This window comes from Martes martes, assembly GCF_963455335.1.
Source record: "Martes martes genome assembly, chromosome: 1".
Lineage (NCBI taxonomy): Eukaryota > Metazoa > Chordata > Mammalia > Carnivora > Mustelidae > Martes > Martes martes.
Window position 1 is genome coordinate 212902725 of NC_137888.1, and position 56669 is coordinate 212959393.

A 56669-nucleotide genomic window follows, 5' to 3' on the forward strand; every position below is an offset into this window, starting at 1 on the left:
GGCTGGGGGCTGGCCATGGATTTCTTGTCCACCCTCCGCAAATGCTTGATCCCCAAGAACTGGTGGGGCCTGGGGTCCTTTCCTACCTTTTTGCCGCCCACCCCCCGGGACTAAAGTGGATCTGATGTAGAAGTCTTTGTGAAGGACCACATTGTTTCTTTTTTTTTTGGTTATGTGAAATATAATAAAATTGGCTTGTTAGGGAGAGGATGTGGAAAAGATACAAACCTTTTTTTTTTAAGTCAACAGACCTGAAATGATGATAGGAATTCCGTAGAAGTGTCCAACCATTTGCTCTTGCCCCGAGTTGGTGGGAGCAGCACTAGTTCAGAGGCCATGTTGACCCCGACCAAGCCTCTTGTGGCCTGAATGGGGAATCTGAGGCCTTGAGAGTTGAGGGGCTTGCTGTGGGGAGAGGGAGCCCTGTGCTCTTGTCACACTCTGCTTAGGCCTGTGGGGTCTTGGTCCGGATGTGGTGGGAAGCATGGGCAGAGGCCAGTAGGCCAAGGGCCCCACAGGTCAGGGGCTTTGGCTTTGAGGGGCCTTTTCTCTTGGAGACCCTCGTCTGTCTACTGCTTCTCACTCGAGACTGAGTTTTATTGTCTGTTCTTGCAGGACTTCAATGACAGAAGAGTACAGGGTCCCAGACGGCATGGTGGGACTGAGTGAGTGTGGGTCGCTGTGGGGTGCCCGTTTTCCCTGCCTCTCAGGGATGTGTCCTGGGAGCCCCTGCTGACCCAGGAGCTTCTGGTGTGAGAAGGCCTACTGTCCTCTGCTCTCACCTGTCCTCTCTGGGTGGGGGGCAGGTGGGGCTCTCAGGAGGGCCAGGAAGCCCTGCCACACAGTGTTTTGAGCGCTGGGGTGCCCTCGTCAACCTCTGCATTTCCCCCTTTCCCCGCCTAGTCATCGGCAGAGGAGGCGAACAGATTAACAAAATCCAGCAGGACTCAGGCTGCAAAGTCCAGATCTCTCCAGGTACGGGAGCTCCATGTGGTCAGAACGGGCACGGGGCTGGGTGCAGGGCTGGGCTGGTCTCCTTGTACGTTTGTAATCATCTGACCGGACAGAAGCGAGAGAGGTTGGTATTCGCTGAGCCCTTTCTCTATGCCAGGCGCAGGGCAGGGTCTCAGCCAGTACAGCACCGCGCCCTGCGGTGTAGCTGCAACCTTCCTTCCTTTCGCTTTGCAGTTGGGGGAAGACTGAGGTGGGAGATGGGAGATTGAATATAGGAAGTATTGTTCTAGATCTTGCCCTAAACCGTTAGTTGAGTCACCATCTGAAGTGGACACCCAGCAGCACACCAGTGGGCACGTGTGAGACAGGGAGATGCACTGGAAGGAACGGCTCTGAGGCCGGCCCGCATCTGGAGCCCAGTCTGGCTGCCCGGCTGGCAGGGGTTCCCGAGGACCGGCTCCACCGTAGCGGGGTTTGTAGACGCGGTGGCAGGAGTGGCCCGGGGTTAGGACCGCCTTCTACCTCATCCTTTTCCCCTGAGCGTTCTAGCGCCTTGACTGGACTTCAGGCTTCCCGGCCGTGGTCTTGCGTGGAGCAGCTCCTGGGTGTCTGACAGGGCAGCGCTTGGTCAGGCTGCTGGGGGCAGAAGCAGCCGTTGTTTGCTGCGCAAGTTTTCCCATCTCCGTGGAAAGCCTTTCTCTAGTGTCAGTGGACCCGGGCGGCACTGACCCTCTCTCTCCTCTGCAGACAGCGGCGGCCTACCCGAGCGCAGCGTGTCCTTGACGGGAGCCCCAGAATCTGTCCAGTAAGTCCCTTGGCGGGGCCTGTCATTATGAGGGGAGCAAACAGAAGCTCTCTCCATCCTCTGGAAAGTTGGGGGTGACTCCGCCCAGTCCCTCAACCCTTGCCCTCGCCAGGGGCCTGTACCCCCCCGACTTCGAAGAGCTGAGAAAACCACCTGAATAGCTCCAGCCCCAGGGGCGGACCCTCTTCCTCGTCATCTGTCAGACACACGTGTGGAGTCCCCTCCTCCCCTTTGAGCTGGACGGGGCTGTCAGACCAGTGCTCTTCCGGTGTCTGAACCCCGCTCTTCCCTTCCCAGGAAAGCAAAGATGATGCTGGATGACATTGTCTCTCGGGGTCGTGGTGGGCCCCCAGGACAGTTCCACGACAATGCCAATGGGGGCCAGAACGGCACCGTGCAAGAGATCATGATCCCCGCGGGGAAGGCCGGCCTGGTCATCGGCAAAGGCGGGGAGACAATTAAGCAGCTGCAGGTGAGGGGTGGGATGGAGGACAGAAGCTCCTCCTGTCCCAGGAAAGTCTCCTTCTGCGTCTGCGTGTGTACACCCCGCCGACTGCTTTGCCAGGGCCTCTTACCCTGTATGGTCAGGCCTGCCCCCTGCGCGCACTAGCCCCAGAAAGTCATTTGAAAACCTGGCACTGACTGTCCACATTGGTTGTAAAGGAGCGAGCTGGAGTGAAGATGATTTTAATTCAAGATGGCTCCCAGAACACGAATGTGGACAAGCCTCTCCGCATCATCGGGGATCCTTACAAAGTGCAGGTGAGAACCCTGGGGCTGACGGGCTGTCTGGAGAAGTGAGCGACAGGTAGGGCTGGAGATTTGAGTGAAGGGGGAGAGATTTTCAAGTGCGTTCTCTTGAAGCCAGCCCAGGACTCTCACTCTCATACTGAGTTCTCCCTCCCAGCGCTGGACATGAGCAGGGGACCTAAACTCTGATCATTCAGTTTCTTATCTGGAGTGGGGGTTGCTGGCCATCCCTCTCTCTCAGGATGGCAGGTCAGGAGCTCAGCAGGGCTCTGCGGTGGGCTCAGCTTAGGTCCCTGAGCCTTTGGATCATGAGAGGCTGGGGGAACAGTGCTGGGGGGCTTGCCCTGTGCACACCCTGCCCTGTGTGTTTGCAGCAAGCCTGTGAGATGGTGATGGACATCCTCCGGGAGCGTGACCAGGGTGGCTTTGGGGACCGGAACGAGTACGGATCCCGGATTGGCGGGGGCATCGATGTGAGTGCAGGCCTCCCGTAGTAGTGGAAGGCCATGGGGTGGGTGTGACTCGGCTCTGGTGGGCAGAGGGCACCAGCACTGCAGGGACAAGACTTTGCTGACCCTTCTGCGTGCCTCTCTCTTCAGGTGCCAGTGCCCAGGCATTCTGTCGGGGTGGTCATTGGCCGGAGTGGAGAAATGATCAAGAAGATCCAGAACGATGCTGGCGTGCGGATACAGTTTAAGCAAGGTCAGGGGCCTGGCTGCAAAGATAAGCTGAGAGGGGGGTGGCCGTGTCTTCTGGTTCTGTCCTCGGGATCTCTCTGAGGCACCGCTGCAGAGGGCCTGGCACCAGGGAGCCTGCCGAGCCTCTGCGGTGCCTCGTCGCTCCCAGCCAGCAGAACGTGCTTTGTGTCCCTCCTTTGTGGGAGAGCTGTGTGAGAGCTCGAGAGGGGCAGGCGAAGTCCAAATGGAATGTCTTCCCTTCATCAAATCTCCCCCTTTCCTCTTCCCCACCGAATGGCCCATCCTGACAGGGCAGCCGGGGTTGGATCAGATCACTTTGTCCCAACTCTGGGCTACTGCCAAGCCTCAGCGAGAGTCTCCCAAGTGGCAGGCCCATGGGGAGGAAGGACTTCTCTGTTGCTTTTCTGAGGTCTATTATCGTTCTCAGTTTCATAAAATGCATCTGTTCTGGGGGTGCCGTGTGCCGGAAGAAGCCTCAGCTGCCGCCCTGTCCTAGTTGGTCGGTTTTCTTCTCTGGAAACCCGGCCCAACCGCATCCCCCCCCGCCCCCCCGGCGCGAGCCTCAGTCCATGGCGTGTGATGAGCGGCACTTGGAGCCTGAGATATTTCTGACACCTGGCTTGGCACGGTGTCTACCTCGCAGAGGCGGTGTTATGGGGGTTTGGTGTTGTGCTTTTCTGTAAAATCCGTCTCCCTGTTCTCTGGATGCTGGCTTCAGACGACGGGACAGGTCCTGAGAAGATCGCTCACATAATGGGGCCCCCAGACCGGTGCGAGCACGCAGCGCGGATCATCAATGATCTCCTCCAGAGCCTCAGGGTAGGTGGCGTCGGCCTGTGCTGCGGACGGCCCGTGAGGTCGGAGGGGACGTGCCCGGCCCTGCAGGGGAAGTCCAGGCTAGTTTTCTGCGCTCACTGTCTGTCTCTTGTCTTGCAGAGTGGTCCCCCCGGCCCACCAGGGGGTCCTGGCATGCCCCCGGGGGGCCGGGGACGAGGAAGGGGCCAAGGCAACTGGGGCCCTCCTGGCGGAGAGATGACCTTCTCCATCCCCACTCACAAGTGTGGGCTGGTCATCGGCAGAGGTGAGTCGGCCGTCGGCATTCTGTCTGTCTGCCCCCTTACTCTGCTCCGCCTTCCCTTCACTGCCTGTGGCTCCCCGCAGGCGGGGAGAACGTGAAAGCCATAAACCAGCAGACGGGCGCCTTCGTGGAGATCTCCCGGCAGCTGCCGCCCAATGGGGACCCCAACTTCAAGTTGTTCATCATCCGGGGCTCACCCCAGCAGATTGACCACGCCAAGCAGCTCATTGAGGAGAAGATTGAGGTGGGCTCAGGGAGGGGCTCTTGGGGCCCGGATCCAACTCCAGTCTCCTTCCCTCCCAACTGACTTCGCTTCTTTCTCCAGGGTCCCCTCTGCCCAGTTGGACCAGGCCCAGGGGGACCAGGCCCTGCAGGCCCCATGGGGCCCTTCAACCCTGGGCCTTTCAATCAGGGGCCACCTGGGGCTCCCCCACAGTGAGTAATTCTACCAGCTTCCTGGGATTTGGGACATGGGGGGGTGCCGTGCTGGCGGGAAGAGCAGCGGACGCCGTTTTCATTTGCCACCAAAAAGTTTTGATGTCATCCGTCCAAGGCGTGATCCAGCCCAGTGTCCTGCATTTATAGACGTCATTTTTGTCATTATTATTTTTTAAGATTTTATATATTATTTGATGGGGAGAGAGGGAACATAAGCACGGGGAGTGGGAGAAGGAGAATTCCAGGAGCCCAGTGCGGGGCTCGATCCCAGGACCCTGGGATCATGACCTGAGCTGAAGGCAGACGCTTAATGACTGAGCCACCCAGGCGCCCGCATAGATGCCATTTTTAAAAGATGTCACAGGTGTCGACCTTCGTCTCCCGCCTAACAGGCAGACCCATGTATGTTGAATTTGGGGGGCTTGGACATCTTCAAGCCAACGGAGTTTGTGTTCTTGGCATTGTTCATCACACGTTTCCCTGGGCGAGGGGCCTGGGACTGAGTATGCACAGTGGGCTCCTCGGCCTGGGTCTCCTTCCTGCCAGCCGCCTTTTCCCCCATGGAGGAGTGGCCCCAGCTCACTTGTCCTGTCTTTCTTGTCCCACAGTGCGGGGGGTCCCCCTCCTCACCAGTACCCACCCCAGGGCTGGGGCAATACCTACCCCCAGTGGCAACCACCTGCTCCTCATGACCCGAGTAAGTGCGGCTGCCCGGGGGAGGGGCAGGACCGGGCAGCAGGGGTGCCGGCGCGGAGGGCGGGGCTGGCTTCCGTCCTGCGCTTCAGCCCGCTGCTCTCCTACAGATAAAGCTGCAGCCGCCGCAGACCCCAACGCCGCCTGGGCCGCCTACTACTCACACTACTACCAGCAGCCCCCAGGCCCTGTGCCCGGCCCTGCACCGGCCCCCGCGGCCCCCCCTGCCCAGGGCGAGCCCCCTCAGCCCCCACCCGCCGGCCAGTCAGACTACACTAAGGCCTGGGAAGAGTATTACAAAAAGATCGGTGAGTGCGTGGGCCAGCGCGGGGGCTCAGGCAAGCCTGAGGCTGGCGAGGGGCAGCCGCGTCCCTGCGCCGTGCTCTGAGTTCTCGAGGCCTTCCTTCCGCAGGCCAGCAGCCGCAGCAGCCCGGAGCGCCCCCGCAGCAGGACTACACGAAGGCCTGGGAGGAGTACTACAAGAAGCAGGGTGAGCTGCTGGGGCTGCGGGGCAGGGGCAGGGCCTGGCCCTCTAGCCCCCGGCCACACTCCTCACCGTGACTCCGCTTGCCTGCAGCTCAAGTGGCCACCGGAGGGGGTCCGGGAGCACCCCCAGGCTCCCAGCCAGACTACAGTGCCGCCTGGGCCGAATATTACAGACAGCAAGCCGCTTACTACGGACAGACTCCAGGTCCTGGCGGCCCCCAGCCTCCACCCACACAGCAGGGACAGCAGCAGGCAAGTGGGAATTGCCACCCTCCTCCTCCTCCTTTTTCCTTCCAACCCCCGGCCACCGTCCATCCTGCCTTAGTGGGTAGCGCCGGAAATCCCTTCCCCTGCGGGGTGTGTCCTTGATGCCTGCAGCGGGGGCCGTGTGGCCAGAGGTCTCCGGGAGTCCCCACGAGCTGGGGAAGTGTGCGCTGGGTCCAGAGGTTAAACGAAGAGGCCTCCCTGCGCCGGCCCGCTTGTTCCTGTGTCACGCTGTTGCGATGCTGGGGGAAGCGCGAGACAAATTCAAGGTCGAACTGTTGAACTGGTGGGTAGTCCTGGGGGTGGGGGGCAGGCCAGCAGCACAGACGTTGGTCGCCATCCTGGCTGCTAACTCGCTCACTCAAAATCTGGCCTTGGGAAGAAAACGGATGTGTTTTCCCCTCTCTGCATTACTTTTTTGGGTTTTGTTCTTTGCATTCTTTTATTTTTAACCCCATGATCTTTTCCCTGTGTCCAAGTGACTGTGTTGCAGGCGGCCCCAGCGTGGGTCAGCCCTGGCTCTGGTGGGACTCGGGGAGCTTGCCAAGGGGACCGGCCCCCCGGGGCCCCTCCCGCCCCGCCTGGGCTCCGCCTCCTCTGCTCTCGCGCCTGCCTCTGTGTCCCGGTTTTGTCTGTGAAGTGGGCATGACGATCGTCGCCACCTTCCAACCTACCTCACAGGGGTGTTGTGGGGACACCGTGATCTCTGAGATTGTCATGTTGTGATGCGCCAGAGCACCTGCCTTCCCGAAGACAGAGGGCACCCCTCCTCCCTCCCAAACCCTGAGCGCGCTTCTCTCCCTCTCTCCCTGCTCTCTGCCTCTGCGGCCCCGCTTCTCTCCTCCTGGTCTTCACGTCACTCTCCTCCTCCTCCTCCTCCATCAAGGAGCCGGTCTGACTTCAGCCGAGTCCCCGGAGCACTTGACTAGACAGTTACAAACACATGGTTCCAGCCTGAGCTCACCACAGGCTCGGGAGCGGGGCGTCCTGGCCCCCTCCTTGCCACCATCCCCCTCGTCTCCCGCCCCCGCCTCCCCTCCCCGGAGTGACCAATTCCTATCTCTTCCCTCTCCGCAGGCTCAATGACTCGAATGAATGTGAACTTCTTCATCTGTGAAAATCTTTTATTTTATTTTTTTCCATTTTGTTCTGTTTGGGGGCTTTTTTTTGTTCTTTTTTTTTTTTTTCCTCGTTTGGCGAGAGAGCGATGGCTGCCGTGAGGGGTTGGGGGGGGAGCCCTTGTGAGTGGCTTGTTGGTCATGGCCTTGGGCGATGCTGGGCTCTCACTCTCTCGCTTACTCTGTGTGTCTCATGCTTTTTTTCTTTCAAAATTGGGATCCTTCATGTTGAGCCAGCCATAGAAGATAGAATTAAATCTCTGCCAAAAAAAAAAAATTTTTTTTTAAATATAAAAAACACAAAAAGCAAACAAAACCTATAAAATTATATATATATATATAAAAGTCTCTATCCCTTCCTGAAACTGCCTCTTTCAGGGGAAAGCAAGTCATTTTCTTCCTTCCACCCTTGGCCCTCTTCATGTTTTTAAAATAAACTTTTAAAAAAGGAAAAAAAGTCACTCTTGCTATTTCTTTTTTTTAGTTAGAGTTGGAACATTCCTTGGACCAGGTGTTGCTGTCGCAGGCCCCCTCCCCTCCCTTCCCCCAGTCGAGCCCCTCGGCCTCTGCTCCTCCTCTCTCCTCCTCCCCCTGCCTCGCTCGGCTCCCCTGCAGCCCCTCCCGCCCCCCATCCCGGGACTGGTCTTGGGTTTCAACTGTTCAAGAGGACATTGAAACTGAAAACAAATTGAGAACAAAACAAAAAATTGTATGGCAGTTTTTACTTTTTATCGCTCGTTTTTAACTTCACAAATAAATGATAACAAAACCTTCCCGTGTCTGCTGGGTGCCGTCTCTCTCTTTCTCTTTCTCTCTCTCTCTCTCTCTCTCTTTTTCTCTTTACTTCCCTCCTCTCTCCCCTGCCCCCTGTAGAGTTTTGAAGCAGATGTTTGTTTGTTCTTTATAGATGTTGTAAAAGCCTGATAATGGTGATTGGAAATTACAAGCTTTGTGTTGTGTTTTTTCTTTCTTTCCTTCCTTTTTTTTTTTTTTTAAGAAAAAGAATTATAAGAAAAAATAGTTTTTCTGCAGGCGCATTGTGCTTTCCTAACTCCCCCAACCCCCCCCCTTTTTTTTTTTTTTTTTTTGGTTAAATAAAGTGCTTTTTGTCTAAAAACTGCGTGCTGGCCGCAGTTGTGTCTGTAGAGGAAACAGGTTGAAGAGGAACGGGTTGGCTGATAAGAGTGGGGTCTGGGCACCCCCCAAAGACTGCTCCTCTGGTGTTGCCTGGCAGAGAGGGGACTAGCAGGTTGAGCCCCAGTGGAACCCTCTCTCATCCCATTTTCCCCTCTGGGAACATGGGGCGCAAGACACCCAGGAGAATCTCTGAGGACAGGTGTTTCCATGGATGCAGCCTGTCACCGCAGCACCCCTGGGGCTGTGCACGCCTCCTGGGAGCCACCCTGGCCTTGATACGCACCCGGCTGGGGCCTCGTCTGTCACGGGGCCCCAAGGTGGAAACCAGGCCTGTTAAAAAATGGCACCAGTTCCAGTGCTTGGCAGGAGGCTGTGGCCTCCGAAGGGTGAGGACAGGAGACGGGAGAGTGAACTGAGGGGCCCTCTGAGCTGTCTGGCCCGGGGCCAGTCATCTTGAGGCCTACTCTATGGTTGCAATGTTCTTTTTGGGCTCGTCGTTGAACACTTAACACAAATCAGTTTTCGCCTTCAGAAGCCTGGGCCCGCAGGCTTGCAGGGCAGCACCAGGCAGGAGTCCGAGACAATTCGTAGCCCACCCCTGTGGGCGCCGCGGCCCAGGAAGGGGCTGTCAGTCAGGGGTCTTGTGGGAGGTGAGCTCACGTGACAGCCCGGCCTGCCGTCGCCAGATACTGTACCTTAGCGGCGCCGCACCCGTTCTGAGCCCTGCGTGGGTTCTGGAATGAGGAAGAAGGCAGAGCCCCCAGCCCCTCCCATCACTGCAGGCTTTCGACGACCGAGCAGCACTTGGCAAAAATGTTCTCTGGAGCTGCTTCTGCCAAGATCTAGAGGAGGGGGAGCAAAAGTTCAGCTCTGGGGAAGCAGGTTAGCGGGTCTCCTTATTAAGTGCCGACAAAAAACCGGGAGCTGCGGTTCCTGGGCCATGCAGGTAAGGGAAGAGGGAAACGGGTCAGAAGGCCACAGCGCGGTGTCACGTGTCACTGACAGCCGGCCAGAGGTACTGGCCCTCGGAGCAGGCCGTGGGGAGGGCGGAGGGCGTGGGAAATCGCTGCCCCGGCCGGGGCCCCCACTGTCCCATCCCAACTTCATCGGTCAAAGCTAGTTCCACAGGACGCCCTCCTTGCACACTCCTGCCTTCAGCTGGAAATGGGGACATCAGCAAAGTTTAATGTCTTGATAGATGGGTCCACTTGAAGAATTAAGAGAGCCCTACTTTCCCCCTGGGGGATGTATACGGTTGGACTTGGCTGTGGTTAACCGGTTGTCCCAAGCTTACATTGTGCGGATACATTCTAAAATGTAGTTAATGTTGCAGTTTTGGAGACAGTCATTCTGTTCAGACCTTAAACGTCCTAGCTGTGCCCATGCGGCCTGTGCCCCGACTGCCCAATGGAAGAAGTGGAATTTCCCAAACTTCCCAGGGTACGCAGTGGGGAAACCGGCCCAGAGAGGTCCGGGCTGTGGCCCATGGCTTGACCCCCTGTCTTGGTCCCCTGCGGAGTCGGCTCGGGGGGAGGTGAGTGGCAAGCAGGGAGGACCTACGTTACAGAGCAGGTTCTTCTGCTGATAGAAGGTCAGGACCGGCTCACACAGCGTGTAGTACGTCTCCAGGCACTGGCGGATGGCCGGCTCACAGTCATCCGCCCGGTGCTCTAGGCGGCCCCGGCGCAGCGCTCTCCGGACCATTGTTTCCATGGAGCAGTCGAACACGATGACGACGTCTGGGGCCCGGCCCACCTAGGCACCCACAAAGGGGACTGGGTGAGGAACAGGCTAGGTGCAGTGGCTCCCTGAACCCCTACCCTGAGATCAGGGTTCCAGAATTGTGCGGGCCCCCTGGGTTCATCTGATTCTTTACCTCCGAGTTGCTGTTTACATGTTTTTTGTTTTTAAAGATTTTCTTTATTTGACAGAGATCACAAGTAGGCAGAGAGGCAGGCAGAGAGGGAGAAGCAGGCTCACCACCCCCCCACCCCCCCCACCCCCGCCTGAGCAGAGAGCCTGATGCAGGGCTCGATCCCAGGACCCTGAGATCGTGACCTGAGCCGAAGGCAGAGGCTTAACCCACTGAGCCACCCAGGTGCCCCATACATGTTTATTTTTTTGAGATAAGAGGACCTTGGCAGAGCTCAGAAATAAACAACACTAACAGGGAAGAGTGAAGACACCCTCACCATCCCCAGCCACCCCGTTTCACCCTCCCTGGAAGCAACTCCTTCCTGGAGTTACCTACTATTTTATTTTATTTTAAGCCTGGCTTTATTTATTTGACAGCACAAGGAGCGGCAGGCAGAGGGAGAGGGAGAAGCCGACTCCACTGAGCAGGGAGCCTAATGCGGGGCTCAAGCCCAGGACCCTGGGATCACGACCTGAGCTGCAGGCAGCCACTTAATCAACTGAGCCACCCCGGCGCCCCTAATTTAGGCATATACTATAAAGGCAAATGGGCTCCGATGTCTTTTTTCTCCTTTGTTATACAAGTGGTGAAGATACTGATTTGTCTTCGACTTCACTCAGTATGACTGGAGATGGTTCCATATCGGCACATAAGGAGGTCCCGGTTGTTACTGTGTTCTGCTGTATGGATGTACCGTCACTTAGTTCTAGGCTGATGGATATGTGGATTGAAATATTCCTTCTAAGATGGATTTAAGCAGTCCAGATACATCCACTGGGTAAGATACAAAAGTCCCCAGCTCACAACTACCCATCCCACTGCTCTGCCCTCCCTGACTATTCTCAGGGAGACCTTTCTAGATCTCCATGTCTGTCCACTGTGAGCTCTACCTCCTACGAGTTCCTCCAGAACTTCCTTCTAAGATAGACTTCAGTGATGCATTTAAAAAAAAAAAAAAAATTACAGCCAAGTGGGATTCATTCCAGGAAAGCAAGGATGGTTCAATACAATTTGTTGTATTAACCTCTGAGGGAAAAGGCATATGATCATCCTCATAAACACAGAAAGGACAATTAACAAAATCGAGCATGCACTCCCAATTTTCAAAGAGGTTAGGAATTGGGGCTCTTGGGTGGCTCAGTGGGTTAAAGCCTCTGCCTTCGGCTCAGGTCATGATCCCAGGGTCCTGGGATCGAGCCCCGCATCGGGCTCTCTGCTCAGCAGGGAGCCTGCTTCCTCCTCTCTCTGCCTGCCTTTCTGCCTACTTGTGATCTCTCTCTGTCAAATAAATAAATAAATAAATCTAAAAATTAGAAAAAAAAAAAGAGGTTAGGAATTGATAAATATCTTCATCAGCATCTTTTTTTTTTCTTTTTCATCAGCATCTTAATGGAAATTTGCTTTCCTGTTGAAGTTGGGAATAAGACAAAATTGCCCATTCCTGCTCCTATGACTTAGTAGGGTATGAGAAGATCAGCTAAAGCAATGAGATAAAAGAAATCACTTTGAGAAACCTGGATTTGAAAGAAGGGAGGTAGAACCCTGTGTGTTTACAGGTGATGTGATTACATTTCTGGAAAACACAAGAAAATCAATAGATAAACCAGTATAGACTTCAGAGAATTTGATAAAATATTTGCTAAAAATAAAAGGATATCACATTAACCGACAGAGGGGAGCAGCCTACATGTATACAGAAACCACCAGTTAGAAAAGAAGACCCCGTTGAGAACAGCAACAAAATGAAAAATAAAAAGCTCAGGCAAAACTTTTCCAAAAATATGCAAAGTCTTAAGGACGATCTTTAAGGAAAACTTGGATAAGGTTACCCCTGAATAACTCAAAGGAGACTTGAACAAAAGAAAGATATAAATGTGCCTGGATAGGAAGACCACATCATAAAGATGAGAGTTCCTAAATCAGCTTGTAATTTCAACATGATAACATATTTTTTAGTTGAATTGGTTGACTCTAACATTTGTATACAAAAACAAGCGGGGATGTCCAGGAGAACCTAGGCAAAGAAAACCAGTGGCTGGTAGGGGTGGCAGAGGAAATACTGAACCCTAACAGATATTAAAACCTAATATATTTGCCATAACTAAAACAGCAGGGCACAGGGGGACAAACAGACCCCGGAACAGAGTAACATCCAGAAATTGACCCAAGTGAATATGGAAAGTTGTTACATGGTGTGGGTGGTAGCCCAACTAAATGGGGAAAGGAAAACCTTTCAACTGGATGATTCTGGAACAACTGGATCCTGATTGGGAAAAGGTTAAATTGAATGCTAGCTCATTCCAAACACTAGGATAAGTCCCAAATGGATCAGAGATATCAATGTAAGAAAGGAGGTCATACAAGTACTAAATAAACCATGAGTAGAGTCCCTTATAAGCCTAGGATTTGGGGGGGGGTGATCTTAAAATCCAGAAGAAATAAAAAAAATGATAAATTTGATTAAAAACTAAAACTTTTGCATGATAAAAAGACACCATAAAGCAAAGTCAAAAGATAACTGACAAAGCAGTGGAGGAAAGATTTGCAAACCATACCACAAAGGGCTAATAGCCCTAATATGTAAAGAGTTCCTAGAAATCAAGAAGAGACCAACAATCTTTCAGGAAAAAAAAATAATAAAGATAAAGATATAAAGAGCACACAGAAGAAATAAAAATGGCCCTTAAGCTTTGGGGAAGATGTTCGACCTCACCCATAGTAAAAGAAACGCCCATTTCAAACAAACCCAAAACACCATTTCACACCCAAGCAGGGTGACAAACATTCAGAAGTGTGGCAGCATCCTCTGCTGGTGTGGGTGTGTTGGTGGCAATGCAAAACAAAGACCGGGGTGGGAGCTAGCAGAATGACCCTCACGTTTCTCTTTCATCGGACACACCCACTCCAAAGGACCTATCGTAAAGATATTAAAAAATAGAAAATGCCACGCACAGGTCACTTCATGTGGCATTGCTTGTAGTGACATAAGACTGCCAACAGCTTATGGTCTACCAATAATATGTTGTTTGACAATTTATGTCTCTGGGGGAACAGCTAGTTAAACGATGGCAGTACCACACCATGGACCAGAAAGGGAACCGGGAAGTCTTCGATGCCAACAAGAGAGCTGTAGGATACACTGTTAATTTTTTTTTAATTTTACTTATTTGTTTGACAGAGAGAGAGAGAGATCACAATTAAGAGAGCAGCAGGCATGTGGGGGGGAAGCAGGCTCCCCGCTGAGCAGAGAGCCCGATGCAGGGCTCGATCCCAGGACCCTGAGATCATGACCTGAGCCGAAGGCAGAGGCTTAACCCACTAGCCACCCAGGCGCCCTTACAGGATATACTGTAAAATTAAAAAGAAAAAAAAAGTGAAGACAAGTATATACAGAATGCTAGTTTTTGTGTGAGGAGGAAGATATTTCTCTCTCTTTCACACACACACACACACACACACACACACTTCCTTTATATTTGCACACTGAAACACCAAAAGGACAAACCCAAAACTAATGAAAATGATTGCCTCTGGGGGGTTGGGGACAGACAGGAATGGCTGGAAACAAGCTCTCTCCCGCACACCTTATGTGGCGCTGACTTTGGAATCATTAAGTAATATGCAAATTTAAAAGTTAAATTTAACAAAGCAATCCCTAAATATCCTAAACCAAACCGAAACAAATGTACCCAACTGGGTGTTATTGTCATCATAACTATGCAGAGAAAATAATTATTTGGGGCAGCTCGGTGTTTTTAGTGTACGTCCACAGGGAGGAATAGTATAAGGAAAATCAGAGCTGCAGGGAAATCTTAAACTTCCTTCGGTCGTTTTATTCTTAGTAGTTAATATGGGTATATTCCTTGGAAACTATCCTACAAATGATGGAATAATGCAAATGACCGCGTTTGTGGTTTTAGGGAAAAAGAAGAAAGCACGGTCATGGTGTGAACTAGAAACATCAGGATGAACTTGTTATTTTTTTTTTTTTCTACTTTCACAAGTTTGTGTTTTCCAACTCTGTCCACTGGAAAGGCCTGGAAACGATGACAACTCAGTGGCAATGGGCACCCCGGCCCCCAGATTGGACGCCACTGAAAGAGGGTTCCTTTGAGGCACGGCCAGTTCTAGGATTCAGCAGGAAGTGTGAAAGGTGGGGTGGGAAGTCGGCCAGAAGTCGAGAGGGCAGGGGTGGGGATGAGAGGGGAAGGTGGCTGTGTCAGAGGACACGTGTGTCGGTGAGAAAGGGTCCCCCCGGCCACCGATGTGACAGCTCGCTCAATGACAGCGACAAAGACCCGTGAGTTCCTAGTGATGAAAGAGAACGAAACAAAGGAAGGCAAAAATGACCAACGTCGTGGTCGCCGTTGGAAGGAACCAGAACACCAACGCCTTAATCTGAAAAGTGGCCTTCGTCCAGGAAGGGATTAAGCTTCTCTCCCGCCTGTCTGGTAGGAACTGTGTTTCCGGAGAATCCAACAGCCCTCGATGAGGACAGAGATTTCTTCTTTAGGGAAGAATGCCCGTTAATCAATGTGGGAACATTGATCTATCGAACATCCTATCGATTTATAGGAAATCAAGCGGAGAGGGGAACGTGGTCCACAATGCTTCGCGCAATCAGCGAAATCCAGGCTGTGCCAGATAAAGAGACCCGAAGACGTGGCTTCTTCAATAAACTCAACGGCAAGGAAAACAGAAGCGGGGGGGGGGGGGGGGGGGGATGGGAGAAGGGGGGATGGGAGGAGCGCGGACGGATGACAAGGGACGCGAGACCCTAGTGACCCGCGGCGGTGTCGGCCTTACCTCAGTCCTCCTTAAAGCCGGACGTCAGAAGACAAAGATTTTGAAGATGTTCACGCAAATTTGAATATTGTTTGAGGACATGACAGATACTAACGGGGGATCAGGGGAAGTGTTTTGATTTTATAAGAATCTTTTGGAAAATGTATACTGAAATACTTACAGGTTAAAACACACACACACACACACACACGCACACATGCACACATGCACACACGCACACACACACGCACAATGTACTGAACCTGAATCTGAGCGGGTCTGCAGTTAATGTTGCGTGTGAAGCGCCGACGAAGGATGGAGAGACGAGTTCAGGGACTCCCCGAGGCAGGAAGCCCCTGGACAAGTCCGAGCACGACCCAGGCCCTCCGGTGAGTCAAAGGCAGGGGGGAAGCGAGCGGGGCTGACCACCTGGCTTGGGTTAGGAGACAACCAGCGAGGCGTGGCCCTCGTTTTCCTTGCAAAATCCAACCGGAGGGAAGCCGAAGAGACGTTCTTCAGGCACTGGGGAAACTGAGAGGTGGCCTGGACGTCGGACGGTCTCGAGGCAAGAGTGTTAACCACGTCGGAGGTGTCCGGGGGGGAAGGAGCCCCCAGAACGGGACCGGGAAGCTGCTTCAAACACGCAGTCAGCAACCGCAGCAAGACTGTGTGTGTGTGTGTGTGTGTGTGTGTGTTTCGGATTTTATTTATTTATTTATTTGAGAGAGAGAGAGAGAGCGAGCAGGAGGGAATGGGAAAGGAAGAGGGAGAAGCAGGCTCCCCGCTGAGCCGGGAGCCCAGGACACTGGGATCATGACCTGAGCCAAAGGCAGACGCTGAACCCCCTGAGCCCCCAGGCGCCGGCGACGGGGCGTTTTGGCGCAGAGGAAGCAAGTGTGGCCAACCCTGGATGATGGCTGGACTGGGGACAGGGCGATCCCTTAGATCGTTCCCGTTGTGTGCGTGTTTGAAACCCGGCACCAGAGAGACACCAAAGACTGGAAGCCCTTGCACACACACGTGCACAAGCCCCTCCCCTTCCTGGCGAGGACGGTGAACAGGACGCGGGCGCCTTCATTTCTCTTGGGTGCTTCTGAGCACGAGGCCTCGTGGGGTCAACATCCGCGGACAAGCCTCTACGTCGTGGTCAGTGCTGTTCCTTTAGACACGGACTTCACCCAATGCCTTTTTTCTACGTTTTGCCGGGGCAGGGACGGGAGCAATGAGAGACACTTAGGTAAATGGCAAGAGAGCATCGCTTGCTCCGGAGACAACTAACATCAATTACACAGCGACCCCGACAGCCTCGTGGCCGTGCCAGACGGCCACGGAGTAGGATGTCACCCCCTGCAGGGAACGGGGTGAAGGGCGCAGGGCAATTTCCCGCGAGGCTCTGATTAACAAAAAGTTTTAACAAACACACAATTACTTAAAAATCCTCTGTGAACAGGGGAGTCTTCCTGCCGGTGGCACTTTGGGGAGAAACACGGACCCAGAGAAACAGACCTCCCGTGTGTGGGCGTTTCAGGGCGACTGGCCACGGACGCTCCAACCACGTCCAACCTTGATGATACTCCTTGGAGCTGCAGGGCGTCATCTGGTCCCCCTCGCCGCAGCTTGAGCACAGTGCTTCCCGGTGGGGAGTCCCCACGTGCTTATTCGACATAGGCCACCCACCCTGGGACCTCGGCCCCCCCGGAGCGGTGCTCTCAGACAGGTGCACAGGGGACCGAAGCAATCTTGGAAACAGACCGGAAACTGTCTCAGGAATCAGCCTTCCCCGTGTGCCCGGTGTGGGGAGACGCCGGTAGCATTTCTGTCCACATTCACCAATGAGGACCCTGACGCTTGGAAGGCTGAGTCAGAGGTGGAGAAAGCGACCGAGTGGGACCTGAGGGCCAGTCTCACTGGCTCCAAACCCACATCAGCATCAGAGACCGCCCTAAAACAGATGCTGCAGCCCAGCGGGGTGGGGCACAAAGGGCCGAGCTGGGTGCCTCCGGGGACTGGCCTGGGTCAAACTTAAGGCAGGGGCCTACAGGGTCCTCAAAGGCTGAAGGGGCAGGGCAGCTCTCAGAGATCTAGAAAATTCCCCATAAAGAAAATGCACTCTCCTAACACAGACCCCGATATATTGCATTTTTTTTTTCCACATCTGGCAGCCACACGGGCACAAGAGGAAAGTACATGTTCTGTTCCTCTTAGCATAAAAGCACAGCACAAGCACAATCCTACGTGGCAGGTGGCGCTCGGCCTCCATGACGGAGAGGCAACCCTCCACTGGAGGAAGGGGGAGCCCAACGCGAGGCGCAGAGGGGTCCCGCGCTGACGTGGTTAAAAATCTAGGCCTCAGAACCAGCTGCTGGGGCCCGAGGAAGGCCTGCGCCCACCACCTGAATTGCACGACCCTGCACAAGTCGCCCGATCCCTCTGTGAAAAAGCAGGAGGCTAATGGTGCAAGAGACGTTTTTCTGGAATGTTCCAAAAGATCAGAGCTCCTCCGCGTAGTGTCAAGAATAGTGGGGGGCCCAGGACAAAGCTCAGGCCGCGTTCACGCTGCTGTTGCCATGGGGACGTGCAGGGGCTATGCCTGCCAAGCAGGGCGATGTTCAAGGGAAGCGGGAGTTCTGAGGCAGCATCTCCCGAGTCTCGAAGGTTGGCCACTACTTCAGAAGAAAAGTCTTGAAAACCTGCAGAGTCCAAACCGAACCCATCAGGGGGCCACGTGAGGCCCGAGGGTCGGAGGTGCGCAGCTTCTGTCCCCAGGCCTTGCGGCATCCGCTGAGCTGGCCTCGAGGGCCAGGGCCGGGGCAGGGGCGCTGGCCCTGGCCCAGGGCTGATGAGGACAGAGAGACTCACGAGCCTGGCCTTTGCCCTCAGAGCGCCCAGACCAGGAGAGGGAGCCCAATATTTGCCCTGCAAGTCATTTCGAATTGCTCCCAAGCAGGTGCGGACAAAGGGCAGGGCCCCACCTGTCCCAGCCCCGGGAGACTTCTTTGAAAGCATTTCGACCCCATCCAGCAAGTTCCGGGAAAGGCCTGGAGGTTGACAACCTGCCACAGTTTCTCTCGTCCCCGCTCAGCCGTTTCCAGACACTCCTGTTGGCATGTGTGGCTGCTGAGGTGTGTGGAGGGGCCTTATCCTGAAGTCAGACCGCGCCTGGAGAGAGGGAGCCCGGCTCGCCAGCACCTGCCGGCTCCTGCTGGCACAGCTCAGCCGTCCCACGCCCTCGCTTCAAGGAGGCCGACCCAAACAGCCCCCTGTGGCCCTCCAGGACGTTATTCTCTCTCTCGCTTTTCACTGTGTTACCACTGCCAGAAACGTCTCTGTTCTGCTCAGCCAGTCCCGTATTGGTCACTGCCCGCCTGTTGGCCTCCTCAGAGCAGGGACTGAGTCTGTCTCGTGAACGCCTAAGGACACGGCCTGTTCTCAAGCTACCTGGAGACAGGTGGTTACATACCCAGATGAATTATTCAACCACGCTTCATCCTCATGGCCCAGACATGAGGCTAAACCCACGTGCCACTCAGCGGGCAAATCATTTATGTGCAGGAAGATATTAACTTTGGGGCGCCTGGGTGGCTCAGAGGGTTAAAGCCTCTGCCTTCGGCTCAGGTCATGATCCCAGGGTCCTGGGATCGAGCCCCGCATCGGGCTCTCTGCTCAGCAGGGAGCCTGCTTCTCCCCCACCCCCGCCTGCCTCTCTGCCTACTTGTGATCTCTGTCAAATAAATAAGTAAAATCTTAAAAAAAAAAAGATATTAATATGACTTTGTCCCAGCCAGCTCACCAGATATCCACCCAGGTTCTAGAAGCTTCCAGCAATCTCCCAGCTGTCCCTCGACCATATAAAACGCCCTTGCCCCCTCACCATCTCCTCCCCACCCCGAGTCTCACCCTGCCTGGACTCCATCCCAGGCGGGGAGGGAGGAGTAGTTTCACACCTCACCACACACTCACACAGCTCGGGGTCACTCACAATGCGCTCGAACTCCTTGGCCTGCCTCAGCTCCCGCGGGAAGCCATTGATGAGGAAGCCCCGGCTCTCCGGGCGAGATAACATGGCATTGCTGATCACATCTAGGATGATGCCCTGGGAAGGAAAGAGGTGGCGGATTCAGTGCCCCAGTTGCCCTCACCTACACGGCCACGTTGTCAAGTTCTCTTCCCCGGTCTGGACTTTAGGTACCTGCCCTGCCCGGGGCCCGGGGTTCCGGGTCCGCCCTGGTGCCCTGGGGCCACTGTGATCCACAGAGCCCGTCTACTGGGCAAATGGCTACCGTGTGCCAACCTTGCGAGGCTTCGTTTACTTATCGCTACCATCTTACAGGTGGGGACAGGGGTGACCTTCATTTTACAGGTGAGGAAACAGGTTCAGAAGGGGCCGGTGACACAGACGCCCAAGGTCACGAGAGGAATAAGTACTAGCAAACTTTACTGAGTGCTTGTGAAGTGCTGGCCACTTTGCTACGAGCTTGATAGGAATGACGTCAGCCAACTCTGGCTACAGACTCCTGCTGTGGGTCCAGCTGGCCTCCCCTTCTTACACCTGAGGATGTGGAGACGCAGGGCACCAAGGCAGTGGCCAGGCCAGGAGCCGTGGCCTTCTGGGCCTGTCTGCTTCTACAGGGCTTCCAGGGAAACTCCTCCTTATGTGCCCCCTTCTTCCCTCTGCCCCCAGAGCCTGTGAGCTCTCACCGTAGGCACCAGGAGCCCCTGCAGCATGATATCATGGATCTTCCGGCCCCGCCGTGTGCTGCGTGGGGCCTCCTGCCGCAGCAGCTGGCCCAGCCCCACATGGCAGAAGCCATATTTGGTTGCCATGTTCTTGCACTGTGTCCCTTTGCCACAACCCGGGCCGCCCATCACGAAGATGATCGTGGGGGACTTGAGGATGTCTGGCGGGGGGGCCCGGGGAAGAGGTGGGGAGAGGGTTTGGCGCCTGCAGGGGCCAGCATGCACCGATGTGACTGGGTCCACCACCTAGTGTGTGTCCCTGGGTGAGTGACACCGGGCTTGGGTCTCCTGACATACCCGCTTTTGCCCTAGGATGGCATCTGGGGGTCCATAGCCATGCCCAATGGTGTATCTAGACATGGCATGCCATTTGGTGCTGCTACGGGTCACTGTGAAGCAGATATGAACCCGAGCAGGCCAGGCCCTCTGCACACAGGATCTCCTTGAAGAATCTCAATGACTCTACCAGCCCACTTTCCAGTTAAAGAAACAGGCTTAGAGCGGGGCGGGGGCTCGCCCATCCTCCAGACCATCCCACACCACCCTCTTCTTCCTCCACTCTGGTCCAGCCCCAAAGTGGCCCCTTCTGTCCCTTGAACTTGTCAGACTCAACCCTCTCCTGCTGCTCCCCCTGCCTGGTAATTCCCCGCTCCACGGCCTTCAGGTCACAGCCCAGCCATCACGCTTTCTCTAAGAGCCTCCCACCCCATCATTCCATCCCAGAGCCCCGCGTCTTCCGCGGCAGCAGCCATGAACAGCAGTGATTTTGCCAGTTCACTTGTTCTTGTCTGTCTTCCCTGCCAGCCTCCGTACCCCAGGAGGGCAAGGAGGATTTCTGTCTTGCTGGCCCTCGTGCCTCTACTACGTGGCACAGTTCCTGACGTGCAGGCGTGGGTGATGAGTAAATGAACGTCCGCAGCTACCAGGCATGACCATGGAGTGCAGCCCTTTATAGTGCAATGTTGGGAGCCTTGCTTCCCTCCCCCTCGGTTTAGTGAATCCCTAGGCAACCCCACAGGGCCCAGCTTAAACCTCCCCTCTTCCTCGAGCCCTCAGAGCCGGTTCCTCTTTCCCTGTGACAGCCCTGTTCCCTCCTGCCCGTAGATGCCGTTTTCTGAGACTGTCTCCTTCACTACACTGTCATCTCCAGGAGGCCGGGAGGCTCGTCGACACATTCACCGCGTTGTGCCCAGAACCCCGCACAGCAGGCGCCCGAGTGGATCGAAGCACGGCTGATCCTTGAGCATGTGCAGTTGTGTTCCTAGGACGGGTTGGGGGGGGGGCGTGTGCACACTGGACTTGGGGTGCGCGGTACCCGCCCCTCCCTCATGCCCTTCACAGCCTCCTTCCTTCCCCCAGGGAGCCAGCCACCCCCACGACGTTACCCTTCTCCTGGGGTCTCAGGGCCCTGCCCCTCTGAGGCAGCTTGGACTTCCACAGACCCATCCCACCAGCGGCTCGTGGGGGGTCGCGCCCCATGCCCACCCAGCCCTGACTCCTGCTAGCTCGGCTCAACGTCACAAGGGCCCGATCACTTGGCGAGGTGATGAAGTCTCCCCGGGGCAGAAGGAGGAAATGAACCCGAGGAGGCTCAGGTTGAGCGGCAGCCGCGAGCTGCAGAAGAGGACTCGGTCGCTATGGTGACGCGCCCTCCTCGGACTCACTTCCGGAGTGGAGTGGCGCATGCGCTAGGCGCCCGGGAGCTCGCGAGGAAGGCCGGGTTCTCCCTCCCCTCCCAGGATGCCCCGCGGTTCCGGGTGTGACGTCAAGGGAGGCGTGGCCACAGGGCTGATTAAATTAACCGCGCTATATAGAAGAGGGAGACCCCCACGCGAGCCGCGGAGAGGGTGTGTTGTAGTTCGGGTTCGGCCTGGGGTCTTCTCTCTGGAAAGAGACCGGGAAACTTGAGGCGGAGGAGGTTGCCATCGCGACGCGGCCCGAGTTTCGCTTCCAGGTTAGGCGCAGGCGCAGACGTGGCCGGAGAGGTCCCCGAGACGGCCGGTCGACCGAGCGCTGCTGCTGGGGAGCTGCTCCCGGGATCGGCGGCTCCTCGGGCTTGGGGTCCTCCGTCGCGGCCAGAGACCCGACACCGCGAGGGCGGCTTGCCCGGGACTGAGGAGCGCGGACGGACCCGAACCACCGATCGCCACCCATGGCGGCCCTCGTGAGTATGCGGCGGAGTGCGGGGGGTCCCGGCGGCGGCCTCTGCAGACCCCTCACTCACCGTCCTTCCTGCTCTCCCCGCAGGGCCCCAGCACCCAGAACGTCACCGAGTATGTCGTTCGAGTTCCCAAGTAAGTCCCTGAGCCCTCCCCGCTGCCCCCGAGAAGGGATCAACACCTTCCTGAGCTTCGAGGCCTGCCTGGCACCTGCTGTGATTCCCCCTCCTAACTGGCAGGGACGTGGGGACAGGGCTGGGCTTGAGCCGAGGCCCCTCTGGGGCCATCCTGTGTTTTGAACAGGAGGAATGAATGAATGAGTACAGTAATAGACAGTAGGAGGAAGCCTCCCGGCCTGGCATTCCCTCGGGCGGGAATGCCTTTTCCCCAGTTGTGACTCTTCTTGGTCTTCTAAAACCCAGTGCCAGGATTTTCCTCCGGGAAGCATTCCCTGCCCGCCCTCCCCCATCCCCAGGGCAGAGTTCCCCATTATTCCCACATCTTGGGCACCCCCAGATCTCTGTGCCGCCTCCTTCTCTTCTTCACCACCTGGTGGGGAGAGTTTGGATCTGTTCCGACAGACGGGGAGCCCCTGAGGGTTTTTGTGGGTCCACAGGTTTGCTGAGCCAGGGAGGGTTTGTTAAATGCATGATGGACTGAGCAGTGTCTCTTCTTGTCCGTTCCAGAAACACAACGAAAAAATACAACATCATGGCCTTCAACGCAGCTGATAAAGTCAACTTCGCTACTTGGAACCAGGTAAGTCCCTGTCGTGAGCGAGTTCGAGAGCCTGATCCTGCCCTTGGTGGTCGCAGTAGACAATTAGTTCCAGTAGTAACTAAGGCTTGGTTTCCTCCATGTTCCCGAGTGGAGCTAAAATGAGGTACTAAGGCCCAGGCTGAGCTGCTGGGTATCCCTGGGAGGAAGATTTGGGAGGCCCCACCAGAGGCCTTGTGAAAGAACATTGAGAAGCTATGTCCACTGACAGGCATGTTTGGCCCTGAGTCATCTGGGCAGCGGAAGGGGCTGCAGAAGGGGCTGTGTCCTGCAGATGGTTTCTGGAAGCTGCCACTCTCCGTTGGTGCTACTGTAGCAGAATACCACAGACCGGACGGCTTATAAACACATGTTTATTTCTCACAGTTTTGAAGGCTAGGAAGTCAAGATGAAGGCGCCAGCGGATATTCGGCCTGGTGAGGGCCTGCCCCCTGGTTCGTGGATGGCTGTCTTTTCACTGTGTGCTCACGTGGCAGAAGGGGTGTGGGAGCTTTCTGGGGCCTCTCATGAGGGCACTCATCTCATTCACGAGGGCTTTACCCTCGTGACTTAGCCCTCTTCCCAAGGCCCCACATCCTAGTGCCATCACACTGGGGCTTAGGTTTCAACATACGCATTTTGGGGTGGAATGCAAACATTCAGTCTCTAGCAGAAGCCATTAAAGGGTTTTATTTATTTATTTATTTGTTCATTTTCATTAAAGGGTTTTAAAATTTTTTTAAAGATATTTTTTATTTATTTGACAGAGAGAGGTCACAAGTAGGCAGAGAGGGAGGGGGAAGCAGGCTCTCTGCTGAGCAGAGAGCCCGATGCGGGACTCGATCCCGGGACCCTGGAATCATGACCTGAGCCGAAGGCAGAGGCTTTAACCCACTGAGCCACCCAGGTACCCCCACTAAAGGGTTTTAAATAGAGCAGTTATAGGGTGATCCAGGCACTGTCGGGAGATAGACTGTGTGCAGGGCGGAGGCATCGGCTGGGGTTCCAGGGAGTGACCATTGGGCCTGGAGCAAACAGGAGTATGAGAGGGGGGTGGATTCTAGGGTGTTTCGAAGTGGCACCCACAGGATTTGGTAATGACTGGATGTTGAGGGATGATAGGGCCATATGATGGAGTATTTGGGAACTGTGGGCCCGACATCGTGTATTAGATATCCAGAGGAGACGGGAGGGAAATAAGCAGTTGAGCATATGAGCTGGGAGGCTGGAAGGGAGCATCTGGGCATTTGGGGCGGCATTTAAAGCCATGGAGCCTGGACTGGCCCAGCAGAGGAGTTGGCCCCAAGTCTAAGGGGGCAGCTTCTGGCCTTCTCTCAGTTGGGCGGCTCCTACCACCCAATCTTGTTTTCCAACACGGGTCTCTCTTTTGACTGTTTTTAAAGGTAACTTCATGTAGTTGAGCAGATGAGACCATCAGACCTTGGGCAGGTGGATGCTTGCTCAGGGCACCCCCTCCCCTTGTAGGGTGCCTGCCTCCCGGCATCTCCACCTTCACACCATTCATATACGGACTAACACGCTCCCCCGACCTCTGGTCCCACCTGAATTATCCAGAGAGAGTGTAGTATTTCCAAATCCCTGATCACTCAGTGGGGGGACCTCCTTTACCACTGATCATCCGCGAGAGAAATAATTCACCCATCGGGCGTACCCAGCCCCCAAACAACACTCACTGCTAAGAGGAATAACTTGGTAAATACTTTGGGAACACACCACCTTCCATCCTTCATTAAGTAGGAGGGCCCCTCTCCCCAGGCCCCTGAGAACCTAGAGGGGCCTACCCCTCAGTCACGTGTCCCTTTGGAGGGGCTGTGCCCCTCGTTACCCATCACCTTGAGGTGCAGCACCTGAGTACTGGTGACCTCTTGAGACACGTGACCTCCCGGCCCCTAGGACCTTGCACGTACCCTGTTCCCTGATCGTCATGGGAACCCTCAGAATCCTAGGAGGGGGATTACATTCCCTGGAGAAAAACGAATCCCCTGGGTTGTCACTAATCACCCAAGGGAGGAGGCAGGTACAGGTGTCTAAGCGCTCACAACCACAACCACGAGGAACGTCCCCTCCCCCAATAGCCACTCCCCATCCAGGGCAACTCCTGGGCAGAAACCTACCCCCACCAAATGCATTCTTTATGGCAGCTGTCCCGGGAGACCACCCCCTGGACTAGAGGTGAACCAGCCAGGCAGGGGCCCTGCCCTCGGGGGTGACCACCTTCAGGGAATCAGGCCTGTTGACCCCCCTTTAGCAATGAAGCGCACCCCGGGCGGCCTCCCTGAAAAGGTGCGGAAAGGACACTGGTTCCTCCCATCCGTGGAGGGGCCACAGCCTGGGTAGCTTGACCGGGGATCGAATGCTAGCTTGGGAGTCCTTTTCCCTCACATTGCCAAGGTTTTGTTCCATCGGCCTCCAGCTCGTGGTGTGGGCTGTTGAGAATGTCCACCGTTCTCATTCTTGTCCTTTATATCAGGGGTCAGCAGGCTTTTTCTGGAAGGCCCAGCTGATGATTATGCTGGCGTTGTTGGCCAGGGTAAATGGTAAATGATAGGTAAATGGCTGGGCGTGGCCACATGCTGATAAAACTTTGCTTTCCCTCCTCTTTTTGGCTGTTTGGTCCTCCCGTGTCTGGAGGGGGCTTCGTTAACCCTGCCCCCTGCACAGACTCCCTTCCAGTCTCCTGCTGCTGCAGACAGTGGTGCTGTAAAGGGCGCGGGTGGGGCATCTCACCCCCACTGTCTGGGGAAGCAGTGTGCACGTCTCAGAATTACTTACCTGCTGCTGAATTGCCTGGGGATCCAAATTTGGAAAACAGCCTTTAATGACGTCTCAGTACGGAGAGAGAAGTGGGCCAGTTCCAAGCAGGTTGTTTTCTTTGCTTTTGCTTTTGTTTTCTCACCAAAATGATCCGTTTATTTTATTTTTTTTAAACTGTTGATTTAGAAAAAGTTCCAAACTGGGACACCTGGGTGGCTCAGTTGGTTGGACAACTGCCTTCGGCTCAGGTCCCGCGTCGGGCTCCCAGCTCCACGGGGAGTCTGCTTCTCCCTCTGACCTTCTCCTCTCTCATGCTGTCTCTCTCACTGTCTCTCTCTCAAATAAATAAATAAAATCTTTTTTTTTTTTTTTAAGATTTCTTATTTATTTATTTGACAGACAGAGATCACAAGTAGGCAGAGAGGCAGGCAGAGAGAGAGGAGGAAGCAGGCTCCCTGTTGAGCAGAGAGCCCGATGTGGGACTCGATCCCAGGACCCTGGGATCATGACCTGAGCCGAAAGCAGAGGCCTTAACCCACTGAGCCACCCAGATTCCCAATAAATAAAATCTTAAAAAAAAAAAAGAAAAGAAAAGAAATAGTTCCAGACTTTTAAAAGCTGCAAAATAAACCTAGTACGAGGCTTAACCACATGCCTTCTCCCAGACACACAGTGTCTGGACACACAGACGTACAGGCCAGTATCGTACCCCTTTTTCTGTTTTGCTCAGCTGGAGGTTGGCTCTGAATGCCGGCAGCTCAGCCTGGAAGAAGGGGCCAAGGGTGTTCTGGGGAGCGGGGCCAGAGCTCAAGCAAAGGCGGACACCCTGCTGAAGGAGTCTGTTTCCTGGCCGCCCTGCCCTGTTGTCCCAGGCCCGGCTGGAGCGAGACCTGAGCAACAAGAAGATTTACCAAGAGGAAGAGATGCCCGAGTCCGGTGCGGGCAGCGAGTTCAACCGCAAGCTTCGCGAGGAGGCGAGGAGGAAGAAGTACGGCATCGTCCTCAAGGAGTTCCGGCCTGAGGACCAGCCCTGGCTGCTCCGCGTCAATGGCAAATCGGGCAGAAAGTAAGTGGTGGCGGCAGTGGGTGCCTCGCGTGTCCCCCACGTCCCCCGAGTGTGCTAACTCCGTTGGGCATCCTCTCTCAACACCCATGGCCGTCGTAGGGTTTTATTTCTGGAGGTGAACCAAACCGGTGCTCGTGCAGGAGCCCTAGGGACCGGGGTGTGGGAAGCCTGAGAACCGGGCTGATCACACACAGCGGGGGGTTGCCCCAAGGGGGTGGGGGTTGTGACGATTGGGAGGCCAGGTGGGTGGAGGGCACTCCAGGAGGAACAGCGAGTGCAAAAGCATGGCATGGCCCACAGACCAGATGTGTAAATGGAGGCTCACACCGTTGAAGGGCCAGCTCAGGGCCTCCTGGCATTGAATTTTTTTTTAAGATTTTATTGATTTATTTGACAGCACAAGGATGGGGAGGGGGCAGAGGGAGAGGCAGAGAGACAAGCAGACTCCCCACTGAGTGCAGAGCCAGACGTAGGGCTTGATCGCAGGATTCCGAGATCATGACCTGAGCCGAAGTCAGACACTTAACCAGCAGAGTCATCCAGGTGCCCCTGGATTTTGCTTCAAGAACCCAGATGGTTCTGGAGACGGGTTAGGCCAGGGGGCATAGGCAGGCAGGGGCCTGGTCCTGAGAGCCATGCTGTGACCATGTCTCTCTGCAGGTTCAAGGGCATAAAGAAGGGAGGTGTGACAGAGAACACGTCCTACTACATCTTCACCCAGTGCCCCGATGGGGCCTTCGAGGCCTTCCCGGTGCACAACTGGTATAACTTCACGCCGCTGGCCCGGCATCGCACCCTCACTGCTGAAGAGGCCGAGGAGGAGTGGGAGAGGTGAGTGAGCCCGGCAGGCCCAGAGGGAGGCAGGACCCAGACGGCAGCTCCCAGCTCCCCAGAAGGGAGCTGAAACCCTTGGAAATGGGGTGTGTCACGATAGCTTTCTCTCTAGCTGGAAGCTGCGTACTACTCGGTGGTCACCAAGCCGGACTCCATCAGGCCCTTGGCAGGGAGCTCCCAGTTCAGTGAGGGAGGCAGACCTGAAAGCATCAGGGACACACACGGCCCTGAGAGGGCTGGGGAAGGGATAGCTGAGCTGAGCCCTGGAGCAGGAATTGGCAGGGCAGGGGAGGGGCTCTCTGGCCCGCTTGGCTTCCAGCAGGCAGGAGGGCTCCGGCTGGATCAATTACACGTAAGATCTATATAATGTAAAATTGACCATTTAACTATTTCTAAGTATCCCATTCAGTAGCGTTAAGTACATTCATACTGTTGTACAGCCGTCACTGCTGCTCCCTCTCCAGAACTTTCTCATCTTCCCATCCTGAGATTCTGCCCCCGTTTAATAGTACCTCTTTGTCCCCCTCCCCCAGCCCCTGGCTGCCACCATTCCACTTTCCATTTCTGAGTTCGACCTTTCTAGGGACCTCACTGATCACGCAGTATTTGTCCTTTTGTGACTAGCGTATTTCATTTTGAGCACGATGTCTTTAAGGTTCAGGCATATTGTAATATATGTCAGTGTTTCCTTCCTTTTTTAAATTAAAATACTTCTAATAATAAAAAAAAACATAAAATTTATCATCTTAACCATTTCTAAGCGTGCCACTCGGTAGTGTTAAATCTGCTCACGTTCTTGTGAGACAGCACCTCGCCCCTTTTCCCGCTACTGACAAACCTCATGCTATTTGATATGATCCTAAGGCTCTCCCTAGCCGCACTCATACTTTTTAAAACTTTTATCACCATGCTAAATGGAAACACCAGTGTTGCGACTCATAAAAACAAAGGCACCCATCAACTACCATAAAAACACACGGACGTGGATACGTTGTAGCCAAGTTCTGTTGCCTGAGAAAGGCCCTGAGCTCAAGAGAGAGGCGGGGATACCAACACCGCGCTGAGACCTTCTGCCTTAGGGACACGGGGCGGAGAGGGAGTTGAAGAAAGGCCAGCTCTCCCCCAGGGGATTCAGGATCACATTATCTGGGGTCACACCATCCTCAGATCACCTAAGTCCTGTCTGTGGTTTCCCCTTTGGGGGAGCGGCTGGTGGCGATCGCAGGGGGAAGGCCCAGTGTGTGGAGCCAGGCCCCTTGTAAACCCCACTGCACCCCTCCCCCTGCCCCCAGGAGAAACAAAGTCCTGAACCACTTCAGCATCATGCAGCAGCGGCGGCTCAAGGATCAGGACCAGGACGAGGAAGACGAGGAGAAGGAGAAGCGCAGCCGCAAGAAAGCCAGTGAGCTGCGCATCCACGACCTGGAGGACGACCTGGAGATGTCGTCTGACGACAGTGAGGCCAGTGGCGAGGAAGGTGAGGCTGCTGTAGCCCCCCAGGTGGCTGGGTCGTACTTTGTCCAGGTGTCTTGAGTGGTGACTCCGTTAATGCCGCTGAAGGAAAGTTTGGCCACTCCCAGCCCGCTGGGAACGAGAACACGACACAGCAGGGTACACAGGCCACTGGGGAAGCCCCAGAGTTGGTAGGAGGCAGAAAGGAGTGACGACAGCAAGGTCTCAGTGGTGGCCTTCATCGGGGTGTCCACGGGATGGGCAATGCAGGCAGGCCCTGGGCTACAGGGGTGGTTTCTGGTTGTCGGTACCCGGTCTCCGGTCCTGGGGGCTGGAGGGAAGGAGATGATGGGCTCCGTGAGTGTGAGAGTCAGAGAAAGGGAGTTGGGGGTGGAGACTTGGACTGGTCGGGTTTGTGCGTGAGAGGTGGGTCCTTGGGGGTGAGTCCTTGTTGGTATCCCAGGGTGAGCCCTGGGCTGAGCCCGTGCTAGGTGAGTCTCTGCCCGGTTGGCGAGGCCCCCGAGATGTCCCGACATCCTTGGATATGCCGAACGGGATAAGGGCCAGCCTGAGCCCCGCTCTGCTTCCCCAGGTGGCAGAGCCTCCAAGGCCAAGAAGAAGGCACCACCCGCCAAGGGGGGCAAGAAGAAGAAGAAGAAGAAGAAGGGGTCCGACGACGAGGCGTTCGAAGACAGCGACGACGGGGACTTCGAGGGCCAGGAGGTGGACTACATGTCCGACGGCTCGAGGTGAGGCGGGCAGCGGGCAGCAGGCAGGAGGCCTGGGCCCGGCCTGGTGCACACATTCCCTCACCCTGTGCCCGCCCTCTGTCTTCCAGCAGCTCCCAGGATGAGCTGGAGGGCAAGCCCAAGGTCACCCAGCAGGAGGAGGGCCCCAAGGGCGTGGACGAGCAGAGCGAGAGCAGCGAGGAGAGTGAGGAGGAGAAGCCGCCGGAGGAGGACAAGGAGGAGGAGGAGGAGAAGAAGGCGCCCACGCCTCAGGAGAAGAAGCGCAGGAAAGGTCGGTCCCCTCCCCGCTTCCCCGGGGCAGCCGGCCCCCAACTCCCAGAGCCCCCCATCCGAGGTGGAGCCGGGGCGGGCGGGCTCCCCGACACCAACGTCCCGCCTCTGGCCCAAGCAGACAGCAGCGACGAGTCGGACAGCTCGGAGGAGAGCGACATCGACAGCGAGGCGTCGTCGGCCCTCTTCATGGCGGTAAGGCCCAGCCCGGGGCCGGAGCGGGCAGGCGGCCGCCCCGTGCCCCTGGACTCATGTCCCCAACCCTGTCTCCGCAGAAGAAGAAGACGCCCCCCAAGAGGGAGCGGAGGCCGTCGGGAGGCAGCTCACGGGGCAACAGCCGGCCTGGCACACCCAGCACGGAGAGCGGCAGCACGTCGTCAACCCTGCGGGCCGCGGCCACCAAGCTGGAGCAGGGTGAGCGGCCACTGCCCCTCGCTGCCGTCCCCGCTGCGGTCCTTTGTTCTGCCTCCTGGGCAGAGCCCAGAGTCGGGCCACAGGCCTGTCCACACCCCCTCCCAGCCCGCTGCACAGGGGACCCCGGTCCCCCCATGCCCTTACCCTGGGGGGGCACAGGACTGAGCCCCGCCCCTGCTCCCCCAGGCAAGCGGACGAACGACACGCCGGTGGCCAAGCGTTTGCGGCTGGAGCCGGGACCCCAGAGCCTGTCGGGGAAGTCGACCCCTCAGCCCCAGTCCGGGAAGTCGACCCCCAGCAGCGGGTGAGTTGGCGCGAGGGCAGCCGGGGCCGCGCCGGGCGCGGGGGGCGGGGGGGGAGCCTCCTGCTGACGGCCACCCTCCCTGGGCCCCGCTCCTCAGGGACGTGCAGGTGACCGAGGACGCCGTGCGCCGCTACCTGACGCGCAAGCCCATGACCACCAAGGACCTGCTGAAGAAGTTCCAGACGAAGAAGACGGGGCTGAGCAGCGAGCAGACGGTGAACGTGCTCGCCCAGATCCTCAAGCGCCTCAACCCCGAGCGCAAGATGATCAGCGACAAGATGCACTTCTCCCTCAAGGAGTGACGGGCCTGGCGCCCGCCCAATAAACGAGCTCGGCTCCAGAACTTCCTGGGTGCCCTCCTCGTCCCTCCCCTGCGCCCCGAATCCCAGAGCCCCGCCTCTTCAGTTCCAGGTCACCCTGGGGGTTTCCTGGGTGCCGCCTCACCGGGCGCGGGCCCCTCCTTCTGGAACCTTCCGCCGCACCTCCGAGCCCACTCTCAGGCCTCAGCCTTTCGCATGCGGGGGTGGAGGCGGGTGTCACTCCGGCTCCGGCTTCTCTGGTCCTGTTTTTGGTTGTAGCTTATCCCCCTTCACCCACGAAGTGCTTCTCCAGCTCTCGGATTATCTTGGCTTCCTTTTCAGATCACCTCGCCCCTGAGGCCTTTGATCCATTCTCTCACGTTTTTGTTTCAAGCATCTGTCTTGTTCTGGTCTCTGCCGGATACCTGATCCCTTACCTGATGCCTCCTCACGATTGACCGTCGCGCTGTAGAACTTCGGATGGGGACCTGAGGCCGCCTCAGGGGCTCTGGGGGGCCCCTGGGCAGTCGGCTTTTGCCTTCGCTCCCGCCTCCCACCGCGGTGGCCGGTGGCCCGGGAGCCCCGGGCCGAGCCCGTGTTAGGTGGTTCTCAGCCGGTGGCCTCTATCCCAACGCGGCCCCGAAATCCCAAGCCCTTTTGTTGCTGCTGTCGGCCCCTGGGCCCTATTTATCAGCGTTCCAGCCGTGTTTCTAGGGCTCCCCGTATTTCTAACGACTCCGTTATACTTCTGTTTTATCTCGCATTGCCAGGGTCCTGCCGTGGGAAGGCTTTTTGAGTGTGTGGACAGTGTCAGGGCTGGGAATGGAATTTGGCTGCTGGCGCTCCTTCTGAACCCATTCTGTGTGATCTGGCTGGGGGCGGGGGGAAGGATGTGGGGCTTCCGTCTTGCTCGGGGCTGGATGCTAGGTGGAAAACTTCCCCACCCAGTTCCACAGGCCCTTGGCCGCTGAGCAGGGATGCCAGAGATGACAGGCTAATTCCTAGGAATGTCCCAGGTCCGTCCAGCCTCCCTCCCCGTCCTTCCGCCAGGTCTTTTTGGGGGCGGCAGGAAAGCAGGGTTGCCCTGGCCTGACGATTTGACCGCTTGCCTTCCTGCCATGCGACGGAGGGCTAAGGCCTCTCCACAACCGGGCCGGTCCCCGGGGCCCCAGGGGCTAGGAGCAAGGGCCTTGTGTGCGGCAGGATCTGGCTTCGAATGTGACTCTGGACAAGCGACAGTTGTCTGAAGGTGGTCTCAGCAGGTGCCACGGTAACCACACCAGCAAGACGCAGCCGGAGTTGGGGTCCGTCCCCAGCTCTGCCCACGTGAAAAGCCCGCAGCGGTTCCCGAACCCATGTTTCTGTGCTCACCAGTGCAGGACGGATTCCTGAGCTGGTGTTTTCCAGGGAGGAGGGAGGGGGTTGGCTATTTCCGGAGCGAAGGCTCCCCCCACTGTGGGTTTGACCCCTCCCCGGCAGCCTGGGGTAGGGACCTGCGTCGCATGCGTGCCCCCAGCCGTGGGGAAACATGCTGGTTTCTGCTGTGTCCCCGACCCCCCCCCCCCCGCCCGGGGCTGCAGGCTCCTTCCTGAGCTCCCACCTGGTCTGACCTCCGTGCGATCGAGCAGCTTTTCAAGCGCTACCCAGGCTCTTCGTGCTTCTGAGGCCTCAAAGCAGGCTTGCTCTCCCAAGCCCCTCCCTCAGGCAGCGTGTTGCACACTAAACGTGCCACCTGTCCTCAGAGCCTCTTGTGGGAAGGACCCAGGTTCGCCTCCTTTCACAGGCGAGGGAGGGCCTCCTTTCCCTGAGGTCACAGGGGCATGGAAGTCACTGGAAATTTCTGCTGCCTCTCAGAACCCGCGGGTGTAACCGCCCCTCCCGGCCTAACGCTGGGAGGGGGCTGAGGTCCCAGGGGCCTCAGGTGGGCCTACTAGAGACAGGAGTCCCTGCGGGGTGAGCTTCCTAGCCTCGTGTTCCGGTTCTTGGCTGTACCCCGGGCCTCTCCCTTTTCCTGTTTTGACGTTGGCTGGGACAGGCCCGGAGACAGGAGTGTGAAGCCTTAATCCTCCAGGTGACAGCTCGGCTACCTGCTGACCTGCCCCCCCCCCAGCCCCCCATCCCACTCTACCTGGTGCACAGTGTGGGGACTCCAGACCCCGGGCACCCTGAGTGGGGAGGGGGTCCCACTGGTGGGCTCTCAGTGGCCCCTCCAACTTCTTTCCAGAAGCAGGTGGGGCAGGGGGACCCCGTGGCCCGCCCTGAGTTCGGCTTTGGCTGCCGCAACACTCGTAAATCAGGGGTGAAGGGGGTGTCAGAAACGGGTCTGCGGAATGTCTGGATGGGGCGGGAAGGGGGTGAACACTTAACTCTTGGAGGCACAGCGGGTGGGGCAGAGGAACCAGTCGGGAGACACAGGACAGTGTGTGCTGCGGGACATGGGGGTCGTCCTGTGGTCACAGCGGCGGCAACGAAGAGGTGATTCCACCCCCTCACCCCCACCCCGGCCCTGCCCTGGCAGTGGGATAAATTGAGGGAGCGAGGCCTCCCCACCATCAGAACCCACCTGTCACTATGGGCACAGGACGCGTCCTGCTCTGCTCTCTGCTGCTCCTGTCGCTGCAGCCGGGCATCACCGGGGGCCCTGGTGCTTGGGGGGCTCCGGTGGCAGAGGAAGAGCTCCGAGGGACCCCAAGGCTGCAGCTGGGTAAGGACCCCCTGGACCCCGTGTGACTCCCCGACTCTGTCCCGCCCAGACCCCACTAGCTGTCAGCTGCCCCTCTGTCCCCCGCAGGGGCCCGCCCGCGCCGAGCCCTGGCCACCCCGTGCCAGCTGTGGAGCCTGTCCCTACCCGTGGCCGAGCTGGGTCTGGGCTACGCGTCGGAGGAGACGGTCGTCTTCCGCTACTGTGCAGGCAGCTGCCCCCGTGATGCGCGCACCCAGCATGGCCTGACGCTGGCCCGCCTGCGGGGCCAGGGCCGAGCCCACGGTGGGCCCTGCTGCCGGCCCACCCGCTACGCTGATGTGGCCTTTCTTGACGACCGCCACCGCTGGCAGTGGCTGCCCCAGCTCTCGGCGGCCGCCTGCAGCTGTGGCGCCTAAGGACGCCTGGCCTGGGGCCCCCCCGAGGCTCCTGGAGGGGCTCTGCTGACTTATTTATTGAAGACCAGAGGGGAGGTGGGCCCGGCAAGGAGCATAATAAAGGAACTGCCGCCGCATGACTGTGTTCAGTGCATGACTGTGTTCAGCCCGAGTGCGCCTTGCCCCGGCCACCTCAGCTCCCAGAGCGGGGAGGGGTCGGGGGAGGGGGGTCCCTGGGCTTCCCTGGCCCCGCTCAGCCCCTGCGAACAGCCAGTGCAAGGCAGGCCAGTCTGTCCACACTCCAACTTTATTCACCGACACAGTGTCTCCGAGAAGCTGGGGGAAGAGCCGGGGGGTCAGCAGGCTGGGGGCGGCTGCCCCAGCTCCCTTGGTCCCATCCCTTCAGGGAGGGAGCGGCAGATCACAGAGATGCGTCGGCCCCGGGGAACCCGACGCGCCCCAAAAAAGGACTCTTCATCCCGAAGAATCTCATGGGAGAAGTCATAACGGGCTGAGCCCCTGCAAGAGAAAACAGGCTGTGGCTGGGTGGGGTGAGGGCAGCCCCGCACCAGATGGCCTGCCTGCGACGGGGGAATGCTCATGTCTGCTGGGAGGGCTGAAAAAGAGAAACATGCCCGGTGGACATCTGAGGAGTTACTGGGGGGAATGGGGGCCCCTTGGCTGGGCAATACCTAAGGATGTAGAGGGAGCCTGGCTCCAGCAAGAGTTCCAGCCACTCCCCTGGCTCCTGGGTGTGCACCAGCCGCATGACGCTGGGAGATAGTAGGGACAGACCAGCGATGGTGGCTCCGCAGAACTGGAAGAGGGGGCACGGTGGCCAATCAACCTCTGGCCAATCAACCCCACCGGTCCATCCCCAACCAAGGCTCTGGCCTCTGCCCACCTTGATGCTGTCCACGTGCGGCTTGATGTAGCCCCGAGGTTCCAGGTCCAGCACATGCACTGGGGACAGCAGGGTCTGGCCAGGGCTAAAGGCGGCTGCTTGCACGCGCTGCAGGATGGCCCGGCTTGCCTCGGACCAGCGTGACTTTTCTGTCTCTCGGAAACCGTGGATGGCCTGCACAGAGAGCTTCCGTCAAGCCAGGAAGCTCGCAGAGGGAACAGGGAAACTGAGGCACGGGTGGGGGGGGGGAGGGCAGAGTGCAAAGAACTGGCTTTCCCAGCATGACCCTTGACACCACCCTCAACTTACCACCTACCCTAAGATCCTGGGTCTCAAACCCCAACGCCTGTCCTACTAGGCCCGGCCTCACTCCTCTGTACCTGCCTTCAGGTTCCAATTCAGTCCCAGAGCTTGTCCCCAGTGCTGGTCCCACCGAAATGTTCAATTTTGTTTGTCTCCGCCCACAACTCGATTCCACTCAAGTCTTCTGTCTCCGCCCCCAACCAATGACCCTCCCTCTTCTCGCTCCACACCTGTTTCGGCTCCTAACCTTGCTCCTGTCCCCCATACCCTAGAGTTCCAGGTCAAGGATCCAGCTATGGCCAAGCCCTCATTTCCGCTCGCAAAGGCCCTGGGCATCAAGACCCCGCCCCCAACCGTACCCCGCTACAACCCAGCGCTCCACCCCCGGGCCTACCTCTAACGCCGCAGGCCCCGCCCCCCCGTAGCCCCGCCCCGCGCGCCATTCCAGGCCCCGCCCCCAGCGCCGCCGGCCTCACCGCGTCCCAGTGGTCGTATTCGTAGCGGCGGCGGCGCAGCTCGGGCTCCAGCTCACGGCTCAGGGTCTCCTCCTCGGCCGCGCTTAGGAAACCCGGCCGCACCACGGCCGCGTCCCGAAGGCGGCTCAGTACGGCCGGGCTCGATCCCCGCACCCAGCCGGGTACCGGCAGCGTCCCCAGCGCCAGCCGTCCACTCCCGGCCATAACCCCGGGGCCGGGTCGTGGAAGCTGTCGGAGTCAGGGCTACGCCCCCGCCCCGGAGCCATTGGCTGGGGCCGCACCGAGCCCCTTCAATGATTGGCCTTCCCCAGAGCCCCGACCCCTGGTCAAGGCTACTGGCTGCTGCTCTGTTCGTCCTCTCAAGCTATTGGCTCTCCAGAGAACCCGCCTTCTCTCCCGCGCTGTGGGCGCCGTAGATGGTGGCGGCCGGGGGGCGGGGCTCAACGGCGGAAGCCGCCTGGGGCGTGACGTCAGGGGCTGTAGGAGGATTTGAGCCAAGGCCCGGGTTGCGGGGTCCGCCAGGACTTGAGATTGAGGGAAAAGTCCAATGAGAGGAAGGGGTCAGGGGCACGGGGTCCAGGGGAGTGACATCAAGGCCATGATGTCAAGGTAGAGGTTGGGGTCAAAGTTTGAAGCCAAGCATCACCCGTTCCCCCTCTCGTCTGCGTCATCCCTACCTGTGTACAAATGGCCTGGCTCCCACCTTATAAGTAAAAAGCAAACCCCAAAACCCTCCTCTTGCTTTAAGGGTAGGATTGACATAGCATAGACTTTGCAGCCTTTACTGGAATATTTAGTGGATCTAGACACGGATTGTCATCGGCCCCTAACATCACAAAATGAGAGACCACGACCCTTTGGGGGCCTCCTGATGGACGGACACACCTCCACTTAAGAGGCCATTTGCCAGAAAGTGCAACCTGAACCCCATCAGACTTCTCTAGGTTTATACGTCGAGTCACAGCAAATATCAAGGACAGACAGAGGTCACAGCCGGTCCTGATCCCATCATCAAAATTCAGATGGGAAGTCCGTAAGACCAACGGCTGAATTTCAGGGAAAGAGAAGGAAAAAAGGGAGAGATTGAGAGAGATGAAGGAGAAAACCCGCAGTTAAAAGAGGCTTCGGGAAGCATCAGTCAGTTGCAAGGTATGCACCTTACCTGGAGGCTGATTCGAACAAACTAATAACATAGAGGCAACTGGGGAGATTTGCACGCTGGTTGGATTTGGGATGATTTTGGTTTTTGGGGGATGGGGGTTTCCAAATGGTATTTTGGTGGCCTTTTAAAAGATTTATCTTTTTAGAAATGCATGTTGAAATATTGACCCCACGACCCCTCCAGGGACAGCCACACGTTCTCTGCTCTCCTTATACAGTGACATTTCTTGAAACACGTGTCGAGCTCCTATGTCTTCCCACCCCTTCCCTCTGGGTGCACGCCAGGCCAGCTTTCAGCCCCTACAATCCTGAACGTGGGGCTCCCAATCATGCCGTCGGTGACTTCCGCTGGGCCAGATCCAGCACCCGGTTCTCAGGCTGACTGCTACTTTACTGACATACCCAATGATGTCCATTTTCATTCTCAACCCTGACTCCAGATTTATCCATTCCCCCCTGGATGTCTGAGGCACATCAAGCACCAGAAGTAACATGTGTCCAAACTGGACTCCTGATCCCCTGCCCCCACACCTGCGCCCTTCTGGCAGCCTTTCCCCCTGTCAGCTTTGCCTTTAAAACCTGGCTGGAATCTGACCTCTCCTGGCCACCTAGCTGGGGCCACCAGCTTTCATCTGATTATTCCAAGTCTCTGAATTCGTCTCCCGGTTTCCACACTGCCTGCCCTCCTCCCAGTACTCCGTGGGAGCCATAGTGCTCCTGCTTTTTCATTCTTCTCAGAACCCTCCATGGCTCATGTCCCTCTTTGCTGAGATCCACCAGGCCTTCTAAGCTCTGTCCTCCTTCCTTTCTGTTCACGTCTCTGCCTTGTCCCCCCACCACCTCACTTCAGCCACGAGCCTCCTCGGGGGCCCCTCCCACATGGCAGTCACAGTCCTGCCACAGGGCCTTTGCACTTGCTATGCCTGCTGCCTGGACTGCTCTGTCCTTCTCTTACTTTAAATCTTGTTCAAGCATCACTTTCTCAGCAAGGCCTTCACTGGCCACCCCACTGAAAGCTGTAACTCTCTTTCTCTTACACACACACACACACACACACACACACACACACATTCTGCATACCTCTTTCCCTGGTTTTTAAAAAAATTGTCTACCACCACAAGAGTAAGTTCTTTGAAGACAGGGAATTTTGTTTGCTTCAGGCTATGTCGTGGCCTCTGGAATAGTGCCTGAAATACCCTTTTTACTCAGTAGCGTCTGCTGCAGTTAGGGCTTGGAAGGTCAGAGCCTCAGGGCTGGGGTGAAGGCAGACGAGGCATCGTGCAGGGCACGGGTGTGCGTGCCACGGTGGAGCAGGCAGGGAAGGTGACACGGATGGGGCTCAAAGACTACAAAGATTTAATCGAAAATCACAGTGTCTCATTCAAGATACCTGCCCTGAGGGGCAGCCCCAAACCCAGAGTTCCTCCTGGGGCCCTTCCAGGCTCAGCAGCGAGGGGCGGGCAGGGCTGCAGCTCCAGCTTCTGACTAGCACCTGGCCTCCCCTGACTCTCCTCTGGAGGGTGAGGTCTGGCTCTCAGATGCTGGCCGGGGCAGGCTCTGCTGCCGTCGCCGCCCCCACAGGCTCCTTCTGCACCAGCTCGGGCTCATCCTCGCCGTCCTGGGGAGGGTGGACCAGAACCTTGTCCAAGATGCCAAACTCCTGGGCCTCCATGGGGCTCATGTAGCGGTCCCTCTCCATGGCCGACTCTGCCAGGGGAAGCAAGAGGCAGGGTGGGTGGGGTTAAAGCCGGAGAACTGGGGCCAGGTCAGGGGCCCTGTTCTGTCCCTTCTTCGCCGGGTGACCTTGCCTTTCCCCTCTTGGTACCTCAGTTTCCCCACTGGTAAAATATCCATTCCATTTTTCTTTTTTTACTGGTTCCTGATGTCTAATACACATCCAGATGCAAGTGGACAGTGTGACTTTCAGGGTGAATTTCACATACCCACATGGCCAGCACCCAGACTGAGACAGGGGGCCAGCCCCAGATCCCCAGCTGCCCCTGCGGGGAGCCTCCTTCCAGTCACTGACACCTCGGGCCCAACAGTAACCGCTAGCCTAACGATGGCGTGACGGCAGAGATAAGCACGCTTCTTTTTGTTTTTAAATATGTGGAATCGGAGTATTTACTCCTTTTTCCTACTCGGCACTCTGTGTCCGAGATTCAGCCCCGCGGCCGCGTGTCGCCATGGCCGGGCCTCTGTCGTTGCCTTTTGGGACTCCACGGTGTAAATTAAGCACAAATGCACTCGCCGTGCTGCTGTTGGGCACGGGGGTGTCTCCCGGCGTGGGGCTCCCGCCCACAGGCAGTCAGGCCGACAGTCGGCATACCCATCCGCAGCTTTGGTGGACGTCAGCACCCACGTCTGCTTGCATGCAGAGTGGGGGAACCGGGGCGTCTGGAGCCTTCTGAGCCCGAGCGGGGGGTGTCAGACGGCTCGCCTCTTCGCTCCCGCCCGCCGCGGGTGAGTGTTCCAGTCGCACATTCTCACTGGTGCCGGGGGTTGGGTTTTGGATGTTCGCTCTTCCGGTGGCTTAAATTGGTATCTCCCTGGGGCCTTAACTGGCCTTTCCCTCGACTAAGGATGTTCTTTTGTAAGAAACAGATGCGCAAGGGGTGCCTGGGTGGCACAGTCGGTTAAGCGTCCGACTCTTGGTTTCAGCTCCAGTCGTGATCTCAGGGTCGTGGGATGGAGCCCCTGTGTCGGGCTCCACGGTCAGTGTGGAGTCGCTCCCTCGCCTTCTGCCCCTCCCCCCATGTACTCTCGAAAATAAATAAATCGGGGCGCCTGGGTGGCTCAGTCGTTAAGTGGCCGCCTTTGGCTCAGGTCATGATCCGGGCTCCTGGGATCGAACCCTGCATCAGGCTCCCTGCTCAGCTGAGAGCCTGCTTCTCCCTCTCCCTCTGCCTATAGCTCTGCCTACCTGTGCTCTCTCTCTGTCAAATAAATAAATAAATAAATAGAGCTTTAAAAAAAAAAGGGAAGATTAAAAAAATCTTAAAATATATATATGTTACATCTGTGTGTGTGTATATATATGGGCAATTTTACTTATTTAATTTTGAGTCATCTCCACACCCAACATGGGGCTTGAACTCCTGACTCTGAGACCAGCAGTCGCGTCTCTCCCGACTGAGCCAGCCAGGTGCCCCTAATGATGTCATTTTAAAATATCGTCACTAAAGATGATGAGCATCTTTTCTTATATTTCTTGGCCATCTGGAATATTCTTTATTGAGGACAGCGTTCAAACCTTTGACCCGTTTTAAGCGTGTTTTTATGAAGATTCTGCAAACTGGTCTTTTTAAAGTGCTTAGGACGGGGGATTTCCATTGGGGGTTGGGGACACTGGGTGACATCCGGGGGCAGCTTTGGTTGTCACAAACAGAAGGTGCTACTGGCACCTAGTGGGTGGTGGCCAAGGACATGGCTCCACGTCCCACAGCGGCCAGGACAGAGGATGGTCCAGCCCTGAGGGTCAGCGGTGCCAGGCTCGAGGCGCCCTGGCTTGGCACAAGGCCTGCCACACGTGTGCGCGTTGGTTAAAATAAAGGAGGGCAGTGGGCGCCCAGGGCGGGGCACTCACCGATCACCTGCAGGCTCTGTTTGGTGTGCTTGGCGTAGATGCCGTAGAGCTGCTTCTTGAGTTTCATGATCTCCTCTGCCTGGATGGCGATGTCTGTGGCTTGGCCCTGAGGGTACCAAGGAGAAGGTCACAGTGAGCATCAGCCACTTGCAGGGAGGCCGGAGAGGGCGTTCAGACTGGTGGAGCGGGGCTTTTCGAGGCCCACACACCCTGCGGCATCTTTGCCCCTACCAGGAAGTCTTCTTGTATTTTTTTTTTTAAGATTTTATTTATTCCTTTTAGAGAGAGAGAGATGGGGTGAGGGGCAGAGGGAGACGGAGAAGCAGACTCCCCACTGGGCAGGGAGCCTCACGTGATGTGGGGCTCGATCCCGCGACCCCGAGACTGTGACCTGAGCCAAAATCAAGAGTCAGATGCTTAGCTGACTGAGGCACCCAGGCGCCAGAAAGCTTCCGGTATTAACTGTATTTTCCGCACGTGGAGCCTCGCCCCTCCCAGGGCAAGCGGATTCTGGGAGCGAGCGGACAGCTCCAGCTCCGCCATGAGTTTTCACAGGCAAACCAGCTGATCCCAAATGCGCCCCCCTCCTCCATGGGGCACCCATACTCAGGGCCACTGTCCCCTGCCCCCTTCCCCCAGGGCCCGGGCCGGACAACGAGGCCATCCCCTATCCCCCAGAGCCCGCTGAGATAATTCAGACTAGCCCATCCTGAGCCCTGCGGGCCTTGCCTCACCGTTCCTTCCTGCAGAAACCACAGTAAAATCCCTATCCACCCCCCACCCCTGCTCTGTGCCTCCTGAGTGACCCTGGTGCTTCCCATGTGGGCAAACGTGACGGGGCAGGCCCCCCGCCCACCCCGCCCCGGGAACTGTGAGTAACAAATGGTCTTTCCAGTGGCTGTCCTTTTCTGATCCACTGGCCTCACCACACATGAAATCATTGTGAAACCTACACTTGCAAACACTGACACTCGCCCGTGACTTCCACCCAGTTAGTCCTTCTGTCCAGACACCACCCCCGTCCCAAAGCAGCCTGTGTGGGCCCGGCACTCACCCGGGCACCCCCGGAGGGCTGGTGGATCATGATGCGGGAGTTGGGGAGCGAGTGGCGCATGCCCGGGGTGCCGGCAGCCAGAAGCAGGGAGCCCATGCTGGCGGCCTGGCCCACACACCACGTGCAGATGGGGTTCAGGATGTACTGCATCGTGTCGTAGATGGCCAGGCCCGATGTCACCATGCCGCCTGCGGGCGGGGCGGAGTGAGCGGCGGGTGTGAGGGGCTCCTCCGGCTCCTCCCCCCCAGCCTTCCCCTAGTGCGGCCCCTGGCCTTGGGGGGCCTTGTGTAGAGGCAGCCCTTTAAAGCCCGTGTCACAAACGTGAATACTTCCAAGGGCAGGGAGGCGACAGCAACGGGTGACATGAACTAAATCGGGGAGAGGAGAGCACGTGCTCCAGAGCGAGCTGACCCTTACCACCCATGTACACAGGCCCTGGGGGGACCAGATCTGTCAGAGTTGCAAGGGAAGGTGGAAAGCGGGGAGAGGGGTGGCCGAGAGGGACGCTCCGGAGTCAGCGTGTCCTGGCAGTGTGGTCTGGGTGACCTTGGGCAAGTTACCCAGCCTGCGAGCCACAGTGTCTCCTCACAGACGGGGGAATCACTGAACCGGACCAACTACGGGCCGCTGCCACGAGGACCAGATGAGTTCAATGCCTATGAGACGCTTCAAGTACAGGGCATGGTTGGCGCTCGGTCGAGATGAGCTCTTCTCTTTTGGGAGGGGGTTGGTGCTGGTGGTGGCAGCTACCAATTTTAAAATATGCTGACCACCAGGTCAGGCTGGTAAATGTTACATGTGCGATCAGAGGCAGGCTCGGCTGCCAGTTTGGGAACCTAGACTTAAAAGCAAGGACCGGGCAACTTTTGGAGGTTTCGAGACAGTTTGGGGACTCTGAAGGAAGCTCAGCACCCTTTCTTCCTCCAGAGGGAGAACATTTCTGATGGAAGTGGTGGTGGTGGGGGGGTCTGCCCCCTGAGTCACCTGGAGTGACCCAGGAAGCGGCCCTGGCCCCCGGGGGATGGCTCTGCTCACCAGGACTGTTGATGTACATGTGGATGGGCTTCTTGTTGCTCTCGGACTGCAGGAACAGCAGCTGCGCAATAACCAGGCTGGCGACGCTGTCGTCGATCTGCAAGTAAGCGGGGAGGGGGGGTGCGCCCAGCTGGAGAGCAAGGAGCTGGCCAACCCGAGCAACTGTGAGGTGGCTGGGGATGAAGTCAGCGAACAGGGATGGGTGTCAGAGCCCAAGTAAGATGGTTGGGGAGGACTCAGCACCAGGGAGGGGAGATGGTGAGGGTGGTAGGGCCCCAGGAAGTGGGGGGAGTCAGTGGGCTCAGGGCAAGGAAGGGAAGGGGTCAGGAGGGTCAGATGAGGGGATGGGGATCAGAGCCAGGAATGGGGAGGAGGATCACTGATGAGGGAGGGAGTCAGAGATCAGGTAGGGAAAGCAGAGGGGCTGAAGGGCTGGGGGTGGGGGATTGGGGCCAGAAGAGGGGCTTGAAGGCTCCTGCGCCCAGGAAGTGGGGTGTCAGACTGGGACCAGGGCGGAGCCTTGGTGGGAGGTCAAGAGGTCAAGAGGGTTCGAGGAGAAGGAGGGGCGCATGGGGTCTGGGCAGGCGCAGAGGACAATCCCGGCAGGGCACTCACTGGACCCATGACACACACGATACGCTCCCGCAGCAGCCGCGAGTAGATGTCATAGGCGCGCTCGCCGCGACCCTGTGGGAGAAAGACGGCGGTGGGGGTCAGAGGCCGGCAGTGCCCGCGGCCCGGAGACCCCCGACTCCCACGCCGGGCCGAGTTCCCGCGGCCGCTGTACCGTCTGCTCCACCACGATGGGAATGAGCGGGAGAGCCCGGGCCGCCGTCACGTGCAGGCCCCGCTGCAGGGCCAGGCCGGTCTTGGGCGTCTGCCGCGGGGGGAACCGGGCGGCGAGGCGAGGCCCCAGCACGGGGAACCTACCTGCCGCCACCCGGGCCCCCCCAACCAATATTCCGGGCCACATCCCGCCGCAGTCCGTCCCGGCTTCCGTCCGATGGCGGAACTACAACTCCCGGCGTGCGTTGCGTCTAGGGCGCATGCTCACGGGCCGCCCACGTCCGGGGAGCGGGACCGGCATGCTTAGGGGCGGGGCGAGAGTGGAGCGGAGCCTGAAGGGGACGGAGGCGGAGGACCCTTAATGAGCCCAGTTCTAGTCCCCCTCCCGATGAATTAGTTATTCCTTAACTTAAAGATCAGCCTCAGGGGCACCTGGCTGGCTGAGTCGGTGGAGCATGCGACTGCATCTGGGGGTCGTGAGTTCAAGCCCCACGTTGGGCTAAAGCTTACTTTAAAAAAAATGGTAATAATAATAATAAATAAATACAAATAATTTCCTTTGTGCCCACTGGGCCCCCGGCCTAGCCAAGCTTCCAGCTTGGTGGGGCTAACTCCTACCGAGACCTTTCCATTTATCTACGGACCCCAGGCTGTGGGAGCCCAAGGATGGGTGTTGCAGACTCTGCCTGGGAGATTTGTGTGGAAAGGTTTCCAAGGAGGAGTGAGTATTGGAGCTGGGTTTTGAAGGATGGATAGGAGTTTGTTAGGTGGGGAAAGACATTCCTGGCAGGAGAAGAACGGGCAAAGGGATGGAAGTAGGAAGGCTCCTGGTAAGGTTTGAGACCTCTCTTTCCCCCCAGATCAGCTCAAATGCCACCTTCTTCTTCTTCTTTAAAGGTTTTATTTATTTATTTGACAGAGAGATCACAAGCAGGCAGAGAGGCAAGCAGAGAGAGGGGGGAAGCAGGCTCCCTGCTCCCCCAACCATGCAGGACTCGATCCCAGGACCCTGAGATCACGACCTGAGTTGAAGGCAGAGGCTGAACCCACTGAGCCACCCAGGCACGCCCAAATGCCACCTTCTTACAGGGGTCCTCAGAGCCTAGACAAGGGGTGATAAGGGAGGAAGGTTAAGAGCTGAGAGTTTTAGAGGCAGCTGCCCCACCTGCCAGGCTGGCTCAACCCAGGCCGTGCTGTGTGATCTTAGGCACATTGTTTAACCCCCTCCGAGCCTGAAGTTTCTCATCTGGGAGATAGCGATGATCACACCCATCTCACAGGGATGGATTTAAAGAGACCTGCTGCGGAAGCGGCACACTGAAGTCCTCCGAGTTCAGATTTGGGCCCCGTTACTTACTAGTCATGTGTCCCTGAGCCTCCGTGTTCCATCTGTAAATAGGGATAATGATAACGTACACCCTAGGGCTGCCGTAAGGCCCTCGGAAGGGGGCCTGGAACATAGTAAATGCTCAGTTTGCATTCACTGTTGATGGATTTTATTTATGGATTGTGTTATCCAGGAACCACATGGCCGTCCAAGAAGTCCTCCCTTAGGAGGGTCCTTTTGAGGTGGGTTTTGACAGATGGATAGGAGTTCACCAGGCAGACAGAGCCTAAGTGCTGGGCCCTAGCACTGATGCTCGATGCCCTAGGTAAGGGTAGTTTTTGTACCCTCTGTGTTCACAGCGGATCCCAGTCTGATGGAGAGAGAGAACAGGACACGGACACTTATGCCTTACGGAATCAGGGCGGGACTGAGAAAAAGACCCGGAAGTGGAAGAGCTTGGAGGAGGCCTCAGAGGCACCCCTGAAAGAAGGCCTAGATCCAGGCATCACTGACAGGGGTTGGGGGTGGGGGGGGGAGCCAGTGTTTGGGCCCGGGGCGTGGCATTCCCCGGTGGGGACTGTGGACGTAGGTGGGCAGCATGGGCTGTCCCAGTTTCTGCTGTGAGTCAGGTGGGTGGCCCTGCCCGGCCGGTTCCGCTAGGTCCCGAGCTCCCGCCCTGCCCTGGGGAGAAGGGTGGGCCCTCGGCTGCTGCAGCCCCCGCGGTCCCTCCCCCAACACCCCCACGCCCCCTGACCTCACTGCTTCTCTTTGTTTCACCTGCTCTACCTGTCCATAGTTCAGCTGCTTTTCACCTCCTCGGTCGGTAACAGCCCCTGTGTGTTCCGGCTGCTCCCTGGGCCCCGCAGTTACTTCTCCCTTCAGCAACCAGAGAAAGCTCACCGCAACCCTCCCCTGCCTAAAGCCCTCCGCTTGGCTCGCTGTCACCCACGCGGACCTCCTCCGTCACCTGCCTCCACCCTCCCTTCCCCACTTGGCTCCAGCGGTGACACCGGCCAGCTTTCCGTTCCTCAAACAGACCAAGCCCCGTCCAGGCACCTGGGGTTTGCTTGCGTCCTCTTCCTGAATTAGCTCCTTCCCAACACATCAGTCTTCCCTCAAATGTCATCTCTTTAGAGAAGCCTTCCCTGATTCCCCTTGCTGATACCCCAGGTCCACTCTGGAACCCCTGCCTTCTTTAAATGGCTGTCCTTTTAGTGACATCAAGTCATTCTGTCTTCTTTATCCCCTGTGGCATGGGAGCTCCTGGAAGCCGGAGGTCGGAATCAGTTCTGTGGTCCTCGGGACAGCATTCGTCAAACCTTTTAGATTAGGACTCACAAGGAGAGAGACATCTTATATAGTGTCCGAGGACACAAAAATACAAACGTTTCATGAAATATTTATCCTGACTTTGGGCAGTGCCTTCTGATGGTTTTTATTCTAGTTTTTTCTTCTTCTGTTCCATTTACAGTGGGGTTTCTCCGCCTTGGGACCACGGGCATTCTATGATGGGTAATTCGTTGTTTGGGGAAGGCCATCCTGGTCCCCTCACGAGATGACCGTATCAGTCCCCCATCACAATAGTCAAAGAAGTCTCCTCCTGGTGGGGGGCGGGGGGCGGGGAGAATTGCTCCCAGTTGAAAACCACTGATTTAAATCAAAGTGGTGGGGCACCTGGCTGGCTCAGAGGGTTAAGCATCCAACTCTTGGTTTTGGCTCAGGTCACAACCTCAGGTTTGTGAGATCAAGCCCCGTGTTGGGCTCGTCACTCAGCAGGGAGTCTGCTTTCCCTCTCTCTTTCTTCCTCCCTCTCAAATAAATAAATCATTTTTAAAAAGAAATAAAGTGGATAGTGACCCGAAATGGAAAAAATTTGGGGGCGCCTGGGTGGCTCAGTCGGTTAAGCATCTGCGTTCAGCTCAGGTCATGATCCCAGGGTCCTGGGATCAAGTCCCTCACGGGGTTCCCTGCTCAGTGGGGGTTCTGCGTCTCCTTCTTCCCCTCGCCCTGCTCGTGCTCTCTTCCTCTCTCAAAAATAAATTTTAAAAAATCTTTAAAAATTATCAAGTATTGGTATTGTGGAATATTACTGGTTTTTACTTTTTTTTTTTTTAAGATTTTATTTATTTAGTTGACACAGAGAGGGAGGGCCCAAGTAGGGGGAGCAGCAGGCAGAGGGAGAGGGAGAAGCGGGCTCCTGACTGAGCAGGGAGCCCAACGTGGGACTTGATCCCAGGACTCTGGGATCATGACTGAGCTGAAGGGAGACGCTTAACTGACTGAACCACGCAGGCGTCCCTTACTGATGTTTCCTGATTGCCTATTCTGATTAGGTGTGATGTGACAGAGGCTAACCCCAAAGTGTCAGTGACTTAGATAAGATAAGAATGTCCTTCTCTCCAAATAACAGTCTGGAGGTTGGCACCCAGGGTGGGCAGGCTGTCTCTCTACCATGACGTCTCCAAAGACCTTCTCCTTCTGGCTCATACCTTAGCCAGGGTCTCCGGAATCCAAAATGGGGATTCACCTGGTACATTTCCCTTCCAAAAAGCTGGGTGGAAGTAGAGAGGGAAGAAGAACCAAAGGGCGCATGCCAGCCAGTCTTGAAGGAAGGCTGCCCTGCTTTTTTGGGCCATGTAACATTCCATGACATATCTATGTATGTATATAGATAGTATACATGTATACGTTAAATATATGTCTATGTATTTAATCAGTTCTTTGTTGATGGATGTCTTCATTGTGATGAAATTTTTTTCTCTTATCAGATTTGTATTTTTTTAAGATTTTATTTATTTATTTGAGAGAGAGAGAGAGAAGGCGAGCAAGCATGAGCAGGGGGAGAAGCAGAGGGAGAGGGAGAAGCAGGCTCCCTGTTGAGCAGGGAGCCCAATGTGGGGCTGGATCCCAGGACCCTAGGATTATGACTTGAGCCAAAGGCAGATGCTTAACTGACTGAGCCACCCAGGCACCCCCAGATTTGTCTTTTAAGGAGATTCCCTGCCTTGGAGAGCCCTTGGTCTCAGTGCTGTACCCTTGTCTTTATCCACACCCCCTTGATAATCTCCTCTGGTCTCTTGGCCTTCAATACCTGCGTATCTGATGCTTCCCAGCTTGGTGTCTCCCACCAAGATATCTCTCCGAAGCTCCAGACCTCCCTCCCTCTCTTCTCCCCTGGGATGTCTAGTTAGATACCAGAATGAACATGTCTGAGACGAATTACTGAACTTTCCTCCCACACCAAAGCATACCTCTTTCCATCCTTCCATTTGCTCATACTAAAACAAAACAAAACAAAACAAAACAAAACTTGGAGTTATGCTTCATTTCTCCTTCTTTGTGGCACCACATTATGTTGGTTAATCCAGCAGGCTCAACCCTGCAAGTCTACCCAGAGCTCAGCATCTTCTACCACTCACCAGTGCGGCTGCCTCCCCGACTTGAGCCACCATCACCTCTTGCCTGGACAGTTGGAGTCACCGCTTCTCATTTATCCCAGCTTCCACCCCTGCTCCTTTGTAAACTGCTCTCCCTACAGTGGCCAGACGAATCCTTTTAAAACTTACGTGAGCTCGTGTCATCCTCCTGAGAACCCTCCTCTGGCTCCCTGACACACTCAGCTCAAAGTCCTAATAATAGTCCACAGATGATAGATGCCCTCTCCTGCCCCATGCCTGTCTGACTTCACCTCCTCCTCCTCTCAGCCTTGCTCACTCCACTCTAGCCACACCAGTCTCCTCACTCTTCCTTCCTTTTTTTTTTCTTTAGATTTTTAAAATTTATTTATTTGACAGACAGAGATCACAAGTAGGCAGAGACAGGCAGAGAGAGGGAGGGAAGTAGGCTCCCCACTGAGCAGAGAGCCCGATGTGGGGCTCGATCCCAGGACCCCGGGATCGTGACCTGAGCCGAAGGCAGAAGCTTTAACCCCCTGAGCCACCCAAGCGCCCCTCCTCGCTCTTCCTTTAACTCATCAGACACATACTAGCCTCAGGGCCTTTGCACTGGCTGTGCCCTCTGCCTGGAATGCTCTTCTCTCACATATCCCCATGGCTCCCTCATTTCCATGAAGTCCATGCTCATTGTCATCTTCTGATACCCCTATTTAAAACTGAGGCTCGCCCTCATCTCCCAGCACACCTTATCCCTTTTCTCTGCTCCATTTTTCTTGATACGTAATTTATTAGCATAGCCCTTCCCTACTCAGAGTATGCTTCGTGGACCAGCAGAAGCAGCAACAGCTTCACCTGGATCTTATTAAAAATGCAGACCCTTAGGGGTGCCTGGCTGGCTCAGCTGGTACAACATGAAATTCTTGATCTCAGGATTGTGAGTTCGAACAGTGTTTGGCACATAGTAGGTTCCTGGTAGACATTTATTGAATTAATGTCCAATTGTCTGAATGAATGTTGAGTGGGTAGAGAATAGGTTGTATAAGGCAATGATGCAGGCAAATGAGCTGGTCAGGGTTGTTGGTTGAAAGCAATAGAAACTATCTTAAGCAGAGAGAAAATCTTATAGATACAAGAAATTTCCAGCATGGGTGGCAGTCTGGAATATCCACTTGGAAAAAAATAGGCAGAAGGTTCCAGAGACTGAGGATTAGGGACAATTTTTCTCGAAGGTCACAGCTGCCTCTGGACAGCACTGCCACCATGGTGGACACAGCTATAGGCAATGAACTTCCCACTCCCAAAGAAATGATTACATGTTGGAAAGTAAAACAAACAAGCAAACAAACCAATAAGATAAAAAGACATGACACGTGTCTTCTAAAAAAGGATATCAGTGAAAGGGTAAATGTAGTCATTCAGAAGAGATGCGGTGGCAGCTTGTGGGAGATAGAGTGTAGAGGAGATGGACTTGTGAAGTGAGTAGGTGGTAGAAGAGACATAGCTTGCAGACTGCAGAATAAATTGTTTTCTAAAAGTCATGCTTCTCCTTTGTAGCAGTTATAACAAACTACCCCATAATTTAGGGGCATAAAACAATAACAGTAGCGTTAAACATTATCAATATGCCATTTCCGTGGGTCAGGAACCTAGGGGAGCTGAGCTAGGTGTCGTGACTTGGGGTCTTTCATAAAGGTGGAGTCAGATGTCAGCCAGAGCTGTCGTCCTATCCAAACGCTTAACTAGAGTTGAAAGATCTGTTCTGAGATTGCTCACATGGCCAGCAAGTTGGGTCCTGGACAAGCTGGGTGTCCAGCGGTTGTCAGGAAGCTTCTGTTCTTCCCCATGTGGACCTTTTGATTAATTGAGTGTCCTAACAACATGGCGGCTGGCTTCCTTCCTGAGCAAATGACCCAAGAGAGCAAAGTGGAAGCTATAATAGCTTATACAGCCTAGCTTTGGCAGTCACACATTGTCACTTCCACATCATTCTAATGGTCACACATGATTCAGTGCGGGGCAGGGGACTCTGCAAGGGCAGGATACCAAGAGGTGAGCATCACTGGAGGGTGGTCATCCCACCCTTCTACTCAGGGACTACATTTCCCAGCATTCCTTGCACCTGAGGAGCCATATGATGAGTTTTCATTAATGGACTCTGCAAGGAGATGATATATGACGCTTCTAAGCCAAGGAGCTTAAGAAACAGGTGTGACTTCACTCTCATCCTGCTTTAGCCCTTGCAGCTGAATGCAGTGGCCTGATTAGGGTGGTGGGACCATAGAAGGAGCCTAGGAAGGGAAGTACCTGTCAGCTAAGACCACTCCCTTTGGGTTTGGATGAGTGAACAACAAACTTGCATCATATTTGAGTCATTAAACATTTTAAGATTTATGCATTGCTGCAACTAGTATTACCTAATTCAGGAATGGATTGCCTATGAATGACCGAATTCAATTTTATTGTTGAATAAGGTTCACAGGTTTTTGGCTGGAGCCACTGGGTGCATAAAGGTGCCTTTTATTGAGATGGAGACTTAGGTTCGGGAGAAGATAATGACCCAGTTTAGGACAAAGTTTCTCTACTTAGGCACTACTGACATTTGGGGTTGGAGAGTTCTATGTTGTCTGGGGTCACCCTGTGCATGGTAGCATAGTGGTTCAGTAGCATCCCTGACCTCTATCCATTAGATGCCAGTAGTGTCCCCCAATCATGTCAACTAAGAATGTTTCTAGACATTGCCCAGTGTCCCCATTTGAGAGCCTGTGGATTATGATCTGATAAGTTTGGGCAGCCTGTCCATATCCAAGTGGAGATTTCCAGGAAGCTGATGATTCTGTAATTCTGGCATCCAGGGAACAAGGAGGAGATGAGATCTTCCCTGCCCACCCCTACCTGAGGAGTGGGGTGAAGTGAGAGGAGACCAAGGAGGGCCTGCCAGTCAGAGAAGTATGAGAGGAGTGGGGAGGGGGCAGTCACAGGTCCGTGGGAGACAATGGATCTAGCAGAAGAGCAAGGCTGGCAGGGGCAACCTGCTGTTGAGATCTGCCATCAGTTTCAGAAGTGTCAAATGCTTTGGGGAGCCATGTTAGTGGAGAGGGAAGTCATTTAAATGGGGTGTCAGCAATAAAAATAATGTTGTAATTCATTTTTATTGACATGGCAAGAGTTCCGTGGTATAAGTTTAAAAAAATTATTAGAGTATAACATATACTCAGTGAAGTTCATGCATCTTAACTGTATAGCACAATTATTTTTTTTACATGGATCTACACCCATGTAACCACCATCCTTTTCAAGATCCAGAAAGTTCCTTCATGCCCCTTCTCAGTAGGTATAGCCTGGATACTCCAAGAGACCACCATGTTTATTCCCTTGATGTAATATCTAAGGGGGAAAACAAGCAGATAATTAGGTAATGTAGACCTCATAATTCAAAGACCACAACTCTGTGCACCTCTGTTTTTCTCTCTTGTCCTTCCCTGTCCATCTTGTTTTAAAGCCCACTCTATTGAAGTATAATGTCTGTATAATGAAATAGGTCGTTTTAAGAGTACAGTTTGATGAGTTTGGACAAAACCCTGTAACAACTGCCACAGTCAAGATAGAAAACGTTTCCATGACCCCCCAAAGGTCCATTGGGTCCCTTTGCAATCAACTCCCCTCCCATCTCAATTCCAATTATTGGTCCAATTTTCTGTCACTCCAGATTAGATTTCCCTGAACTAGAATTTCATAAAATGGAATAGTATATTGTCTTTGGTGACTGGCTTCTTTCATTCACCATAATGTTTTGAAATTCACCGTGCTATTGTGTATATGCTTTGATTCATTACTTTTCATTGTATGGGTGTGCTAGATGTACTAGAATTTGTCCATTCACCAGATGATGAACATTTGGGTTGTTTCCAGCTTGGGCTATTGTGAGTAAAGTTGCTCTGAACATTTGTGTACAAGACTTTGTGTAAGTGTATATTTTTGCTTCTCTTGGGTAAGTATCAAGTGGAATGGCTGGATCATGTAGAAGGGTTTAACTTTTAGGAAAACTGCCAATCATTTTCCAAAGTGGTTCCACCATTTTACACACCCACTAGAGATGTATGAGAGTTCCAGTTACCCTACATCCTCTACATCACTTTCCAGAGACAGGTTGTTGTTTTAAAATCTTAGTTCATCCAATGGGTGTGTAATGGCATATCCTTGTGGTTTTAATGCTCACTTCCCCAGATGACTAATGATTTTAGGCATCTTCTCCTGTGCCTTTTGGCCAGCTCTGTGTCTTCTTTTGTTAAGTGTCTGTTGTGAGCCCTTTGTCATTTGTCTTATTATTGAGTTGCAAGAGCTCTTTGTGTATTTTGGCAATAAGCCCTTTGTGAGATGTAAGTATTCCAGATATCTTCTTCCAGTTAATTTTGGTAGTCCTCCTCAAATCTTGAAATGTTTCAATTGTGCCCTCAGGAAATCACAATTCTTCCTAAGGAAAGTTCCCTGTACTCTCAACCTCTTGACAAAACACGTTCTTTACGTTCTCCCCCAACAGAAGCTTGGCTCTCCCCCAAGGACTGTGAGCCTCTAGGTCACGGTTATTTTCTCTCCCAGCTCCTCACACCCATGTGCCTCTTGGGGTGAGGTAGGCACCCTTTCTCCATGGTGGTTTCTACCTCTTCTCTGACATTCTGCACCTTTCAATCTTGGTCACCAGACAATACCTACAGCTTGTTTATCTTGTTTGTTTATCTATTAGCCTCCAGTGATGTCCTCTCATCTCTTCTCAAATGTATGTCCTGGTTTAATTTTCCTTTCTCAAGTACTTCTCCGGGCATAATTCTTGGTGATTTCAGTATCCACATAGACCAGGGTTTCCCAGCCTCAGTACTGTTGACACTTTGGGACCAGACCATTCTTGGTCATGGGGTCTGCCTGTGCACTGTAGGATACTGAGCAGTATCTCTGGTCTCCACCCACTCCCCAACACCACCACCAAGTTGTGACAACCAAAAATGTCTCCAGAGATGGCCAAGTGTCCATTGGAGGCAGAATCGCCCTTGTTTGAGAACCACTGAGCTTGATGATCCTTCTGGGTATGCAACTTCCAGTTCCTTCCACTCTTCTTTCTCTGCCAACTTGTCCTCCACTCTACCTCGGCCCCCCACCTCTCATGGTCTTATTTTAGACCTTGTCATTTCCAAAAATGGCATCATTTCCCATGTTCTCAAGCACCCTACTCATCAACCCACACTTCTTTTCTTTCTAGCTCATTCCATTTGGTATTCCAATCCAAACAATACTTTAGCTCTGCCAGGATTTATAATCCGTGAGCCTCACCCTCCCCTTTTCCTTTGTGCCCTCACTCGATTGACATGGGCTGTCATTACAATCACTCCTTGACATATGTCCTCAACTCCCTTATCTGCCTCTTCCCTCATCACATTTAGGTGGTCAGACAGCCAGATTAAAGCCAGGCCCCAATCTACTCCTCACCCGTACCTGGGAAGCCTCATATGCACCCATGCTGAATGGCCTCCTTTGAGATTTTTGACCAACGATCTGCTGCCCAGTGATCCTGCTCTATACCCCAGTCCATTCACTCATCCACTCTCCCATATGGTTATGTCTCATCTTGCCTTCTCCCCTCAGACCTTCCCCTTCCTCCTCTCAGTTCTTGACCTGGCCTCCTATCTTCTGTGCAAACAAAGCCACAGAAGGTTAACTTCCATAAGACTTAGGCCGTCAACATTGCCTTCTTTCTTGTTACGATGACGGAGCTGTCCAGGCTCCTAGCCAAGGCCAACTCTCTACCTACATCCTGGATTCCATTCCACTCAAGGTCATCACTCTAAATAAGTCTCTGCTTTCTATTACTACATCAGATGTTCCCTCTCTCCTTGATTATTCCCATCTTAAAAAAAAATACAGACCTGTGATCCCACAGTGCCCTCAAGTTATTACCCATTTCTCTACTCTCCTTTACAGAAAAAAAAAAAAATCCTTCTAAGAGTTGAATCTTTTCTTGGTTTCCACTCCTTCACTTTTCATTATCTCTTGGACCCACTCTAATTGGGCTCCCCCCTCACGACTCCACTGAGACACCAGCTGTCAAGGTCACTAATGGCTTCCAGATGGCCACATTCAGTGACCAATTTCAATAGCCAAATCAGAGGTCACACAAGGGAAATTAGAAAATACTTTGAGAAGAAAAAAAAAAAAGACATAACATCAAAACATATGAAATGCAATTAAAGCAGTGCTTAGAGGGAAATTAATAGCTATAAAGGTCCATATTAAAAAAGAAGAAAGATCTCAAATCAGGGACCAAAAGTTATAACAAATTCAATGGTCAATCATCAGTTCATTGTGTTGTTAGTCCTGTTAGCAGTTTTTGACACAATTTATCACTCCATCTTTTTTTTAAATTATAGTAAAATATAACCAACTAAGCCACCCAGGCACCCGATCTGTCCCAGTCTTTGAACCTCTTATTCTTTAAAAGGAAAATTAGCAAGTGTCAGTGAGGTGTTAAAGACATGTCTCACCAAACTGAGACTTTCTCCAGAACATAGTCAGAAGAATCCAACAGTTGGGGCGCCTGGGTGTCTCATTTGGTTAAGTGTCTGCCTTCAGCTTGGGTCATGATCTCAGGGTCCTGGGATCAAGTCCCACATCGGGCTCCTTGCTCAATCCAAACTGGGAAAGCCCTGAGCAGAAGGGGGTGACTTATTCACCCTACTGGGAGCATTTTGCCCTGCTCCGTGCTCTGGGCAGCGCTATCTCACCCCACCAAGTCAGTTTCAAGATGGAAAAACAAAATCCTCAAGAGTTTCCTAGAGCTGCCAAAGTACCACAGACCTGGGGGCTTAAACAACAGAACTTTATGGTTTCCCAGTTCTGGAGACTGGAAGTTTGAGATCAAAGTGTTGGCAGGGCCCTGCTCCCTCTGGGACCTGTAGGGGAGAATTCTTCCTCGCTTGTCCCAGCTTCTGGTGGTTTTCTGGCCATCTTTGGTCTTGCTTGGCTTGTAGCCCATCCCTTTAATCCTGTGTCTGCATGTGGCATGCTCCCTGCGCCCCTTCACACTGTCTTCCCTCTGTGTGTGTTTCTGTCCAAATTTCCTCTTTTCTAAGGATACCAGTCGTATGGATTACACACCATCCTAATGACTTCATTTTAAGTTAATGACCTCTGTAAAGACCTTGTCTCCAAACAAGGTTACATTTTGAGGTCCTGGGAAGTTACTACTTCCATATACCCTTTTTGGGGGGCGGGGAGGGGGGACATAATTCAATTCATAACTTAGGCTTTAGGGATGGGGCTCTCCTCCCTCCCTTTGAAAGGGAAGGGACAGACAGAGTCTTTCCCTTTGGACCACAGGGATCTTGGCTGTGATGTTGGAGGGAAATTTTAAATTTCAGGGCTAGATTTACAAGCTGAAATCCTTTGAACCTTAAAATCTGGCAGAAATCCCAGTTGGCAATATGTTTCCCAAACTGTCACTGTTCTCCTACAGGGGAATGATAGGAATACAGCAAAAAGTTAGCCTTGGAATAACCATTGGGGGTTACTGGATCTCAGAAGTGGAGACAATGAAAGATACATTTTGTGAAACTCTATTCTTGGAGGGATGGATGGAGTAGGGGTTTGGTTAAGGGAAAACATCCAAAGTGGGATTGTCAGATTGAAAAAATAAAAATTCAGGATGCCCATTTAAATTTGAATTTCAGATGCGCAAGGCATACTTTTTCAGTGGTTCAATCAATCCCACGCAATATTTAAGACACACTTATGCTAAAAATCATTCCTTGTTTATCTTATCTGAAATTCAAATTTAGCTGGGTGTCCTGTATTTTACCTGGAAATGCTTCTGCAAATAATTAACAGAGTTAAGCCACATTAGAAAGCCATTCTGATAGATTTCTTGAAGCCACTTGGGGATGTGGCTGAAGCCGAAACAGTTCACAGGGCTCTGGGAGTGGCTCCTAATGGGGCTTAATGATATCTTCCCTTTGTGTCCTGGAATATTGGGAGGGAACCAGGAAGGAAGCACACTGACCCCAGTAAAAACCTCTGTGCAACTCACTAGATGCAACCTTCCCTACGCCCCCCCCCCCATCCTCCCACCGAAATGACCTCTATTCTGGAGTTGGTGTTCACCATTCCTTTGCTTTTTTTTTTTTTTTTAACATTTTTTTTTGTTAATCACATATGCATGTCTCCCTAAACCTAAGGCAAGATTAAACATAGTTACTGGATCTTAACCCTTTAGCTTCTGGGTTGTGAAAATGTCTATAGGGTCCTGGGGACAAAATCATGGTGGTTGGGGATGCACTGGAGCGAGGGGGGGCTTGATGCAGCAGCTAGGTACCAACCAAAATTGCCATATTTTAACAAATGACACATTCATACACGTTCGATGAGCACCCCCATCCTAAATATTATTTGTTTAATGTAGCCTGAACTTTGGTCACTTTATAAATAGATGTACTGTTTTGTGACTTTTTTTTTTTTTTGGTCCAGCATCATCTTGTTGAGCGTCATTCTTGTCAATGCATGTCCCTGTTCCTTTATTTATGTGTATTCCATTGAATGAAAATACCATCATTTACTTATCAAGTCTGCAATTCATGAGTATTCAGA

General features: G+C 54.8%; 6 protein-coding genes across 8 annotated transcripts in view; 3 read left to right on the forward strand and 3 right to left on the reverse strand.

Annotated features, from left to right (window-relative positions):
* KHSRP (KH-type splicing regulatory protein) overlaps positions 1–6411 on the forward strand; it is a gene marked incomplete at its 5' end in the record, with an annotated part of 9638 nt that extends 3227 nt beyond the window's left edge. Inside the window, 15 exons of the mRNA XM_080828915.1 lie at positions 616–665; positions 904–975; positions 1702–1759; positions 2057–2231; positions 2423–2521; positions 2884–2982; positions 3109–3211; positions 3926–4026; positions 4144–4288; positions 4369–4529; positions 4611–4720; positions 5332–5420; positions 5527–5724; positions 5829–5906; positions 5994–6411. Coding sequence (XP_080685041.1) covers positions 616–665; positions 904–975; positions 1702–1759; positions 2057–2231; positions 2423–2521; positions 2884–2982; positions 3109–3211; positions 3926–4026; positions 4144–4288; positions 4369–4529; positions 4611–4720; positions 5332–5420; positions 5527–5724; positions 5829–5906; positions 5994–6271 — 1816 coding nt within the window. The 3' untranslated portion in view covers positions 6272–6411. The remainder of the gene's footprint in view (positions 1–615; positions 666–903; positions 976–1701; positions 1760–2056; positions 2232–2422; positions 2522–2883; positions 2983–3108; positions 3212–3925; positions 4027–4143; positions 4289–4368; positions 4530–4610; positions 4721–5331; positions 5421–5526; positions 5725–5828; positions 5907–5993) is intronic.
* A 2783-nt stretch (positions 6412–9194) lies between these two features.
* On the reverse strand, positions 9195–21304 carry LOC308348985 (adenylate kinase isoenzyme 1-like; the record flags this gene model as incomplete). Its single annotated transcript, XM_080813518.1, has 5 exons — positions 9195–9263; positions 9982–10176; positions 19101–19214; positions 19820–20019; positions 21244–21304. 5 exons carry the CDS (start codon positions 21302–21304, stop codon positions 9195–9197), a joined length of 639 nt encoding a protein of 212 aa, XP_080669644.1.
* Positions 21305–21619: 315 nt separating this feature from the next.
* Positions 21620–31690, forward strand: GTF2F1 (general transcription factor IIF subunit 1). 3 transcript variants are annotated; one of them, XM_080806897.1, is made up of 12 exons: positions 21620–22022; positions 22106–22152; positions 22704–22776; positions 26421–26614; positions 27275–27445; positions 28741–28925; positions 29493–29649; positions 29739–29920; positions 30041–30114; positions 30195–30333; positions 30520–30637; positions 30735–31690. In XM_080806897.1, the coding sequence occupies exons 1-12, from the start codon at positions 22011–22013 to the stop codon at positions 30937–30939; spliced, it is 1557 nt and encodes a 518-aa protein (XP_080663023.1). In that variant the 5' UTR covers positions 21620–22010; the 3' UTR covers positions 30940–31690. The 3 variants fall into 3 exon arrangements, with proteins under 3 accessions (XP_080663023.1, XP_080663024.1, XP_080663025.1); XM_080806898.1 differs by having other exon boundaries at positions 29742–29920; XM_080806899.1 differs by lacking the exon at positions 22106–22152.
* Positions 31691–32696: 1006 nt separating this feature from the next.
* On the forward strand, positions 32697–34151 carry PSPN (persephin). The gene is made up of 2 exons (XM_080811151.1): positions 32697–33640; positions 33728–34151. The coding sequence occupies exons 1-2, from the start codon at positions 33508–33510 to the stop codon at positions 34033–34035; spliced, it is 441 nt and encodes a 146-aa protein (XP_080667277.1). The 5' UTR covers positions 32697–33507; the 3' UTR covers positions 34036–34151.
* Positions 34152–34303: 152 nt separating this feature from the next.
* ALKBH7 (alkB homolog 7) lies at positions 34304–36115 on the reverse strand. The gene is made up of 4 exons (XM_080803325.1): positions 35698–36115; positions 34919–35092; positions 34707–34831; positions 34304–34533 (listed from the first exon to the last, which is right to left on the reverse strand). The coding sequence occupies exons 1-4, from the start codon at positions 35899–35901 to the stop codon at positions 34371–34373; spliced, it is 666 nt and encodes a 221-aa protein (XP_080659451.1). The 5' UTR covers positions 35902–36115; the 3' UTR covers positions 34304–34370.
* A 2076-nt stretch (positions 36116–38191) lies between these two features.
* On the reverse strand, positions 38192–43556 carry CLPP (caseinolytic mitochondrial matrix peptidase proteolytic subunit). The gene is made up of 6 exons (XM_080798582.1): positions 43321–43556; positions 43149–43220; positions 42534–42630; positions 41499–41686; positions 40445–40550; positions 38192–38565 (listed from the first exon to the last, which is right to left on the reverse strand). The coding sequence occupies exons 1-6, from the start codon at positions 43504–43506 to the stop codon at positions 38393–38395; spliced, it is 822 nt and encodes a 273-aa protein (XP_080654708.1). The 5' UTR covers positions 43507–43556; the 3' UTR covers positions 38192–38392.
* Positions 43557–56669: the final 13113 nt, after the last annotated feature.

What these genes read in the sequence shown, in the direction of transcription:
- GTF2F1 (XM_080806897.1), top strand. An exon ending in TATGTCGTTCGAGTTCCCAA is followed by an intron (nt 22,153 to 22,703) that starts GTAAGTCCCTGA and finishes TGTCCGTTCCAG; the next exon opens with AAACACAACGAAAAAATACA. An exon ending in GCCGAGGAGGAGTGGGAGAG is followed by an intron (nt 27,446 to 28,740) that starts GTGAGTGAGCCC and finishes CCCTGCCCCCAG; the next exon opens with GAGAAACAAAGTCCTGAACC.
- PSPN (XM_080811151.1), top strand. Translation starts at nt 33,508, where the DNA reads ATGGGCACAGGACGCGTCCTGCTCTGCTCTCTGCTGCTCCTGTCGCTG. An exon ending in GACCCCAAGGCTGCAGCTGG is followed by an intron (nt 33,641 to 33,727) that starts GTAAGGACCCCC and finishes TGTCCCCCGCAG; the next exon opens with GGGCCCGCCCGCGCCGAGCC.
- ALKBH7 (XM_080803325.1), bottom strand. Translation starts at nt 35,901, where the DNA reads ATGGCCGGGAGTGGACGGCTGGCGCTGGGGACGCTGCCGGTACCCGGC. An exon ending in AATACGACCACTGGGACGCG is followed by an intron (nt 35,093 to 35,697) that starts GTGAGGCCGGCG and finishes CTCTCTGTGCAG; the next exon opens with GCCATCCACGGTTTCCGAGA. An exon ending in CGCACGTGGACAGCATCAAG is followed by an intron (nt 34,832 to 34,918) that starts GTGGGCAGAGGC and finishes CCCCTCTTCCAG; the next exon opens with TTCTGCGGAGCCACCATCGC.
- CLPP (XM_080798582.1), bottom strand. Translation starts at nt 43,506, where the DNA reads ATGTGGCCCGGAATATTGGTTGGGGGGGCCCGGGTGGCGGCAGGTAGG. An exon ending in TCGTGTGTGTCATGGGTCCA is followed by an intron (nt 42,631 to 43,148) that starts GTGAGTGCCCTG and finishes GCTTACTTGCAG; the next exon opens with ATCGACGACAGCGTCGCCAG. An exon ending in ACAGAGCCTGCAGGTGATCG is followed by an intron (nt 38,566 to 40,444) that starts GTGAGTGCCCCG and finishes TTCCCCTGGCAG; the next exon opens with AGTCGGCCATGGAGAGGGAC.